The sequence below is a fragment of the Hemicordylus capensis genome, chromosome 6 (genome assembly GCF_027244095.1).
Source record: "Hemicordylus capensis ecotype Gifberg chromosome 6, rHemCap1.1.pri, whole genome shotgun sequence".
Lineage (NCBI taxonomy): Eukaryota > Metazoa > Chordata > Lepidosauria > Squamata > Cordylidae > Hemicordylus > Hemicordylus capensis.
Window position 1 is genome coordinate 150,763,195 of NC_069662.1, and position 72,089 is coordinate 150,835,283.

Genomic DNA, 72,089 nt, shown 5'->3' on the forward strand with positions numbered 1-72,089 from the left:
TTCAGCTGAGTTGCTCCTCTGAGTTTCTCCTTTATGTATATGGAAGGGGCCACCATACACTAGTCAGCTCCAGTCATGGGCCTCCTTGCAGCTGACTCGCTTCTTTATGCTTGGGGGTGGGGGCCCCTTCCCTGTGCATTATGGGGTGAATTTGCTCCAAATGCAGGGAGTTTAAACTCCTCACTTTTGCAGCTGACTCAGAGCGAGTCAGCCTGGCACACAGATCAGTGTCCTGAAGCACAGCACACTAGTTGGGAAATGCTGATCTATACCTTGCCAGCTGTTCAGATTTCTCAGCATTTACCAGTATTTTCTCAGGAGAATGAAGTCTCTGTTAATATAGCACCAATTTGACGTGCTCTTTGAGGGGTAGCTTGATCATTATGATGAAGGAACTCTAGAAGTAGGAAAGTTTTGTACCATCTAATGACACATAGTGGCTGCCTAGAATCTCTTTTCATGGTTTTTGCATCCATGCTCTTTTCCACCTGGAGGCTTTTCACACAGGGCTTTTATTGCGAATCCACTCCTGATTGGAGTGTGCCAGTCAGCATATTCGCTGGATTTACTCCGACCTATCTGTGGGCTATCAGGGACCAGAACAGACAGGACTTTGATTTTCCCCGAATGGAAGCTGCGAGTTCTGACTTAGTCCGAAGTATGTCTGTTTTTTTTAAAAATCCTCTTATTTCAGAGGCTTTTGAAAAATAACCCGGGGCTTGTGTTATGCCCGACAGTTTTCTTTGTTATGTTTGGGGTGATCATGCCAGTAAATCGGGGTTTTTACAAAACTCAATGAAGGGGAGTTTGACAGCTGTTTTGGATATGGTCTGCTCTTTGCAATTGCAAGCGCTCTGTGTGTGTGTGTGTTGTCATAGATTGGTGATACTTTGTTGAGGGAGGGGGCGGGGGAATTTCCTCAGTTAAACACAAGCACAGACTGCAAAATGTGTGTCTTGCCATGTTTTACATAGGCTTTAGATATGCAGAATGGATGTGACCTGAGCCTTTTGTTGTCTAGGCTGATTCCATTAAGTGTGTGTCGGGGTGTTATGTGTTAAACATTATGTGATGAAGGCAGTTACTCACAAAGGCAAGGGTTAAGCATCCTGCTGTTTGATCCAGCTGTTTGACAACTTGTTCTATTTAAAAAAGAAGCTCTCTCACCTCTTCCTCTGTGTTGGAGGGAACACCCAGACGAGGTAGATGCGAATGCACAGGGAAAAGATCTGCCAGGGAGTGCGTGGAGGGGCCGACAGCTATGTGAACTGTCAAACTCATCCCCTGAAGTAAACATCTTGTGTATCTGCTGCAAAGCAGATTCGTTCTTCAGATACCCCAAGGCATAAAGCCATGTATGAAAAGCCTCCAGTGACAATACCACACTCTAGGGCTGCTATTTCCACATTCTGTGGTGCAGGTCTAGAATAGATTGAAGCTATTCAAAGCTTTGGGGGAGAAGCCTTCAGATATGACTGTATTAGTCTAAATCCCTAGTTCAGGTCTACATCAGATGCACCTCTTTGTGCAACTGATACAGTTTCTTGTGTTGAAGGTCTGCATATCAGATTCTCAACATACCTTCGAATGTGTGGATGATTTGTACAGCCCATTGTGGTACTGCTGTGTCGGTGTCCTAGAACTGATACCATACCTTGCAATAAATGAATTAAGATTAAATATTGTGGTTCTGGAAATTCAGAACCCTGGTCCCAAAATTTCAGCAACTATATAAAATCCATATGCCCTTCCTATGACTAGAAAGCTTTCATTTATAGCCTACTTACCTTAAGGAAAGTACATAGGAACATAGAAACAAAGGAAGCTGCCATATACTGAGTCAGATCATTGGTCCATCTAGCTCAGTATTGTCTACACATACTGGCAGTGGCTTCTCGAAGGTTGCAGACCGGAATCTCTCACAGCCCTATCTTGGAGATGCAAGGGAGGGAACTTGGAGCCTCAGATGCTCTTCCCAGAGAGGCTCCATCCCTTGAGGGGAATATCTTACAGTGCTCACATGTGGTCTCCCATTCAAATGCAACCAGGGTGGACCCTGCTTAGCTAAGGGGACAGGTCATGCTTGCTACCACAAGACCAGCTCTCCTCCATTAAACCAGCTCTCCTCCATTGCTTATGAGATCACTCAGCTTTCTTTGTGTGTGTCCCTATCAACTTTGCAATGCTTGGACAGATTTGAACCAAATTTTGTACTGTTGTAGGGACACATAGGTACACCTCAATAATGTAATTTGTGATAATGTCATCCATCCCAATTCAAGATGGTGGACACGTGAATGTTTGAGGTGCAAATGGGAACTAATTTAGTACAGTTCTGGAGACACATATGGACACCTCAATGGCATAGTTTCTGATGATGTCATCCACACCAATTCACCAGTTCAAGATGGTGGACACGTGAACATTTGAGGTGCAACTTGGCTAACTTGTGAACCACCTAAATGATTTGAACCAAATTTGGAACCCTTGTAGTGACACACAGGGACACCTCAATGGTGTAGTCTCTGAATATGTCATCCATCCCAATTCAAGGTGGTGAATGTGTGAATGTTTGAGGCAGAAATTGGCTAACATTTGGAGACAGTAATTATCAATAAAGATTATAATGAAAGCAAAGTAAGCAGATTAGTTCTTACCAGAACTTCTTCTTGTTATGTTTACATTAACAAGCATTATATATTTCACATTATCTGTATTCTCCTGACATTGTAACTTTTGGGATAAGCCATTTCCTGAGACCTCCTCAAATTGTGTGATACAAGGGGCAGTACAAAGCAAAATAGGCATGCATGAGACAAGCAAGTTATTGTTGATGCAACTATAAGACTATAAAGCCCATGACTCAATACAACCACAAGCAAAAATGCTTAGGCAAGAATGCCTATATGTTAAGGCAGTACAAATTTCATGATGCATTGACATACAAAAGGAAGCATAAGAATGCAGAGCCTTAAATTAAAATGAACAATTCAATATTTGAGCAATGGATAAAATGCTGAAATGCAAATGGAACTTATTCAAATACTGGGTTAATTGACCATTTTCCCATGGAAATCTGCTGCAACTTTCTTCCAGACATACTTCACATATTCCTCTCCTCCTTTTTCATACTGTAGGTGGTAGAAGAAGTAAGTCATTCAGAAACAGGCCATGTTATCTGCTGATTAGAAATCACACATAAAGGCTGAAAGAAAAGGTGGAGCCTGATACTTTCAATCCATGTTGTATTCTTCCCATGCCTCCGTCTCTGAAGTCAGGCTTCACAACTGCAGCTAGATTGGGTGGGGGTGAGGTGGGGGCTTCTGCCACCACTGACACTGCTAGCCTTTGCCCACCTGCCTGCCTCCCCCCTTCCCTCCTTTGGCAGCTGCCCACCCCACTTCCTCCCCATTACCACCAGTGGCCTACATTTGGGGCACAGACTAATGACATCACCACTTGGCATGTGTTGCAGGACAGTGACATCATTTGCTGATGAGGGCAGAGGAAAGAAGGCAAATAGGCAGCTGCAGAGACAGGCGCCACATGACTCCCCTGGCCCTGGCCCCGGCCCCAGCCCCAGCCCCATTGGCCAGCCAGTGTTTGCTGCACATGGTCACCCAATGGTAAACCCACCCTTGCTTAAAACCTGAGAGTGTGGACACCTGCATTCGGGAAGTCCAAGACATTTTGCTGCCTGAAGTGAGGGACAATATGATATCACTCCCCCACTGGTGAGCAGGTGCTCAGTATTCTTGGGCCGTGTTACCAACAGAACATCAGTAAGCACTCTCAGATCATGCCACCAAGCCAGGCAGTGAAGGTAGAGGTATTCCTAGCTTGCATTAGAAGGGAAGAGGAGAATGAAGAGGCATGCCCCAGTGGGGAGAGGAAGGGTGGCAGCAGCACCCTTCCTGTGGGAGAGAATTTGAATCAACCCCTTATTTAGCAGAGAAACCCAGTTTGATGAGAACAGAGCTCACAGAGGAGATCTGGAGACAATTGCTTACAGTTTGAAATGATCGAAGTCTTATTTGAAGAAGTTACAAACTAGCACCCTGTACTAGCTACCTCATGGTACAAGGAAGAAGGAACAGAGAGAACAAGGGAGTGCCCTAAGAGTATCAGTCTACCAATCACACGAGACTTAGAAAAGAGCTACAAGACTCTTTTACAAGAAGAACTACAAGACTCTTCTACAAGAAGAGCTACAAGACTACAAGAGAACAAGGGGGCAGTCCTATACTCTCTACCTCCACTCCTAATGTCCCTAGTGGTCAGTAGGAGTTACTGCTGTTGAGAGTGGATGCTTATAGAGTCACATCTCCAACAAGGCCCGTGGGGTGGTGCCCGTGATGACAGGAGGTTATCACATACTGCCCCCCTGTGCTCCTGCTTGTACCTATGTCTGAAGCAACTGTCTCACCCTGCCTCATGGAAGGGCTGCCCCACCCCCTGGATATCAGAACATCAAAAAACAAACAAACAAACAAATAATCCAAATATTATATATGAATATTTTAATATAATAGTAATAAAATGGTATGGTTTGTAAAAACTGTGCAAGATATCATAAACCTGGACCAATAAAAATATCTCTATACATGTTAGGAAAACTAATACAAAGTTATCCTTAAGATAATATTGGTGTCCAACTGGAAAGTCCAATAGTCCATTTCAAAATTGTCAATGAAATGGGGAAAGTAGAGATGATTGTTCCCAACATCATGTCATAATTTTGTCAGCATATGATGAATCTTGTGTTGTCGTCAGACACGCTTCGACTGTACCAAGTCTCCTTCAATGGCAATTGTCTAGTATTCATCTCTATCCAACATAAGGACAGGACTACTGTTGGCTTCTCCCTACAGATATTATCTTCATTATCATTTTGTATTAGTTTTATTGAGACATCTATCTAGAGATATAAAAGGCTTAGGTGGTCTGTGGCAAATGGTGCGTGGCAAGCCCCACCCACACAGGGCTTTACCAATTGGAGGTAACAGAGCAGGAGCAACGTGGTGATTGGGCAGTGGGAATTCCATATGCAGATAGGGAAGAGGAGCCTGTGATGGTTACGGTCAGCTGGAATGCAGCTGTTACTGGTGGGAAGGTGGTAGAAGAGAGAAGAACCTACCTACCTACATATATAAAAGGATAGTGGGCAGGGGTCTGCGAAGAGAGGGGTTGTGAGGGAGGAAAGTGCCACTTCAGGAGAAGGAGGCTGCCACTGTGCGAATTAGATGAGGAAACAAGATGAACCAGATCTGTTAACTCAGGAAGGGGTGGGAGAGAGAGAGACAGAGAAAGAGAGAGAGAGGAGAAGAAAGACAGAGGGGGAGAGCAAGTGGAGGAAAGAAAAAGAAGGGAGGGGAAAAGATAAAGAAGAAAAAGTGAAGGATGGACCTGGGCCTGTCAGCGGCCTGAGGGGAATGAGTGGCCATGATGGCAGTGAGGAAGGGCCCGGTCAACCGTCACCACTGCTTGGAGCTACAGAGGCCATTGGCAGAGGGAGGCAGGCAGGCGAGGGATGGGCCCAAGCCTGTCAGCATCCTGAGGGGAATGAGCAGTCATAGCGGTGGTGGCATTGAGGAAGGGCCCGGTCAACTGCTGCTGCTACTCCTGTGGGGAGGAGCAGAAGTGGGACTCAGGTGAGGCTGGGGAGGTCTCTGGGGTTAGGGGACTGTGGCTTGGCCAATCGGTTCTGGCAACACTACAGCCATGACCAACAGGGATGAGGGGGGTGGAAGCAATGAGAAGGAGGAGGCGGAGCAGGAGCGCAGCTCAGGTAAGGGTGGATGGAGAGAACTGTGAGGTGAGGGGGGCTTTGGTGGGGGGCTGAGGGGAGCAATCAAATACTAGCGTGCAGATGCTCTGTGCGGGCTAAGCTAGTATAGATATATTTGTATTGATTCAGATTCATTATATCTTGCATAGCTGGGCCACTTCCCCAAACCATACAGTTTTATTACTATTATTTTAAAAGATTTGTTTATAATGCTTGGATTCTTTTGTTGTTGTTCTGATATATCATTGAATCCAAAGAGGGTTTTGTTTTCCTTTGCCAGCCCCTAGCCATGCCACTAGCATAGAGGCTCTGTTGATCAGACTATTCTCTACTTTTCCAACAGTGAGACCTATTCAGATGGCACACGTGACATTATCTCCCTGTGATTTCACTGGGGCATACATTGTCATCCCGTACAATATCTTTCACACCTTAATTTATATCTGTTTTGATTCTGGATTTATGTTCCTCAGTTTCCATTGTGTGGATGCCTGCTGATGCTGTTCAGATCAGCTTTATTGTATTATTGTCTGTGTTTATGGTGATTGATTGGATGATTCATAAAATTTCTGCGGGAGCGAAGCAAGTGTGGAAGGAAGTCTGTCATTACTCTTTCTCTGTGCTCGTCTCACCTGCATTGTTTACAGCTTGGGAGCCCAAATGTTTTTGGAAATGCTTTCTGACAAGACTGCAGATATACTATGTTCATCTGTCTCTCTCCTTGAAGATTTCTTAGCAGATCTTTGGCATGTTAGAAAATCCTGAGATTGCTTACTATTTTTTTTTTAAAGATAATATGAAGTCTAATATTATTTATAGCACTCAAAATAGGAGCTAACATCCTAACACAGTGTGTGTGCCGCGTAGGAAGCACGTGTGTGGCAGCGACATTCCAGACTAAACAGCACAGTTGCTTATGGAGAGGGATTTTCATTGAACTCCCCTTCCCTCTGAAGCACTCTTTCACCCAGAAATACATCCCTGAGGGTTGCACAGCCCTCGGACACACACAAGTTTGGATGGCACAGAGTGCATCAGAAATAAAGGGAGATTGAGAAAATGGCCCCTTCCTGAAAGTATCTGCACAGGTTTAGTCTGGAACGCAGTTGCCACAAACAGATTTCTTTGAGGCATGCATGCCAAATTTGTTAGGCTGTTGGCCAGTGTTTGCTGGAGGGGGGGGGGGGTGGAGCGGGGAGACACACAGTTTTAATTTCTCTTATTTACAAATATATCCGAACCTGTATCAAGAGATCCTGTTGCTCTTACCATCATCACCTTTATCAATTCCACCATGTATGTTCAGGGCATACACGATCTCCTTCCAGTATTATTATTAGAACTACGAAAACCACTCTATAGTCCCAAGGAAGGTCATATTTCTTCTTTTCCCTACTGCTCCTCCCCCCAAATGATTTGTGCACATCTCTAGTAAAGATTGTTGTGGTCTGCAGTCTCTAGAAGGGAATGGAGGCCCCCTCTGGAACTGCCATCCTTTGCTGCAAGGTGCATTGGCTGTGCTGTTCATTGCTGCTGCTTCCCCAGAAACGCTATGAGCAGCCTCATGTATAAAAGAGTGTGCCTGTAATTCTTCTGTCTGCTTGCATCTCTGCCCACTCCTGTGACATCTGCCTTCCTCACTGCTCTTGCCACATACTCTGGGCTTTTCTCTCCCCCCCCCCCCGCCCCTCTTCTTGCCTTTGCCATCATGCTAACTGAATCGGCTGCCCTTTGCCTGCCCCAGTGGCACTACTCAGAGCAGAAGGAAATGGAAATGCTACAGCTGTCAAAGCTGCCCTTGCTGCCGTGTCTCTGTGAAGAGCAAAACATATTAACCCATTGCTCTCCCAAGACCCGCCGTTTGACCTTCCAAATGCAATGTATGGCATCCGCCTTCTTTGTTATCCTACTGCCTATCCTATTTGACTCAGGCAGGATCCTTGAGCGGGGGGGGGGGGGCGGAATTGAGCCCTCAGTCATAAGAGGGAACTGGACCCATGACAATTACCACGGCATGTTTTTCAATGGTATATCTATTTTTCAAATACCTTCCTCTCTATAATGGCTCTGTATCAGATCAGAACACTCGTATCCAATTCAATACGACCCCCATTGGCAGCATGTTGTATCGTATGGCTTCCAGTGCAAAATTACCGCTGTTACCACTGCAGGCTTTTCAGTGCTACAGCTATGATTCAGATAGCTGTATGTGGCTTCACACGGTTGCCACCAAGTCAGCGATTCAGGAACCTCCGGTTCTTGGAGAACATTGTTCCCAATGGGCGTGTTGTGCGAGCCTACCAATGGCTGCTCCCCATGCCAAGTTACGGAGGTTCTGTCGAGATTCTCTGCCTAACTTCAAATCTCACTTACAGAAGTTGGGTGAAGGAGGTTACCCTAACCACCCACCCTACCTCAGGAGGACACCGAATGTATCAGAAGCAACTGCCTAACAGCATTTTGGTGAGGAGTGGGATCAGCCGCAGCATGGCCCTGATGAGGAGGGCCAGTTGTGGAAGACTGGGGAAGAACCTGGCTGTTGGATCAGCCCGGGAAGGAGGAAGAGGAAGGAGGTGGAGTTGGGATGGAGATGGTAGGCATTTCCAGGGATGTTGGCACAGAGCTTGTATCAGTAAGAATGGGTGTTTCCGCAGCAGCATGGGTTTTTTGTTTTTTTTAAGAAGATCTCTGCAACTGCACAGGCAGGTCTGTTACTATCTGCATTACCCTGTGAGGTTTATTTTGCTTCTATGTGTTTTGTGTTATGTTGAAAAATAGCAAATAAAAGGTTTAGATAGGAACATAGGAAGCTGCCATATACCGTGTTAGACCATTGGTCCATCTAGCTCAGTAATGCCTACCCAAACTGGCAGTGGCTTCTCCAAGTTTACAGGCTGGAGTTTCTCTCAGCCCTACCTCGGAGATGCTGACAGGGAAGGAACTTGCAACCTTCTGTATGCAAGCACGCAGGTGTCTTCCCAGAGCGGCCCCATCCCCTAAGGGGAATATCTTACAGTGCTCACATATATATTCTCCCATTCAAATGCAAACCAGGTAGACCCTGCTTAGCAAAGGGGACCATTCATGCTGGCTAACACAAGCTACCTAATGGTGCAGCGGGGAAATGACTTGATTAGCAAGCCAGAGGTTACCAGTTCGAATTCCTGCTGGTAATATATTGGGCAGCAGCAATATAGGAAGATGCTGAAAGGCATCATCTCATACTGCGTGGGAGGAGGCAATGGTTAACCCCTCCTGTATTCTACCAAAGACAACCACAGGGCTCTGTGGTTGCCAGGAGTCCACACCATCTTGGCGACACACTTTACCACAAGAGCAGAGCAACTCTCCTCCTTAGTCTAGCAGTGTCTAGCAGTGTCACAAAAGCAAACAGGAGAAGAAAAGTATATTAATAGGGACCTCAAAAGTTTAAATAAGTGCATTTATATTTCCATTCAGTCTGTGTGCACACTCGCAACTAATGCGATAATCTGGAATTTTAAATAGCAGCTGGAATATGTTGCAATATTATTAGCTGATGACCTGTCTTTTGCAATGGGAATGATGGAAGGCATGAGGAAAACTATTCTCTTTTGACTTCCCTAATAACGCACTGAATAGGATAAGGCAGTTTTATGGAAACAACGTTCCTAGCGATTCACATATCCGGAGTCAGACTCTGTACTTAATAAATCCTGGAATGGTTAAAGCTGCCAAATATTTTTCAACCTGCCCCTGTTGCTGCACCTTTAAGAACATTTTGATCTGCAGGAATTATCAGGTGAACCTTTGCATAGCATTGATATAAATGTGATGTCCAGAAATTCCTGTGGATGAAGCCACTGTTAAAGGAAGGACAGGAGATGGTTAAGTAGCAGCCCCTACTGATAGCAGCTGAAGGCTATATATGAATCACACATTTTCCGAAAATAGATTGAGAATGCAGAATTACACTGAATTACCTGCCTTGCATGGTTTTCACACTGACCCTTATCTTCATGATCATCACCTTGGCTTAGTTGTGTGAATATTTGTACAAGGAGGTGTTGAAATAGGGGCCTTTGATAAGTAAGTACATAGTGGCTAAAGTCTGTGAGCTGCCATTAACAGATTTGGGAGGAGTGGAATCTCTTTATTCAAGGCTAGCAAATACAGCTTGCATTCTGTAAGCATTGACAAGGTTCAGGGCTGCCCCTTCAAATTCCCTCACTCCCAGTTTGAGCGCTGATTCGCTGATTCGTACACATGCCTGTCCCATCACTTGTGGGCTGTAGCACCAAGTGATCTCATATGTGTGAATGAGCCATCGCCAATGGATGCTAAAAGACCGTGCTTTGAGTACTGTGAACAACTAAGACATTTTATAACTTTAAACAGATAGAGCTTTTATTTTTCCGGATGCAGCTTCAAATGCAATACGATGAATATTTATATACCGCTTTTCAACAAAAGCTCCCAAAGCGGACTACACAGATATAAATAAATAAGATGGCTCCCTGTCCCCAAAGGGCTCACAACCTAAAAAAAGAAAGAAAGAAACATAAGATAGACACCAGCAACAGCCACTGGACGGATGGTGTGCTGGGGACGGAGAGGGCCAGTTGCTCTCCCCCTGCTCAATAAAGAGAATCACCAATTTTAAAAGCTGCCTCTTTTACTCAGTTATTTATTTATTATTTATTTTTTATTTATTTGATTTCTATAGCGCCCTTCCAGAAATGGCTCAGGGTGGTTTATTTTTATTTGTTTGTTTGTTTGTTTAATACATTTCTATACCTCCCAAAACGCACGTTCTCTGGGCAGTTTACAAAACAATAAAAACAGCCAATAAAAGATTAAAACATTTCAACAATTAAAATTAAAAAGTTAAAACTATTAAAACGCAATTGAAACAACTAAAACAGTATCTAATTAACCTCAGTTTACACAGAGAAATAACAAATAAGATGGAACCCTGTCCCCAAAGGGCTCACAATCTGAAAAGAAATGTAAGATAGATACCAGCAACAGTCACTGGGGCCAGGTTGATGGTCCCCATCAACCTTGACTAATCATTTATGACTCCTTGACTAATCATTTATTGGGCTTGTGTGACGTTTCAGCCAAAGGTTTTCTGCCAAATACTATACACTCCCACTGGCACTATGCAGAGATGATCATTCTCACTGGGCAGTGCTGTTCTTTGCTCAGTGCCAGGCGGTGAAAATGGAGCCCTTTTGAGCCCCGACATCATCTTGGAATGCATGCAAAGAATGCTGGGAAATGTAGCCCTTCCCAGGACTTCCATCCTAGAGCTCTTAAGAGAGGGCTCCGTCTCCCTTAAAGGGCCCTCCCAGCTCTGAGAAAAGTGCAGTACTATGTGGAGTTCAGCACAGGGGGAAATGGCTCTCATGTTGAAGGTTTCTTTTGCCCAAGTGGCCTCTTCCTGAAAACAGTGAAGATCACCGGTGGTGGTGTACAGCGTACTCATGTAGAGAGCTCTATAGGCACATAGTCACATAGTCACTGCCATATACTGAGGTCCATTTCGCTCAGTATTGTCTACACAGACTGGCAGCAGCTTCTCCAAGGTTGCAAGCAGGAGTCTCTCTCAGCCCCATCTTGGAGATGCCAGGGAGGGAACTTGGAACCTTCTGCTCTTCCCAGAGCGGCTCCATCCCCTGAGGGGAAGATCTTACAGAGCTTACACTTCTAGTCTCCCTTTCATATGCAACCAGGGCAGACCCTGCTTAGCTAAGGAAGTCATGCTTGCTACCCCAAGACCAGCTCTCTATGCACATAGTTATTTACACATTATGTTCAATGGACAGTAGTGCACATCCTGTCTTTACCCTCTTTACCACTTCTGAGGGTGCCCGTACCCAGGTTCATTTTTAAAATGAACTTTCTATTCACACAAAAATACGTACATGTGTGCAGACAACTCTACCCACACATAATGGCCACATTTGCACGTAAATAAGAACCGCAGGACCAACGGACCCCATGGTTCTCCCCCCTACATGTGGTTACTTGTCCGCATTCGGATGTAACCAGCAGGACCCCTACTGCAGTCAGGAAGACTGCAGAGAGGAGGGAGAACTGGCAGCATGGGCTTCCTTCTGGAATGAGGGCCACCCCCGGCAGCAATCACAGCTGGAGTGAGGGAGAACCTTCCTCCCCCAACCCCGGATAGACCTCAGTGGGACTGCAGTTCAGTGTTCAGATGTCATGCTGGCACCATCTAACCTCAGGTAGGGGTGGTGAAATTCACTACAAACCGAAGGTTCAAATTGGAGTTTCAGGAGGGAAACTTCAAATCACTTTTGTGTCCGAACCACGATTGCACACGTCCAGCTGTACTAAAAATTCAGCCTCCAACCTCAGGCCCCGTCAACTCCAGCTTCCTCTTACGTGTGAATAGGGCCAGTGTCTGAACAGGGTGTGTGCACGTGCTTCATACGTATGTATGAAGGTGGGGCACTAATCAATATTCTGTGCCAATCTGTGCTATGGCTTGCTGTGGGCGGTGGTGCTGTTTCATATAAAACTAGGATCCCTCCATATGTGCAGGGCTGGCCCAAGGTCTAGGGCCCACAACCACCCCCCTGGGAACCCCCTACCACTCTCATTGCCCGCCTAGGTGTCCTTCTGATCACAGCAGGTGGGAGGTTGGGCAGGCAATGGAGAGTGTGCACCTGCCACCACCCAGTGGCAGCAAAGAGGGCAGAGAAGCAGGTGGGTGTTCCCCATCACTTGCCCACCCACTCTTCCTCCCTCCTTCCCCACTTGCCACTGCAAAGCAGTGGGTAGTGGCAGTGGCTGTGAGGAGGGCAGGCACACATTGCCTATCGCCCGCCCTTCCTCCCACCCTCTGTGGCCAGGAGGGTGCCCAGGCAGGCGACGGGGGTAGTGGGGGGTGCCAGTCTTTGCTCTTGCAGGCTTTGCATCCTAAGCGGGTGCCTAGCAAGCTGTGATGAGTGGGCCAGCCCTGCATATGGGTGGGCTGGTTTTGGGGAGTGCAATAGAATCACCAGCTTTCTGACCTTCCAGCTGACAGTCAAGAGAGCATATCCTGGTTTCCTGAGTTTTCACTAGGCCTGCACTCCTAAGCACCTTTACTTGGAAGTAAGCCCTGTTATAATCAATTAGTTCTGAATAGATATGGTTACAATTGGGCTGCGAAAGTATTAAGGAATCTGATCATTGCCTGCAGATCATTAGAGAGAAGTTGTCAAACCTATCGCAAGCTTGTTCTTTATGCAAAGGCAGTGTGCTGCCTCAACAGCATAACGGGTTTTGTATGCATGCAAAGTAGCAAGCCAGGTTAATATTGTTGGACTTCCTGTTGGTTATGTAACTCTAGAAGAGTTACTTAGTCTATATTGTAAAGGAACTAGAAGCCATATTGATCACATAAGCAGAGAACAGCTAGCACAGCCTATTTAGGATCAACATATAGGGGATAGCTTAGTAGGGCTGAGTCTGAAAACCAATGAAAATACAGGTTCCTCCTTGGTTTTTGCCTTCTCCCTGGTGAACCTGCTGGTAGTGGGGAAATACCCTCTCTAAGAAAGAGAGAAAAAGATCTTTAATCCTCACTTGAACCAAGCTGGAAACAATGGTCTTTTAACCTAATGGGTGTAATGTCCCAAGCATCATCGTTCTGAATGAACTCACCCATGAACCCAGAGAAAACAGCATTTATAATATACGAGTTACCATTTTTCATGTTAGACAATAAAAATCATTTAACCTTCTTGGATATTATCTCATTCGAGTAATACTGCATGAAATCATCTGATGTTCAGAATAGAGAGTATGATATGCCAGCATATTTGTCTTCAATTAATCTCTTTTAGAATGCAATACATTGCCTTAATATGCCCAATCACACCTCTCTCACTGGCAGCCTTCGGACATCATGCCAAACCAAAGGCAAACTCACCTCTAGTTTGTCCCCCATGATGTCCGAATTATCGGAACTGTGCTTCCTGGACCCAAATGTAGTTCTGATTTTGCACCCAAACCTGGGAATGAACTCTGGATTTGTAGTGAGTTCCACTCACCCAGCTGAGGGTCTGTCCCCTCCTCAGTTATGTCCAGATTGGGATTTCATCCCAAACTTGAGGTAAGGGAGGAAGCTCCTCCAATCAGCTGCTAGCCCATTGGCTGCCACAGGCTGTCCCTCCTGCCCCCTTTCCCAGCTCCCAGACTTCAGATTCTGATAGTCTGGCGGGGGGACAGAGACAAACCGTGGGTCCTTTGGACTAGCGGTTTGCCATTCTGTCCAAAGGCAGCCACTACCTTCTGAACTTAGCAATAGAAACCTCAGAAGGTCAGTTTGGCTACTTCTTTGTAGCAGAGCTTTGGCAAGGATTAATGTATTATGAAAGATCCTCTCCCTGCTCTTCCCTGCAATTCTTAAACGAGAGAGAGAGAGAGAGAGAGAGAGAGAGAGAGAGAGAGAGAGAATGAATATGAGGTATGATCTTAAGGTTAAGCTTCCACAGAAGATAAATGAGTTGTCTGGTCCTGCAAACAAATGTACAGCATTCCACTGTGTGGTATATCTGACCATACTAATGATGAATGGAAATTTGCTTTTACTTTTGGCATGATTAAAATATGTAGTGCATTAGAGTGTTGTTCCTGTAGCATTGCATGGCTTCATTTCAAACATCAAGCTAGCTACGCCGTGGCTATTTTTCTTTCTTCTCCACTGCACGAGATATATCTTCTGGAAAGCACTTAAAGAGAAATTTAATAGAGAAGTGGCATTTATTTTCAGATCATTGTGTATATATGTTTTTACCCTTTTGGACAGCTTTATCTTCCCCATGAAGATAAAGGAGAGTAAGGGGGACCAACCAGGAAAAGGGTGTTGGGGGGAGATTAAATTTCATAAAGATGTAAGACCAACTATATTTCCCCAAATGATACAGCTTTACTGAGATCAGTTGCAGCTGCAATGACACCAAAGGCCTTTGGATGTTGTGATCATACAAAACCTCCTTCAAAGATCTTGACAGTCAAGTGCACCTTGGAGGAAACCTAGCCAAATTATATAAAATGAACTTGTTACAAATGCATGCCTTGTTAATAAAGTCACACTATTTCATGTGTTTTGTAATGTTGACACTAGGGGTGTGGACAAAACCAGAAAACCTGGTTCGGTTTGAGTGGAAACGGACTCAAACTGAACTGGTTCTGTGCACATTAGAGCTGGGGCCGGGCCGGCTCTAGTCCAAATTGGTTCAGACCTGGCTCAGGGGTGGTGGTGGTGGCATTTTTTAATTGCGAGCTTTGGGGGGTGCTGCCACAGCCATGGGGACATCTCCTGATGTTTCCCCTCCCCCGCCAACCTCATTTTCAGCCCCTTTGGGGCTATTTCCGGCACATAATGGGCCTTTCTTTGCTGGTGGTGGCCATTTTGGAGGCTGCTGCACATGCACACTGGCCATCTGCATGGCCGGGTCATGGCCCTGGCCATGCAGATGGTCTGTGCACATGCACAGCAGCCTCCAAAACAGCTGCTGCAGAGAAGACCATAAATGATCTGGAAACAGCTTGAAATGGTCGAAAAACGGCCCGAAATGGACCAAAAACGACTAGGGGGAGGCTGGCAGGGGGATGGGAACATCAGGAGACCCTGCTGCTGCTGCTGCAGCAGCACCCCCCGAAAGCCCTACAATGGCAGTAAATCCACGTCCCACCCACCCCAAAACCCCAAACTGGACCCATCCCATCTCAGGAGATTTGGCTCAACCTCAAGCCAAACTGACATACCCTTGCCCGGAGCCTAGAATCAGGGCAGTGCTGCTTCCTGTTTCTCTTTGCTAACCCAGTGGGTCAAGGCCCTTTTTTTGGACTTCACCCCACAAGCCACACAGTTGGCAAAGAGAAGGTTGTGAAGTCCATGAAGCAGGTATGCGTGTAATCCGTAGCCCTTGAGCCGTGAAACCGCTAAGGCCAGATGAGGCACTCACCTGGTTTAAACTAGGCCAAGGATGTTCACCAGGGCAACCCACACTAATGCTGTATGCAACATGCACTGCCCCTGCTTGTTGTGGTGTGACCAAGCAAAGTAATAATGGACTACAGAACACCACCCAGAAACAAATCCCACTGAAAAGCCAATCAAGTGAGAAGCAAGACATTCCTACTTGACCCCCAAATGGATGACTAGCGAAGCCCATTCTGCACCCAGGATGGGAGGGAGGGAGAACCTGCCTGGTGACAACTGTGCCTGAGGAGAATGGGAACAGGCATCAGGTGCCACCCCTCCTAGGGCACATCCAGTGTTGGAGGCCCCATGCCTTTTGAAGATGGTTAAGGCAAAACGCCCCTTTCAGCATGAGGTTGGTGGGTGGCCCTTTCCTCTCTGTTTTACTCCATCCCTTTGTGATGTCTATCATAGTTACACAGGAAACTACCTTTATACCGAGTCAGACCCTTGGTCCATCTAGCTCAGTATTGTCTATACTGACTGGCAGCAGCTCTCCAAGGTTGCAGGAAGGACCCAGCCCTACCTGGAGATGCCAGAGAGGGGACATGGAACCTCAGATGCTCTTCTGAGATGTCTCCTACTGACATTCTGTCATGGAGAGGAGAACTGGTCTTGTGGTAGCAAGCATGACTTGTCCCCCTTCACTAAGCAGGGTCCACCCTCATTGCATATGAATGGGAGACTAAAAGTGTGAGCACTGTAAGATATTCCCCTCAGAGGATGGAGCCACTCTGGGAAGAACAGAAGGTTTCAAGTTCCCTCCCTGGCTTCTCCAAGATAGGGCTAAGAGAGATTCCTGCCTGCAGCCTTGGCGAAGCTGCTACCAGTCTGTGGAAACGATACTGAGCTAGATAGACCAATGGTCTGACTCAGTATATGGCAGCTTCCTATATTCCCAGAGCATCCCCATTCCTGAAGGGGAATATCTTACAGCTCTCACATGTAGTCTCCCTTTCACATCCAAACCAGGGTGGGCCCTGCTTAGCAAAGGGGCCAAGTCATGCTTGCTACCTCAAGACCAGCTCTCCCCGCCAATTACAGGGATTGAATCTGTGACCTTGTGCATGCAAAGTATGCAAATGCTGTCCCACTGAGATATGGCCCCATCCCTTATGGGTCTCCCTGGTCCTAGTCTAACACTCTACGGACTATGAGTATTGAACATAACATGTGGATAGGGCTAATATATTCTCATTATACCTTTATGGTGCAGCACAATGGAGATTTATTAGGAAACAGCGATGTTTCGTATTGCTTATCGTCCAAGTTAGATCGTGAGGCAGTCCAAGGGGGCCGGTTGTGGCTCATCTTTGCACTTTCTGGGTTGGGTTGTTTCGTATCCAGCTGTAATTGGGAGTTAACATTTAGCTTTCAAAAGCCAGCTAAAGGAAATGGCCTTCCTAATCATGTTTGCTAGCTCTGCTTCTGCAGCCATCATGTTGTTATTGCAAAATGTTTTTCTATTGACATTACAATCAGTAAAGTGGCATACAAAAGGAGAAATTGTTCCGGGATATTGGAATTGTCATATCACATCACCATGAAGGGCTCTACTGAGGCTGCAGCTGCAGCCCCAGACAAAAGCAAACCCAACGTTTGGGATGCAGAGAAAGAATGAGATGGAAAATAATATGGGAACGATTGTAAGGCCCTTTATGTACACCCGTGGTTTGTCCACATCTGGAATGCTCTCTGATGATGCAGTCAGCCCCATCTCAAAAAGACTTTTTTTTTGTGGGGGGAGGGGAGGCACACAAGGGCATCCCATAATGATTAAGGACAGAAAGAGACTGGCGGGAAAAGACTCTGGAAAGGCTGGAATTGATTTCCTTAGGAAAGAGGCAGACCAGAAAGGGCATGATTGCAGTACATTTCACCATGCCTGTGCACAGAAGACATACTGAAATCTACCACTTCCCCCCCATTTTAATATGCATAAGAATAAGGAGGCAGTCACACAGCACTGAAAAGGTTGTATGCTTAATGTTGTTGGAAAGTGGTGTGTGTGTTTTTAAGATGAGCAGAGATTTGGGGTATTGAAAATGGGCAGTGCTTAAGTCCAGAGATCCATGGGCACTCAGATCTTCTGATCATGTCCCCATTCACTTATACTACCTGGCACATTTTTAATGTTGGGGAGGAGAGCATGAATTGTCCCCTTTGTTAAGCATGGGATGCTTTGGTTTGCATTTGGATGGGTGACTACATGTGAGGGCTGTAAGTTATTCCCCTTACAGAATGGGGTCATAGCTCAGTGGTAGTATAATCCCTGGTAACTGAGCAAAGAGATACCTTTTAAAGTCGTGATTCTTTTATATTTAGCAGGAGGAGAGCAACTGGCCCTATCCAACCCCAGCACAGCATCCCTCCAGTGGCTGTTGCTGGTATCTGCCTTATGTTCCTTTTTAGATTGTGAGCCATTTGGGGACAGGGGACCATCTTATATATGTATTATTTGTTTTTCTATGCAAACCACTTTGGGAACTTTGGTTGAAGAGCGATATATAAATATTCCTAGTAGTAGTAGAAGGTCCACGATTCACTCCCTGGCATCTCCAGGTCGGGCTGAGGGAGACTCCTGCCTGAAATTCTGGCAAGACGCTGCCAGTCAGAGTAGACGATACTGAGCTAGATGGACCAATGGTCTGACTTGGTATAAGGCAATTTCCTATGCTCTTATGTTCCTATGTTCTCAGGAAGCTAATTTACATGCCTAAAACAATGCATATGCAGACTATCTTCCTCCACTGAAATGAATACAGGAGTTTCATGCTCCAGGTTGGGTGCTCCATGATCATGTGGTTGACCACACTTGGGACGGATGACTGAATCTGGATTGGTTATGTTGAATACAGGTTGCACAGGAGAATGTCCCAGTTAGTTGTACCCCTGGTGTTTAGATAGAGCCCTCTTTCCTCTGAACAACTGATCTTTGAGTTTCTGTGCACTCTCCTTACTTTGTAGGATTAGACATGAATCCCCATTGACCTCTAGCATGGAACTTGGTGGCCAAAATACGATTTGTTTGTTATTTGCTCGCTTAGGTTTGTTGAGATTTGATTGTTGTTTGCTTGCTTAGATCTCAAGGCAGTGAACAATAGATTAAAAAATCAGATAAAACAATCATTAAGATTTCATTACAAATGCAAAATACATACATACATACATACATACATACATAAAAGGCAGTGACAACCATCAAGGAGACAGAAGGGAGCTACTCATTAACCAAAGGCCAAAGTAAAATGAGCATTCTTCAGTCTCTGTTCTTCAGACTGGGAGTGAGGGAGCCATATGGTGAGTTCCGCAGCCTGGGGGCAACCACTGAGAAGGCCCTGTCCTGCATGCATGACAAACAGGCTTCAGCAGGTGCTGGCACATGCAATAGGGCCTTCCTGGCCAAGCTAGTCAGGTGGGTATCTTCAGCTGGGAGCAGGAAGTCCTTAAGATACCTGGGGCCCAAGTCATTTAGGGCTTCAAAGATAATAGCCAGTACCTTGAATTGTTCATGGAAATGGATTGGCAGCCAATGCAGTGTCTTAAAATTAGGTGCAATATGAGCACCTATTTTGAAGTCACTGCATGGGAGAAGAGCTGGTCTTGTGTTAGCAAGCATGACTTGTCCTCTTTGCTAAGCAGGGTCCACCCTGGTTTGCATTTGAATGGGAGACTACATGTGTGAGCACTGTAAGATATTCCCCTTGGGGGATGGAGCCGCTCTGGGAAAAGAACCTGCATGCTTGCATGCAGAAGGTTCCAAGTTCCCTCCCTGGAATCTCCAGATGGGGCAGAGACTCCTGCTTGTAACCTTGGAGAAGCTGCTGCCAGTCAGTGTAGACAATACTGAGCTAGATGAACCAATGGTCTGACTCAGTACATGATAGCTTCCTCTGTTCCTATGTATTGGCTGCCGCGCCACGTAGCCTCCAAGCATCATTCTGATCCTCCTCAATTTCTCCATATCCTTCCATGTGCTCATTTTGATACACTTCAGCCATTTACTGTGGCTTGAGCTTTTCTCTTTGGCTCTGCAGTTTGCTACGAATCCATTCAACTTCCGTTTACAAAATAAATACCTTGAAACATGCTTCTCTTGATTGTACTAGGAACAGAGCTTGAAGAAACCACAATCGATTGTTGAGCCCCACTTGTCTTATCTGTTTATTTCCTATTTTACGTATTTCTGTTCTCATTTATTTGTATCATCTGGGGTGGATATTCCAGGGAGGTGTGGTTGTCAGCGCTGGCGACCCAAATTGCACAATGTGGTTTTTGCTGCTGCATTTGGTGGGCTTCTCCTTTTGACCTTAGAAGTCCATGCATCTGCAAATTATTCTTGGAGTGGAGTGGCTCTATTCTGTTCACTCGGCGTAGCTGTGCCAATTAACCGGCTCCCAGTCTTCATGGCGTAGCAATCTCCTCCCCTCCACATTTAACATGCTGCTTCTTTCACTGCGTTTCCATTGTGATTGACTGATGGATGTTCCGAATGCGCTGTTAAAAAAAACCCTGCCACACGTAGCTAGAGTTCATTAATGGTACTCTCAAGAAAGATACATCAGAATGGTGTCTCCCCTATTGCTACATTTATTTAGAGGAACCAGGACTGATCAACACACTTAGCATGTGGCTTACTTGTTAGAGAGATTTGGAGGGGAGATCATTTATCTACCCCCAGCTGCAGCGGAAGTGCACAAGTTAATTAGCACTGCTAATTAATACAGTCTGGAGACACGGTGTTAAAGTTCTGAGTAGGTTATTTAGGAAATATATCAGAGCGGTAGGAAAGGCCGACATGCCTAGCTGCTTGCTACATCACGAAGGGGAAGGAGGGAGAGGAAGTCTGTCTCTCAGGTGAGAGAATGAAACCTGAGATTAAAGGGTAGGCAAAGAGGAGATTCACTTGCTCACTCTTTTTACCCCTAGTGACCCTAGTGGGCAACAGGGTTGCTGGTGCTAGGAGTCGATGCCATCAGGAGCTGCATCTCCAATAATGCTACCATACTACAGGTAGGGGATTGCATGATAGAATACTTCCCTATATAAAATACATTTTAAAAAACCAAACACCTGGCATATCATGGGAAAAGGTCCTCACCCTTATGTTCTAGATTTATGTGTGCAAGGGTTTTATTTTTACCTGGGAAGCATTCAATCATCCCATCTTCCACCAGTATTCTGAATTTACAGAGCCCAAGAGGAATGCCCCATGTGTTTTTCACTGGGCATGTTTATTGGCACATAGATGTGGAGTCATATAAACAGTTGTGGCTAGGGGAAACCTGGGTTCACATTCTGACTTAGCCAAGAAGCCCACTATGTGTGCCTTCAGGACAGTCGCTATCTTGCAGCCTAACCTACTTTTATGGAGTTGTTTGTGGGAAATTCACATGTATGCCACTCTGAGAACCTTGGAAGAAGGGTAGGAGAGAAGTAATGGCTGACATACCACACAAAGTACATCAGCCGAGCAACCGGGCATGTACACAAGTTGTGCAAGATGTGCAAAATGCGCAAATGTGAAAACTGTGCAAATGATGTCGCACAGGAGTAAACCCTCTGGAATTAACGTGTTCATTCTTGGGTAACATCATCTGCACAATTTTTGTGTTTATGTGACTTGTGTGACTTGGATGCACACAATGTTATTGGGCTGATGTACCCTTCCGAGGTACATCAGCCAACAAAAAAGAATACAGCAGACTGGTTTTGAAACATATTTACTTAGCACATTCTAAGAACACAGGAATATAGAACTATAAGATTCACACAGGAACACAGGAAGCTGCCTTACATTGAGTTAGACCTTTGGTTCATCTATCTCAGTATTGACTACTAGCAATGTGCAGAACGTTCCACATTTGGAACGTTCTGCCCTGAAATGGGTTGTTTCAAATGTTCTGAGTTTGAAACAGAACCCTCTTTAAAAAGGGGACCTGTTTCAAGCTTAGAACAAAATGACCAATTCTGAGGTGGAACATTCCAACCCATTCTGAGCACCATTATGGAATCCAAAATGGTGCTTAGAACAGGCCAGAACATTCTGAAGCTACAGGGTCGTTCTGTCAGAACAACCAGCTCTACCGGTTGTTCCAACAGAAATTTCTGCGCATTTTGTGTTCCAAGCTCGGAATGGAATGCAAAATGGGTTTTGTGCACACCCCTATTATCTATACAAGGGGTTCCCAACCGGTGGCACTCCAGATGTTGATGAACTATAACTCCCATCACCCCCAACTTTATCATGACTGGCAATGATGGGAGTTGTAGTCCAGCAACATCTGGAGTAAGACAGGTTGGGAACCCCTGGTCTACATTGACTGGCAATGGCTCTATAAGGTTTCAGGAAGGAATATTTCCCAGTCCTACCTGGAGATACCAGGAAGTGAACCTGGGCCCTTCTGCATGCAAGCAGATGCTTTACCATTGAGCTATGTGACACCACCCCCTAAGAGGAATATCTTACAGCAGGCAGCACTCTCATGTAGTCACATCCATCCAAACACAAACCAGGGCAGACTGTACTTAGCAAAGGGGATACTTCATATAGTTATAGTTTGAGTGAATGAGCCATCACTGATCAAACTCCACAGAGAGCACTTTTAGATCACCTGCCAGACATCAAACACTATATGATCAGGTGATAAGACATCAAGGGAAAGAATGTGTGTGTGTGAACTAGCCCTCTAGCTATGATGACTGTGAGTATTCAAAAAGCAACAGAAATGAGTTAAAGGGCAACTGATCCATACACACACTCCCCGACTTCTCCAGGAAAAAGAGAGGTCATGAGGTCACCTCTTGCCCTTAGGCTCCATTCATAGATTGCACCCGCACAAATGAAAGGAGAACCAGATCTTCCCCTTTCAGCCACAGCATGGTCCGCAGGGAGCAGCAATTGAGAAGACAATACTCCAAATTCCCAGCTAAGTTTGACAGCAATCAACTGTGTGAGGCAAATATTGATCCTCCATCAAGCCAGCCCAATAAAGTGAGAAGAAAATCAAAGATTATTGCCACCCAATGATGCTTTAGTGTCATCCATCTATCAGAAGGTCAGAGGAAGGAGATTTCTTCTGGGATTGTTCTGATGAGTTTCCTTCCTTTGCCCCTCCTCCGCAATTCCTCGGTACTTTTGGAATCTTTAACATGCAGTCCTGTGCATGTTTACTCAGAAGTAAATCCCCGGGGCTGATGTTCTGCTGTGTAACACAGGCGATTTATTTATTTATTTATTTACATCCTGCTCTTCCTCCGAGGAGCCCAGAGCGATGTGCTACATACTTAGGTTTCACTTTCACAACAACCCTGTGAAGTAGGTTAGGCTGAGAGAGAAGTGACTGGCCCAGAGTCACCCAGCTAGTTTCATGGCTGAATGAGGATTTGAACTCGGGTCTCCCTGGTCCTAGTCCAGCACTCTAGCCACTACACCACGCTGGCGATGCCGATGCACCTGTGCCACTATAGGGCTCTGACACAGCTGCACAAGAGGACTATTCCGCTACAGCTCACCCATGCACTTCTGCAGGTCAAGCAGTACTAGCGTTGGGGCTCATGCTGTGATTCTGCATAGACACGTGCGTTCTTGCGCAGCAGTGGCACCTTATGTGTTAAGAGTACTGCAGTGGCATGGGCAGCTCAGCACCACCCAGGATTCTCTGCAGAACATGTCAGCCAGGAGGTTAAGTGCTCACCACAATACTTCTAACAGCACACACTTCTAACAAGTCCTCCATGTGTCTAACAGCAGCAGCACACACACACAGCTGTAGCCCCTGCACTAGTCTCTGTACTACTGAAGCATGGGCACTCTTGCGCAAGAGTGCACTATTTGGGGCCGTCTCCCCATGCTCCACAAGCTCTCTGTTAGAGCAGATTCCCATCCCTGAGGATCAAACAATGTTGCACTCTTGTGCAAGGGTGCCTGAGCTTTGAAAGCATGGGGAGTAGCATGGTGGCTATTTAGAAGCATGCACACAGTAAGGTCTTTCGCACGATCATCTGGGGGTGGTTTGTGGGGGTAAAAGGTTCCTACTCTTATCCTCGCTGATGAGTAGAGCCTCCGTTTGGCTCTGCAAACCCAGCACGCACACAAGTAACACCGCTGGGGTCTCTGTTTTAGAATCCCGGAGCCAGGTCCTCCAAGGTTCAAAGGTAGTATCCCAGAATGCATTGTGCTCCCAGTAGAGAGGCAGCACTCATTGCAGCATCAGCTCTCCTCTTCTTGGCACCTCTAGCCTCAGCACTCTCTGACAAACATGGCCACCAGCTGCCGGGGACTGTTTAAAATGGCCATTTCACCACACCATTAAAGATCGAAGTAGGCAGGGGTGTAGCTATAATTGAGCATATGGGTTCAAAGAACCTGGACCCCCAAGCTCCTGAGGGCCCTTCAGCTCTGCCCCTCCATATTTTCTTCATTATCTCCCTCACTCCAAGGAGCCGCTGGGGAGAGGGACAAACACGGACCCCTCTCCCCTAGATACACCCCTGGAGGTAGGACAGCTGCTATTTTCATCCTACCACAATAAAAAGCAGATAAAAATGTCAGGTTTGAATGGGCTGCGTAGGCAGGAGTCCCATGAGTTCTCACAATCAGTAACAGCTGGCTTTCTCCTACTCTCTAATTGTTTTAATGTTTTAACTTTGTTTATAATCTGTGTTGTTTTATTGTAAACCGCCCAGAAACTTGAGTTTGGGGTGGTATACAAGTATGCTACATACATACATACATACATACATACATACATACATACATACATACATACATACATCATGGCCATGAGAACAGGCTTAGTGTTAGTCAGATTGTCAGGCAGTGCAATTTATTCCACATCAAGTATCATTTAGAATCGGCACGACAGAGACTGTGTCAAAAATAAAGAAGAAAAATAACACAATCACCAAACAGGAAAGCTGCCCTGTTTGAAACTTAGCAAGGGTTTTCCCACCTCTTTGAGGTCACTTGGTTTTCTCCCTGACTGCTTGAACCACTTCAGTGGGGTTACATAGAGTGTCGGGAGGAGAATGGGGTTTATAAGCAGCCTTGGAACTGTGTGCACTGCACACAAGCCTACAAAAACCTCAATGTCACTCAGAGAGTTTCACGGCTGAGCAGGGATGAGCAGAATTCTTGTCTCTCTGGGATAAGTCTAGTCCTCAGATCATGCCACAATCCTGCTGATCGACAATACTCATCAAGGTTTTGCACCACAGGCATGGAATGCTGCACTTTCTGCATGAAGTGCCAAGATCTCAAACTGGGGATGATGGCAACCAGAGAGAGAGGCTATTCTCACGATGGGGGAAAACTGGGCTAAAGAAGCCCAGCCTGGTTTTTCCCCATCGTGAGAACCAGCGGGCGGGCCCGTTGGTTCTCTGGTGGCTAGCCCGCCAAAGTAGCCCTCCCCTTAGCCCAGGTTAGCGGAGCGAGTGCTCTGCTAACCCAGGTTTTCTGATCGTGTGCCAACACAGCGTGGCTCCATGCCATGGTGACACATGAGTAGACCCCTGCCAGGAGGCTGCACACAGTCTCCCAGGTTCAGAGTTCTCTCCAGGATGCTCAGCGCGCTTGCGCGGGGCATCCTGGAACTTCCAGGGGCCACACGACCCCCGATCCCTGATGCCCCTGTCAGCTCCGTGATGGGGTGGGCAGTCGTGTGGGCGGCTGATCCGGCCACCCAGTTATGAGTGACTGCTTGTCTGCGAAGAGAGCAGGCTAAGCCCGCTCTCCCCGTGGAACCCCCTCCAGCACTTCGCACCGATCGTGTGGAGCGCCTCAGAGACACTTAACCCATTGCCCCACAATCACACCTTGTCCCGAGTGCACAGTATAAATGCAGTGGGTCATGGAAGAGTGTATAATGTGGTGTGAAATTTGAGGCCTACATGCATGGGGATGGAACTGTAGCTCAGTGGTAGAGCATCTACTTTGTAGGCATAAGGTCACAGGGTAAATCCCTGGCATCTCCAGACTGAGAGAGACTCCTCCTTGAACCACTGTCAGTCAGTGTAGCGAATCCTAAGCTAGATGGGCCAATGATCTGACTCAGTGCAAGGCAGTGTCCTATGTTCCTATGCATACGGGTAGGCCTTGCCCTTTCTTTCCCCCTGTGAAAAAAAGAATGGGTAGATCATGGTGACGGGGTATATTCAAGCATAGATATGCATTGTGTAGACCAGGGTTGGTCAACCTGAGGTCCTCCTGTTGTTTTTGGACTTCAGCTCCCATAATGAGCCTGTTCTCATGATCACAGATTCCTGAGTAGAATGAGGTCGGGAACTGAGAGGCCTCCCTATCCAGCAGCTCTGAACCTGGGTAGCCCAGGTCCACTACCCAGGTTAAAAGTGAGGTAGGACAAAAATGGAGTCTGTCTTACCATCTCCTCCTCCTCCTCCTTTTCCACACTGTCATTTTAAACTGTTCCCATGCCGCTGGCAGCCATGTCTATCATAGAGGCATGTGGCTTGTGGGTCCAGGGAGAAGAGAGCTGCTGCATTACTGAGGGCTGCCTCTCTGCTGCTTGTGTGATGTATTGTGGTATACTGGAGGACCCAGCTCAGGCTTTTCATCCCATCTGGAATGCATGGCAGCCTGATTATGTTGGGGTTGGGTAAGTAAATCCAACTGGGGGCTTGGGTCATCTGGGAAGCATAGGGTATGAGCATGCCTTTCTGCCAGCCTACCCCCATATGGTAGTGAGCCACCATCTGGCTATTGACCATTGTGCCTGGGAATGGAATTGTATTCCAACAACAGATATAGAGCCTTGGCTGGCCATGCCCCATATAGACCTTGGATCACACAAGACATTTTGCACATTCCTGTGCCCCACTGAGTATACAGTAAATGTCCAGGGAGTATAGTATTGCCACAACAACAGATCTTAGGTGGAGTGTAGCTCTTCATGTTTGGAAGCAATTACATATATCATTTGCTTAGTTTACGTATCTCCCTGTAGAATTTGAAACAAGACTACAGGAGTTTAAATAAAGGAGGAGGCTTAAAAATGAATCAAAGGAGAGCTCTGGTCAGATCAAATGCAAGTGACTGCATCAAGTATGTAAACTATAGATGATTTCAGAGGCTTTCTAGAACCATAATTCCAGCATCTAATTACGCAATTGCAAATACCAGGAAAAGATGCCGAAAACACAAAATGCTCATTTAGGACAAGATCTTACGTAAACTTTCTTTCAATTAGTAGTATAAATTGTATTTTTATCATAAATATACACTGTAATTATGTAAGGGGGGATGTGCAAAATCTAGACATAAAGGCTGCACAGATGTGCAACATCTGTAAAAGCAGCTATGGATGGGCCCCAGATTTGCTGATTTGGAAAGTATGAAAAAAACATCTAAATTACAACAATCCATTGTTTTTTTGATATAGAGGACATTTCAGTGATGAAATGCCCTGCTCTCCTATGCTGGATGTCTGTGTTTTCATGCTGACTTTAAGAAAGAAAATATAACAAGACTTGGAAGTAGCCTTTGATACTTGAATTTACTCTAGAGAAAGAAGTTGTAGCCTGTTGTGACAGACAAGTGGAAAATTATAGAATGATTGATAAGCAGAAATAAATGCAGTAGGAATGTTATTTGTAGAGCATCTGGGAAGTTGAACCCTAATTTAGGAAGGATGAAATGTCTTCCTTTTCTTCAGGCCAATTACTCCCAGATCTCTCATTCTTGGATGATGGACTTTGATCCACAATCTGACCAGAAGAGATGAGCACCTCCTTGTCAACATTATACCAGGTAAGAGAGAGACAGATTTTTAAAATGTACAAAAGAATATACACATGTGTAAAGGCTGGAATGTTGCGTATAGAAGATGTGAGAGCCACTTTTAGAATCTTGCTCCACCTTGAAGCTTATGAGATAGTCTTCAACCAGTCACTGTGAGCTAGTCTACACTTTATGGCAAGGGGGAGCTGACCAGTCTTGCATGAGACTAGAATCCCTGTAGTCCATGATGTATTTTAACTTTTCAAAGCTAAAACAACACATCCTCAAGAATTCATAGCAAGACATGATTTAGTTGTGTTGAGTAACCTTGAATATGCACTCTTGCTTAAGAACGCAAGTGATTTGTGGATTACACCAAGACCAGCATTCTTTGTAGGAATCCCAGCAACCAACAGCTGCTAGGTGGTCCACTAGAAACTGCCCAGTGGCCCACTGATGGAGTACCCTCTGTTTCTCTAGAAAGGGCTACTCCACAGAGCATAAGTAATTTACTCCTGATACAGGGGCCATTTGTGGACTTTTTGATCTGGTGGATAGAATGAAATTATTACCAACACCGTTTCATAGAATGAAGTTATTACCAACACTTTGGAGTAAGAAGGCTTTATTTAGGCCACTGGCCTTATTTAGGCCAAAACACATCTGGCAGTTATTTTGGCATTCTGACTTCTTCAGTTCCTGAACTTACAGTGGGAATGCACCATTGGATTTTCTCTGGAATTGATTGATGCCAGGATATCTAAATCGGTCCTAAGCATGGGAGAGTTATTGGTGGAACTGTGGAGTATATATAGTCCTACTTTTTACTTTGCGGTGATGCTGGTTTTATTCTCGAATGAATACCGTGTTTTTCGGACCATAAGACGCACCTGACCATAAGACGCACCCAGTTTTTAAGAACATTTTTAAGAACAGCCAACACAAGGCCCAATTTTGGGCGAAGAAAGCCACCCCCCAGACGCCGATGACGGGCTGAATCAGCCGAAACTACAGCCGCCCCCCCCGTGACCGGATTAGGGGCCAAATAGGCTGAAACTACAGCCGCCGCCCCGCCCGCCCGCCCGCCCTCCTTCCCTCCCAGCCACCCACCCTCCCTCCCAGCTGCCCGCCCGAGTCCTCACCATAACGATCAGGGTTATACAAATAAGAGAGGAGCTCGCAAACAGAGCTCCTCTCTCTGCAAAGTCTCGGCCCCAACTGGGGCTCTGGGCGCAAAGGACGCCTGGGAACGTCAGAACTCCCAGGCGTCCTTTGCACCCAAAGCCCCAGTTGCGGCCGAGTCTTTGCAGAGAGAGGAGCTCTGTTTGCGAGCTCCTCTCTTATTTGTATAACCCTGATTGTTATGGTGAGGACTTGGGCGGGCAGCTGGGAGGGAAGGCGGGTGGGTGGTCGGTGGTGGCGGCGGCGGCGGCTGTAGTTTCAGCCGATTCGGCCCCTAATCCGGTCGCGGGGGGGCGGGGGCGGCTGGTGCATTCGGACCATAAGACGCACCTTCATTTCCCCCCCACTTTTTGGGGGGGGAAGTGCGTCTTATGGTCCGAAAAATACGGTAATTCCTTATCCCCTGCTAACAGGGCAAAGATGCACCTTTTACCGTGGTGATTCTCTTTATTTAGCAGGGGGAGAGTAACTGGCCCTATCCATCCCCAGCACAGTACCTCCAGTGACTGTTGCTGGTGCCTATCTTGTGTTTCTTTTTAGAATGTGAGCCCTTTGGGGACAGGGGTCCATCTTATTTATTTATTATTTCTCTGTGTAAACCGCCCTGAGCCATTTTTGGAAGGGCGGTATAGAAATCAAATTAATCATCATCATCATCATCATCATCATCATCATCATCATCAATTCCTCTATATTAAGAGCATATTATAGTATTGTGTTTTTTAATAATATATTTCTGTACATTAGGAATATACACTTGGGTTCTTTTGTGTCTTGGGCTTGGCATAATTGAACCCAGCCACAGGAGTTTTTCTGGCTTTTTTACAGCAAGGTAATACATGTGAATTGTTTTGCACACATGAAAGCACTCTACAAATGTGAAGCATTGTTACTATACATCAGGCCATCCAGAGACTGACAGAAGGGAGGGAGTATTCCACATCGCCATTACCATGACAAAACTCAGAAGTGCCTCTCCAGTGCCATTCCCTAATGATTTAGTCCGCAGTTCTGGAAAGTAGCCACACATCTATGCCTGACACTCATGAGACGTTAGCAGAGCAAAATGTGCTATGAGCGATAGAACTGTGCCAATGTCTTTAGAGCGACTCACGAAAAAAAGAAACTCTTCCGATTAGGAAGGAAGTCCTAGGGAAAGTTGGACAATTATAGAACTGAGCCATTCAGGGTGGATGAAAAGGTCTTCTTAGGTCATTCAGCCCAATGCAGATTTTCTTCCTTTGATTTGTCCTTAATTGGTCACGTTTGAAACATTCCATGTAATAGGACTCATTACCTTCTCATAGAATGTTATTGCCTAAGCAGTGAAGGAATGAGCAACTACACTGCATGATCGTCTGTTTCCATTGGTTCCTGGCCTTCTGTATTTGGCTTTGGCCCACGACCCACTCCAGGAACCTCCGGTGTGTATTGAATTTGGGCTGTGTTTTGTGGGGGTGGGTGGGGGGATGCATCAGTGCTTCTAGCAATTCTGAGAGAGAGAGAGAGAGAGAGAGATTTCACCATTTGCTGGTTCGCAACATATTGTAGCATCTATTTACTGAAATAGTTAATGTGTTGATTTTCTTGTTTCTCAAAGACAGAACAAATTTTCCTGCTTTAATGCTACAGCTGATTGCTTCAATGGTTTGCCAGCAAACATATCCCAGCGTGCTGTCATATATGATCATTCCATTGTATTTTCAGATGTAGCTGAAGACCAAGTTCAAGGTAGAGGAATACATTTTGTTTGCCAAGAGGAATGAGGGATGGCTGGGCAATGAAACCATATAAAAATTTTTCATCCTGTGATGGGACGCCACCATGTTAGAATGAAGCCCCCCCCCTTTTACTTTTTTGTTTTGTTTTTTTGTTCCCAGGGGTTATTTATAATTGGATTGTAGGCTATTCTGTGATTTCTCCAATTGGCACTGGGCAAAACTGAACTGAGCATCTCTGTTGCTACCATCAACATGAAGGAAAACACTCTATAATTCACTTATAAGTACTACTGAGAAATCATATGATTATGCACTGAAGCAATTTTCCCAATTTAAGAAATGCACTTGTGAAGAAATTATACCTTGGTTTTTAATTTGTGTCTTTCTTTTTTCCTCACATTCCCCTCCTGCTCCACTGTCTGTCTCACAAACACATGTTGAGAGGCAATGCGTCTCCCCAGTCTGGCCACAACAGATGAAGGAATGTAAGAGTGTGCCTGTTCTTTCTTCCCACCTGGTATGCCCAATCAACCCCAGTCCTGTACATCCGCAGAGGGCCATAACATTCAAATATGGCATAAGCATATAAAACCTAACATACAAAGACCCATTTCCCATGGTGGGTTTCCCAGGCAACCTGGGAAAAATTGGTATAATAGTCGTCATCGTCGTCGAAGTAGTAATAAACTTTGTGATCTGGGACTTGGGGTGATCTGGCACAGATTATTCATATGTAGGCTATAGCATATTTTTGTTTGTAGGCTGTAACGTATATTGTAGGCTATATATGTATTTAGGCGATACACATGTAGGCTGTACCATAAAAAGTCTCTAAAGACGCATTTCTTCACCCAGACTTTTAACTGATATTGTTTTGATTGTTTTAATGTTGTTTTTAGAATATTGTTTTAAAATTTTAAATTGTGTTTTAAATTTCTTGCTTTTAAATTATTTTGTTTTTGTTTTTAATTAATGTTTTACTTTTAATTAAACTGCCCAGAGACGTAAGTTTTGGGCGGTGTAAAAATATGATAAATTAATAAAATATGATAAATATGATAATAAATATGTAGGGTATACCATTCATATGTATACCTACATATGTAGGCTATACTGTATTTTCTATAGTCGGTCCTGGGCTGTGGAATGCACTCCCTATAGACATTTGTGGCTTAACATCTTTACCAGCCTTTAAAAGAGCCCTTAAGACACACTTTTTTAGCCAGGCTTTTAATAATCTCTGGATGTTCTATATTTTTAATTGCTGTTTACTTTTTTTTTAAAAAAAATGTGGTACTCTTTGAATGTTTTAAATTTTAATTGTTTAATAGCTGGTTTTATTCTGTTTTTATTGTGTTTATTTTTGTAAGCTGCCTAGAGCCTTTGGAGTCAGGTGGTATATAAATTAAATAAACAACAACAACATGATTTACTTGAACAGAAGACGACTCTGAATTTATGACAACCCCCTTAAAAAGTACAGGTTAAATACAGATTATACCTGCATTTACTTGAATTTAAGATGACCTCCTGATTTCAAATATCAAAAAACCTGGGCGCGGGGATAAGTCTTGGATTCAGGTAAATACAGTACTTGATTGTCAAAACCCGATGTAGACATCCAGGGGATGCTTTGGGGAGAAGCATTGTATGATCTAGTCTGAGGAGACAAAGGGCAGGATTCAGGCTCAATTAGTCATGACTAAGCACTACTGAAATAAATGAGACAAGTTAGTCATGATTAATCTGATTTCAATGGCCACCATGATTGGCAGCCCTCCAGTGATGGAAGGAGGGCCGTGGGGAGCTGTGGGCCCACAAAAATCCTTAGGCACCCCTCATGAACACATTTATACAAATGGAAAGGGCTTTTGGAGGACGGGGAGGGACACAAACATTGCTCCCGCTCCAAACCCAGTTCGCTGTGCAAAGGAGTCTTCAGCACTGGGACAATGATGGCTTCTTGAGGACCTGCAGCCCTCCTTCCATTGCTAAAGGGCTACGGATCATGTCAGCCAGTGGGATTTAAACATGACAAACTTAATCTGTATTCTGCTCACTATATTTAGAAATTGTAAACAGATCCAGATGGGCATAATATCAGCACCTCTATTCTAATAATGACCTCCCAAAATTTCTTTCTGTCTGTCTGCCTTTCTTTAAACTCTGTATCAGTATTGGTCTCAGTATGCTTTATTACGGTCATTGACTCAATGACACAAAAAAGGACGGAACACAGTAAAGATAATCCAAGTAATGCAAAGCATAATGTCAGGGTCTTCGTAATATCGATAACTCAAACAAGCTCAGACCTGATCCTACATGCAGCCACACAAAATTTGGCCACACACAGTATTGGAGGTGTACAGCAGTGATCAGCTGGTAAAAAAGATATATATCCATCATCGGTTCTAACAGGGATGTTTGATAAGGGGGTGTGTGAGAATAAGAGAAGTACGAATATCTCTATAAAATGAAGAGCACAGAAGAATGTGAGTCACAGTCTCAACACCCTGCCCGCAGGGACAGATCTGGCTGATAATAGGGATTTTATGATACCTGCCCTCCAGTATAGCAGATGGAAGTGTATTAAATTGTGCAAGGGAGAAGGCCGTTCTCTGGGACAGAGTAGTTAAACTCATTAAATAGTGAGCTGGTTTAGGGTAATTTGTAAAACTACCAAGATAGTTTCTTTCAGAGATTTGTGCCAGGAGACTCTGCTTTTCAATGTCTGCTATATGTTGTTTTATAAGCCTACTTTAGCAGCATTAAGACGCAGAGGCATTAGAAATTGAGGGGAGAATCTGTGCTTGCCCAACATATCAGTCGTTTAAGGCAGCTAGATTGAAAGCTGTCTTCCAAAACGGGAGCGGGGGGTGGGGGTGTTCTTTAAACTCATGATAACCTTCTGGTAATACATCCAGTCCAGAATTTGAAAGTGAAAAGTGATTGGAACTTGAAAATGAAATGTGAAATGTGATTTGAGACTTCACTCTCATTGGATCAGAATCGGATCGGATCTGATAATTAATCTAATATGATAATAACTATTAGACCCATCGTGCATTTTTAAAAAAAAAATACGGGGGCAATGCAGGTTTCTCTCCACTCAATGGTTAGTAGCAGCTGTGGGGGTGATTTAGATCAGGAAAATGGCATGGGTGGAAAGGGTTAAACACTCCCTTCCCCGGCCCCACCACCCCAGTCAAAAACTAAGCCCCTCACACAACTGCAATACAGTTTTTAAAGGACAGTTGAAATGATGTGGGTCTTCCACATCATGACTGTTTCAGCCCTTAGCTTTGTCTGCTCTCCTCTCAGCATTTGGAAACTCCACCTTGAGGGATCTGGCTGGCTGGTGTTGTAAACAGAAGGTTGACTGAATGGACCTTGCTTTGATCCAGCGAGAACATACTTGCATCCTGATGGAAAACAACAGCAAAGGAACGGTAGGAAACAGAACACTGCAGAATCAGCCAGCAGCATTCGCTCTTAATTACAGTTCAAGCTTTTAAGGGACAAAAGCCTAATTCAGGGAAAGAACAAATAAGTCTGACATTTTAATGCTGACAGGATGGGGGGGCAGGGAGAGAGACTGTGCTCCCTCCTAATTGTGTCTTACCCTTCTCCACTGCAGTTTTTAGCCGATTTTCCAGAAACAGAGTCTTTGGCAATGCTGCAAAGGTCTGAAATGCTGAATATATGTATTTAATGACTTGGGTCCTGCTCATATGTTGTGTCTGGGGACTGTAGTATATCATCTGGTAAGGACATGTTGTACAGCCACGACTGGAACTGGTTGCAGAGAAACGTGGCCATGGATTGTGTCTGAAAAGCAAATTTTCCAATCCGTAGGAAGACAACCCACTGAAGTGCCTGTTTTAGGGACACGCTGTGCTGGCCCTTGAGAATGTGCAATGCATGATGGTATGCAGATGCTACTCCAGCAACGACTAGGGTTGCCAACTCTGTAACTGACTTCTGTAGCTGTGCCTTTAACGGCAGCTTGATCTGTAGCAATTTGCAGGCTGTGACATCCCTCCACATCAGGGGTAGGCAACCTAGGCTCTCCAGCTGCTGTTTAATTGTGGCTAGGGATGATGGGAGTTGTAGTTCAACAACAGCTGGAGAGCCAAGGCTGCATATTGCTGCTTTACATACTGTGGAAAGCCACAGCTAAACACAGCTGTTTTGTGAACTGCCAGACCAGATGATCCTGTGCATGGTTACAATGCCTTCCATGTGTATAGCTCTTTTGATTATTGCTTTAGCCCTGTTCATGCATTGACAAACTGTGCAGAGGGTGGAACTGAACTCATATCTGTTGCCACAACAGCATCCAATTTCAAAGGCACAGCCATACGTTTTGTTCAAAATACAAAGTGCTGGTTATTACCTTTAAAGCCCTGAATCGCTTGGGTCCGAGCTACCTTAGAGAGCGCCTTCTTCTATATAATCTCCAACACACGTTGAGGTCATCTGGAGAGGTCCATTTCCAGTTACCACCAGTATGTCTAGTGGCGACTCGGAACCGGGCCTTTTCTGTAGCTGCTCCTGGCCTATGGAAAAAACTCCCGGCAGATATCCACAGTTTAGGCTTGCTGATGGCCTTTAAGAGAGCCCTAACTTGTTTGGCCTGGCCTTCCAAGGTTTTAAAATTGTTTTAAAGTATTTTAATTGGTTTAAAAATGGGTTAAAATTGTTTTTATATTGTTTTAAGTAGAGTGCTTTAAATGATGTTTGTTTTTATTTTTTGAACTAGTTGTACACCGCCCAGAGCCTCTGGATGGGGCGGGTTATAAACGTGATAGATAGATAGATAGATCTCGTATAGTGAGGTATAGTCATTCACACAAACATGTGTATGAGTGTACAGATGTCTGTACCCTTGTACAACATAATGTCTGAATTGGGCTCAGGTGTTTGTATGCATAGCACAGAGGCTCTGCTCACATTCTCCTAGGAATGTGCAGAGAGATCAGACATGGGGACAAAAGACACAATCCCAAATCCACCCTTGCTGCCCTGTGTTTACTGAGTTCGTGAAGAGGGCTATTTTGGGTGGCTGACATACTGGGCAATGGCCCATCTGCTGTATAATGGCTCCTATGCACAATTGTGCAAGATTGATCTTGAACAAAATGCAGTTGTGCAAGACACAGTCACACACTTGCACAAGCCCAGTTGTGTGATTGTGATGGGTTTTAAAAGAAAAGTGTGACTGATTTTCAAAGAACCAAAGGAACCATATGACTTTGATATAACTGATTTTGAAAGAATTGCACAGGCTGTTGATATGTTTCTGAGCAAAATACAACATGCCGCTTATTACTGCCCTTAATGGCTAGGGTCCAGGGTACTTTTGAACCCTGTCACCTATTCAGATCATCTGGAGAGCTCCAGTTATGGTTGCCACCAGCTTGTTTGGGGTTGATTCAGGACTGGGTCTTCTCTGTGGCAGCCACAAGGCTTTGGAATGCACTCCCTGTCAAAAGAAGAGCATCTCCATCTCTGTTTCCTTTTAGGAGGACCCTCAAGTCACATCTGTTTTCTCAGGCTTTTAAGCGAAATTAATTTCAGACTGTCTAATTAATTAATTAATTAATTAATTAATTAATTAATTAAATCATGGATTAATTATTTAATTAAACTGTTTTTATCCCATGGAATTGTTTTAACTTTTTATTTTGTGAAATTGTTTCCACTGTTTTTACTCTCTTTTATATTTGCTGTGTTTTAGATTATGTACACCACCTAGAGAAACACATATAAGGCAGTATATAAATATGATAAATAAGGTAATAACCATTGGAAAGAATGGCCATCCATCATGCAACTGCAAGTGTGCCATAGAGGTGTGCACAAATGACTCGACAGCAAACCAGTCTGCCATGAACCAGGCTGGTTCGCTGGTTTGATCATGGACTGTACCGGCCTCCAGGAGAGGTGGGCCTGTCCATGATCGAACCAAACCAAGCCTGGTCCATGGTGGACCGGATCGCTGTGGTTCGACAGTTCTAGGGGCAATGCATGTAAAGGGGAATCTGGTGAGAATTCATCTTTAAACATAAAGGGCACCTTTAAAAGTAGATGCAAGGTGGTTACTGGTCTGGCCACCGCTACTCTTCGAAACCTCCACACTCCCCCCAGCAACCCGCCTACATGGCGGCAGCACAGTTCCAGAACAGAACTGAACTCCGCATGCGGGAGGCCAGGTCAGTTTCTGCCATCCTCATGTGGGCAGACTGCTGAGTTCAATGAGTCTTACTCCCCAGTTAAATTAGTGAGATGCTTCTCACAAGAAGTGTCAAAGTAAGAACAAGACAAAGCCCCCTTTTTGCTTCAAAACAAAGCAAAATACTATTTCTGGATATTCTACTTGTCAACGCAAAATAATTGTTTGTGGATCAATGATCTTATGACTTAATCAGCTCGGCACAAAACGGAAAGCTGCATGTTCATCAGTTCATTTGTTTTAGAGTCAACAGGGATACCCATATGAATAATTCCTCTCCGGCAGCAGAAATTTCTGCCATTTCCCTTGTGGATTAACCTCAATCTCATTGCTGAGGCACTGATAGTCTTTCTGTCTCCAATCCCCACTTCACTGCACCAATTCCCCTCAAGTTCCTATAAATAATGACCCCAAAAAGTGTGTGTGTGTGGCAGGGGGGATTTCAAGGATTGCTTGGTATTTAAGACTCGGGAGGAATAAATCCATCAACCAACATGGAACCAGATCATAATGACATCCAGTACATGTGCTTAAGAGCATATTAATTTACTGGAAATAGGAGTGCAGCATTAAACATTGACAGAAGCACATGGAAATAATGAATCAATCTGTTGCATTTCTCTGTTTCCAATTAAGAGCAATTAAAATAGAATCCAGTGTTTGTCTCCGGTGGGATGAGAGGCTGCTCATCAGGAAGAAAACTAATAACGTGCTTGAAATCTCAGGACCAGGTTCATCTTTATTTTGAATTGCTTGATTTCATAAGTGATCTAAAACCAACCTATCATTTCTGCGCTGTGGGAAAATCAGGCAGTCCCAAGGCTCTTCACACTGGCTCCCCTCTGCCCTCCTTCTGTGCAAAAAGGCATTCTGTTCTACTTGGAAACTTCCTATGTTACCAAGTCAACACCCTTGGGCTAATGATGACGTCTTCCAAAAGGAAAAGTCTTAAGGGAGTGTAAGAAGTACACTATTGTAGTGAGAACACCCTGCATGGTGTGGAGAGAGTAGACAAGAGAGAGATTTCTCTCCCTTCCTCACAATACTAGAACCCAGGGCCATCCCATGAAACTGATTGGAAGGAAATTTAGAACAGACAAAAGTACTAGTCTATGGAATTTTCTGCCACATGATGTGGCGATGATCACCAGCTTAGATGTTTTTAAAAGAGGCATAGGCAAATTCTTGGAGGGCAGGTCTATTGGTGGCTACTAGTCTTCGTGGCTATAGGCTACCTCCAGGTTCAGAGGCAGGGTGCCTCTGAATACCAGTTGCAGGAGAACAATGGTAGGAGAGAGGGCATGTCTTCATCTTCTGTTTGTGGATTTCCCAGAGGCATCCTATGGGCCACAGAGGGAAACAGGATGCTGGACAAGATAAGTCTCAGTCCTGATCCAGTAAGGCTCTTTTTATGGAACATAGGAAGCTGCCATATATTGAGTCAGACCATTGGTCCATCTAGCTCAGTATTGTCTAACCAGACTGGCAGCGGCTTCTCCATGGTTGCAGGCAGGAGTCTCTCTCAGCCCTATCTTGGAGATTCCAGGAAGGGAACTTGGAACTTTCTGTATGCATGCATGTAGGTGCTCTGCCCAGAGCAGACCCATCCCCCAAGGGGAATATCTTACAGTGCTCAAGTGTAGTTTCCCATTCAAAAGCAAACCAGTACAAACCCTGCTTAGCAAAGAGGACAATTCAGTCTTTCTACCACAAGACCAGCTCTCCTGTCCTTATGCACTAACTGTGCCTTGGACCTGCCTCCAGACCTATCTCCTCAGCTGTTTTCCATTAGGTATTAATTAGAAAGCTTTGGTGTTAATTTTTATTTATTCACTTAGTGATTGTATAAACTACCCTTCGCCATCAACATCAAAAAGAAAAACAATTGCAATAAAAACTGAGCCATTTTTGGAAGGGCGTATATAAAATAAATAAATAAATAAAAGAGAAATCACATCAATAAGATGTCATAACATCACTGAAATTGCAACCATCACCAATCAGCAAAATTCAGCAGAATCTTATATAGATGTGTATTACATCTGTTTCTTCCAAGTTCCAAACAGAAGCAAGTATAGTTGGGGCCTTTGTGACTATTAGGTCATTTATATGAACAGAGGTAAGTCACCATTTCAGAAGAAGCTTATGTAAAAGGCTTGGAAGATGAAATGATGGAGTGCAAAGTTATTGTGCTGGTTCACACATACATGTTCTCCATGGACTGTAACATCAAGTGATGCATTGTACATATGAATGAACCATCATGAATGAATCATCACAGGTTGAGCTTCCATTGACACTACCCCAAGTCACCACAAGAACCATGTTTTTCAGTGAAGGCCTATCACAATTCAGCTCAGGGGTATCAAATGCTGCATGACAAAAAGTGAAGAAATATCTCCATTTCAGAAATCCCGAAGAGGGGCAAAATCAATGCATGGAGGTCAGATAAGGATTTCACCCGCCAGCCCCAACCTGCAAAGGCACAATTTGTGCCTTGTGTTCAGGAGGTTGTGCATTTTGCAAGGCTCTCGTCTGCATGAAGAGAGTCTGCTAAGATCCAATCATACTATGGAAGTGTACCTCTTGCAGAAAAGCAGGATACAAATTAAAGAACTAAACAAAGTTTGAGCTGGGTCCAGTCAACGTGATAAGGATCCCCTACCATTTCTTGATTCTACCAATTTTCAGAACATCTGTATAGGGCTAGAATGATCAGAGGATCTGTATGCATATGTCAAAAACAGATCAATTGTGCATAGCACAGAAATTCCTAGCCAAAGTTCAGCATGTCCCAAAATCTCAAATGACAAATGAGTTGACATTAAGAGAAGCGTGTCTGGAATGCATTAAATTTTGTGGGTTCTCCCCACATGGGATGCTTTTGCCCCATCCCACAGTACAATGAGAAACATGAACCCCCCAGCCTAATTACTACAGTAGTTTAAGACAATCAAATCCCTTTTCCAGAATCCCTCATAGACACAGAAGGCGGGGGAGTGGGGTGTGTGAAGAGAAATGCTTTTATCTATTTGGTAAATAATTTATTAAATGCACTGATGTATTCTCCTTGACAGCAACAGAGGCAGATAAGTGATAGTTCAGAATCAATTTGTCATGGTCCAGCGTGTGTTCAGTGACCTACTTGGTCACTGCTATATAGGCCAAACGTCCATCAGTTGCTTAGAAAACAAGTCAGTTATTTTGAAACACACAATAGTGTTTGTTTCAGTCTTCTTCATGAAACACTGGTATTGGAGACTCCAGTTCTGAGCAGGGCAAGTGATGGCAGAAGAGGGAGACCATCACTTGTGTTGCTCAATGAACTCCCTACAGGACCAAATTGCTCAGGAACACTTTTGTCTGGAAAGATGATGCCACCGTTTTGTGCGATGGCCTACTTAGATGACCTTGTTATGATGGCATTGCCATCCACGTGCTCTGCCAGTCACAGTTCCTATCTCTGCTGTTTAGACAAACATCTCAGTGTTCTCCTAGCGAGACATAGACCATGTTTGTTTGTTACTAAATAAAAATTTACAGCCATCAGCTTGGGCGGGCGCGGAGGAAGAACCCACAGAGAAGTGTGAAATGTCATTGCATTTTGCAGTCTTTTAAAATCAACACTAATTTCTACCAACCAAAAATATTAAAACTAAGAATTCTGAAATATGAATCTTGCCATCTGTCACTTCCTTACGTGGACTGAAAGCGGGAATAGGAAGATTACTTTTTTAAAAAAAAACCATGAAAATTTCAGTCAATGAAACATTGAGGCTGTTCTACACGCAGCCTAACCCAGGTTAGGGAAGCTCAGCCTGTGTTAGGCTGCAAGTGAGAAGCCAGCCTGGGTGGCTGCCTGGCAGGGCAGCACCGCCTAGCCTGGCTTTTAGCCAAGGTTAAGGGAGCATGAGCTCCCGTAACCCAGGCTTCCTGCTCATGTGTGAGCTCATGCTGCTTCCAGCCTGGCCGCACACAAAGTCAGGCACCTAGAGTGCCCATCTCTTGGGGAAATCCCCCAATGCATCGTGCATGTTGTGCAGTGCATTGTGGGATATCTGGAGGCCAGGGTGTGTCATCCTGGCCTTCGGAGCTCCGCAATGCACCATGCAGCGCAGATCTTCTGTTGCCGGGGAGTGTTGCTACACTCCCAGCAACAGACAAACAGTCATCTGGGGGGAAGGTGAGTTCAACCAGCCTCCCCAAACACCTTGCCGCCTCACCCGATCAGTCGTGTGAATGACCTCATTCTATTTCATGACAAGAGGAGGTGAGTTTTCACATGTCTCTTTGGTAGAGGTTACAGATGGCTTTCAACAGGTTTGAAACGTATATTTCTATTTACATCAGAAATGGCCAGGTGCCAGACCCTGCAGTAGAAATACTTGCCTATTTCGTCCCTATTTTGCCTTTTGAAGAGATGCTGGAGATGCTTTTTAAAATGTTGTGGATGGTACTAAATCACACTAGGGCAGCTCACATAACAGCTCACACAATCATAATTAAGGTAGGAGAAGCATCTTGTTTGCCAATCGTTTGTGAATTAAAACCAAGGTTGGTGGTGTGTGCTAAGCAGCAGCTGGGTCAGAAGCATACCCAGCAGATGTATCCATCTGTTGAATGAAGTAGGAGGGAAAGTCTGATCCAGATGCTGCTTAGCACATGATCATGGATGGTGCCTCCAGCCTTGGTTTTAACTGACAGATGGGCAAGAAATGGGAAAATGCACAGCTTCCAAATTAGGGGAGGAGGTTTCTCTTAGCCTAATAATGATCCCATGTACTGCCCTATTTAATGTGAGCAAGAATCAATACCAAACAAGTTGTTCCAGTAAGAACTAATCTGCCTACCTTCCTTTCACGACCCCTACAATTTGGTCTGAATCAGTTAGGCAGTTCACAAGTTAAGCCCACTTGCTTCTCAAACATTCATGCATCCACCATCTTGAATTGGGGTGGATGACATCATCACAAACTGTGCATTTGAGGTGTCCCTGTGTGTCACTCACTATGACTGTACAAATTTGGTTCAAATTGGTTAAGCAGTCCATACTGTAGCACTCTTGTGCCTCAAACATTCACACATCCACCATCTTGGATTTGGGGTGGATGATATCATTACATATCAATAAGAAGAACAGTCTTGATAAATTTAATTGGTGAACTATTTATTTAAAGTATAGTGCAGAGTCTTATCATGGGTAATAATGCTAAGAGTTATCTATAAGGATACAAATCTTTTTCTCAGCTTCAGTCATTTTGTATTAGTATTTTATTTGATGGAGTATTGATTAGTGTTGGTATTTATTCACAAGATGTTTTGTTAATATCATTTTGTAGATATGGGAATCATATTAGCCATACAGCAACATCCAATATTGTTTGAGGAACATTATTATAAGTATTACTGAATAAAGGGGTATGAGGAAATTTATCTGTTATAAAATGAGTAGTTGATGATAGTATGATGATAGAACTAATCCAATATGTTGGTGAATGTATCTATATTTTATAGAATTATCACATCATGGGAGAAGACCTTCAGACACTCAGGAAAAATATTTACTCCATATTTTTGGAAGAATATATGAACTTTTATGAATACTTGAAAAAAATATTTGAAACAGCGTTATTACCGGTGTGCTGTTGTTTTGCACATTTAGTTCTTTCATTTGATGGACTAGACAGTTCTCTTAGCCACCTAATGGCACAGCAGGGAAATGACCTGACTAGCAAGCCAGAGGTTGCTGGTTTGAATCCCCACTGTTATGTTTCCCAGACTATGGGAACCTCTTATTTTGGACTGAAAGGCATCATCTCATACTGTGCAGGAGATGGCAATGGTAAACCCCTCCTGTATTCTACCAAAGACAACCACAGGGCTCTGTGGTCGCCAGGAGTCGACATCAGCTCAACAGCACACTTTCCTTTCCTTTACAGTTCTCTTGTTCAGTTCTTTGTTGTTGGACATACAACAACATTTATGTTTTACCAGCAAATTTGCCTTACATGGTTTATTTATATCACCATGTTTAGATGATTACTCAATATAGTTTATATTTATATATTCATTTGTTGTTTTTCTTTCTGTTATATTATTGAATCTGTCAGCTTGCTTTTTGGATTCATCATTACAAACTAGACCATTGGGGTGTCCCTATGTGTCCCTACAAATATACCCAATTTGGTTCATATTGGTCCAGGCACTGCAAAGTTGATGGAGCGGGGGGCGAACACAGACACACAGACACATAGATGGTCACACAGACGGAATGCCAGGTGATCTCTTAAGCCTACTAGAAAGTAAGCTAAAATTGAGCATCACAGTCTTATGAATGTTTACTCAGCAGTAAGTCTCACTGTGTTCAGTGAGGATAACTTCTAAATAAATGTGCATATGATCTCACCCTTCATTTCCCGACAATCAAAACTGTTGCGTTTTCAGAGGAAGCTTGCCAACAGAAAACCCAAGTTTCGCCCCAACCTTAGTCAGCATTTTCAGGGGATGTGAGAACAGCAGGAGGCACACCACTGATTGATTATGCAGATGAGAGGGGGAAGGAAATGTCCCCAGCAGTATCTGGGACTTCTCCTGGGGGCGGAAAAACAATCAAATGCCAAATAAAAATAAATTGACCTGGATTTCCCTTTTTAAACATTTTAAATAAAAATTTAAAATCCTTGGCTCACGTTGCTCATATGGAAATCCTACCTGACTCTACGCCAAAGTGGTTATGCCTCTCTTTTGTAAAGAGGACCTGCAGCTGAGCCCACTGAATGGAAATCCATACAGCAAACAGCAAATCTAATTTGCACAGCTCCGCCACCCAAGCCAAAATGATTTGTCTGTTTGCGCTCACAAATCCCCAATGGCGCACAAAGCAGGGTTCAGTTCCTTCAGTTCATGTGTGTCTTCTCCAACCCCTTTGATGGCACCAGTGCCCAATGATAAAAACATCTATATATTTAATTTTATTAGCCGCTGCCAATGCGTGGGGATGCGTGCAGATTTTTGGCTGCGACCAATGAAAAAGTGGGGGTGGAGCTGCTGCTCAGCAACAGACAAAGAAGAAAATGGAGGAGGAAGGGAGAAGCCAGTGCGGACAGAGGAGACTGGCCTGAGTGTGGTAATGGAGGTGCCGGCTGCAGCAGACGGACGGACGGATGAGTAGGAGGAAGGGAGAAGCCAGCGGGGACAGAGGAGACTGGCCCGGGCACAGTAATGGCGCCACCGCCGGCAGCCTGGCCCAACCACAGTAAGGGAAGGGAAAGGTGAGAGGAGCCCGGCCAGGGCAGATGGTGTGCGTTGGATCTGTGGACAGAAGGTGAGACTGGGTTGAGGTGGGATGAGGGCAGGAGAGACTGGGTCAGTAGGTGGGGGCAGGGCAGGGAAGACTGGGGCAGAAGTATCATAAACCTGTCAGGCGAATCAAGAGCTATATATCAGCAGACGGAGTGTGCAGCGGGCAAAGGGTCAAAAGGAGAACGTCAGAGCCAAACAGTAAGCAATGTCCAAACCACAGCCAGTCTGAGTCGTTACAATATCTAGTCAGTCAAACCAAGTCCAAGTCCAGATAGGAAATAGGTTTGTGGAATTCCACAAACAGAGTCCAAACGGTCCGGAGTCAAAGCACAGTCAAACAAGCAGGCATACAGCTGGGTTGCTCACCAAAGCACGGCGTTGCTACCAGCAATGTGGTTGCAACGAAGCCGTCTTAAATAGGCTGAAGCCATGTGCTCTCAATCATGGGTCCCTGACTCAGCAGCTCTCCTTGTTGGTGGAGCCGTTCAGAGCATGTGTCTCCTTATCTCCTCCTGCTTCTTTGACTGACGCCTCTCTGCAGCTGAGATCCGCTACGCCTCCTCCACAGGATCTGTTGTACTAGGATCTGTTTCTTTTTCAATGTCCCTTGAGTCGTTCCCGCTTGCCTCTGCAACTTCTTGCCTTTGAGGTAGGTGCACTCCCTCCTCTGCTGTCACACTGCCTGCCTCCTCCTCCTCCTCAGAGTCAACAGCAAGTCCATGACAAGAAGGTGGGGGGAAGGCAGGAGAGACTGGGGCAGAAGATCTGGGGAGGGCAGGGGAGACTGTGGCAGAAGGGGGGGAGGGCAGGGGAGACTGGGGCAGTAGGTGGGAGGAGGGGGGAACCACTGCCCCCAATGAGCGCATAGATGCTCTGTGTGGGTTCAGCTAGTTACAAAATATTAGCCTTGCTCTGACCTTACACATGATTGCACTATTCGTTTTGTGAGATATTTGACCAATGTGGATGTGCACTTGTATGCATTCATAGGAACACGGGGAGCTGCCTTATACCAAGTCAAGCTATTGGTCCAACCAGCTCAGTATGGTCTACTCTGACTAGCAGCAGCTCTCTAAGGTTTCAAGCAGAAGTCCTACCTGGAGCTGGGAAGAGAGCTGGTCTTGTGGTAGCAAACATGACTTGTCCCCTTAGCTAAGCAGGGTCTGCCCTAGTTGCTTATGAAAGGGAGACTAGAAGTGTGAGCAGTGTAAGATATTCCCTTTAGGGGATGGAACTGTTTTGGGAAGAGCAGAAGGTTCCAGGTTCCTTCCCTGGCATCTCTATGGGGCTGAGAGAGCCTCCTGCCTGCAACCTTGGAGAAGCTGCTATCAGTCTGTTTAGACAATACTGAGCGAGATGGACCTCAGTATATGGTAGCTTCCTATGTGCCTATGTGCCTACAGAGCTCTCTACATGAGTACACTGTACACCACCACCAGTGATCTTCACTGTTTTCAGGAAGAGGCCACTGGGCAGTATACAATGCAGGCAAGACGGAACCAGTGAAACAACAGAGGAATGGAAGAGAGGAAAATCCTCTCACCCGTAGCTTCATTTTTGGCATGCAGCTAGACAGCAAACAAACATAAACTGTTGATCTTCAGATAGGAAAGAGGTTCTCAGTATAATTGCTTTTAGAATTTGCTCTCCGCCACAAGGGCCTAATCCTGACCTCAGCCATCCCAGTGAATAGCTCTGAGAGTAAAAGGGGAAGGGGGGAAATCTGCCTGCTGTTGTGAATTATTGTCCCTGACTCACCTCTTGCCAAAAGTGGAGCAGACAGTAGTATATGCAGGAGGTTTTTGAAGCATGGACTTTTTTCCAAGTTTCCCAGGAGGTGTCAGCAGTTCTTTAAGCCAAGACACTAGCAGCAAGAGAATAGATGGCTTGTTATTTGTGTTGTGTTTTGGTTTTTTGCAAATACAAAAGATTCAAAGGATTTTTCACCCTTTAAAGCCTGTGGGCCTTCACCGTGTCTCAATAGAACAAGTGTTTTCAAGGTGTATTTTATGTGCTGCCCTTCTATCATTCCAAAGGATTCCTGCCAGCACATCCCATTACAAAGATGAATGCTTTCCCTAAATGCAAATGAAGGAGGCTTAAGACCTGGCTTAATTAAATCTCTCTCATTTTAATTAGTTACATGGGGAGAGGATCCGAACCTTACCAATTTTGCCTTCAGCCCTTTAGGATATTATCATGTTTATCTTGGCCTACAGGGCCAAAAGCTGAGGTGTTATCAAGCGCCACGCAAATGAAACAATATGGGATGTCTCATTAGGTACACATTGTAGCTCCTGCAAGCTGCATTTCAAAGAGGAAAAGCGCTTCATTTGCTGCAGGGATGTGCCAGCAGGCATTGCCTCCGACAGCACAGACCTTGAGCAGAGAGGAACCCTATCAGGTGAGGTGTTATTTCCCCCATTGTTATTAATCTCCTGCTGTGGCTGGCACTTCTCCATGTGGAACTCAATTTGGGGGAGATTTATTTGTGCAGCCAAAGACACTGGGTGGACTCAGACAACTGGGAGCCAGGCAGTGGCTGCTGAAGAGCCAGCAAGACTGTTTCAAAAGCTGGACGGGAGAAAGAAAGCATCTCTCCCGGCGGCAGTATTTAGGATCCCTTCTAGGCCTGCCAACTTTTAAAATGGGCACTGCAGTTGTGTTTTGAAGACCAGCTTGATATATATTAGCACAGTGGTGGCTCAGGACCTCTGTGTGTCCCAAATGCTGCTCCCCACTCCTACCTCTCTTTTTTGGTGCCTGATTTCATGTGCACACACACATACTCATCTCTTCCCCCTTTGCTGCTGCTGCTGCTGACACACAAAGTGCATGCACCCCTCTTCTTCCTTCCTCATGCATCACTGGGCTGATGATGAAAAGGGCGAAATGGAACAGGAAATGAAGACAGGGCAGTAAGGAACATAGGCGGCTGCCATTTACTGAGTCAGACCATAGGTCCATCTAGCTCTGTATTGTCTACTACACAGACTGACAGAGGCTTCTCCAAGATTGCAGCAGGCAGGAATCTCTCTCAGCACTATCTTGGAGAAGCCAGGGAGGGAACTTGGAACCTTCTGCTCTTACCAGAGTGGCTCCATCCCCTGAGGGGAATATCTTCCAGTGCTCACACTTCTAGTCTCCCTTTCATATGCAACCAGGGTGGACCCTGCTTAGCTAAGGGGACAAGTCATGCTTGCTACCACAAGAACAAACACCTCCAATATTCTGCTGCCCTTTCTTCATTTCCTGTTCCACTTCCTCCCTCTTTTCATAACCAGCTCAACAGCACACAAGTGATGAAGTGGAGTAGGGGGAGGAGAGTGCACATGCACCCCATACCAAGCCAAGCAGGGAGGAGCGAGGAGGAGGAGGAATGGTTCCTTGCTGCTTTGATGGTGGGGGTGGCAGAGGGAGGCAGGTGAGGCAGTGGGAAGCATCTTGCTGCCCTAATAGTACCCCAGTGAGTTGCCTGAGACAACCACCTCCCCTCTTTTAATAGAAAGGCCACCTCTGCACTAGCAAGTGATGTGTGCTCCAACTGTCCCTATTTACTAGGGCCCTTTCCAGTTGATCTTACTTGTGACAATAATCCCTGCTAACTAGGTTAAGAGGCACTTTTAAAATGTGATCCTCTTTATTTAGCAGGGGGAGAGCAACTGGCCCTATCCATCCCCAGCACAGTTTCCCTCCAGTGACTGTTGCTGGTGCCTATCTTATGTTTCTTTTTCTTTTTTAGGTTGTGAGCCCTTTGGGGACAGGGAGTCATCTTACTTATTTATTTATTATTTCTCCTTGTCAACCGCTTTGGAAACTTTTGTTGAAAAGCGGTATATAAGTTGTTGTTGTTGTTGTTCCCAGTAAAACACAGTCCCCAGGGGCACAGCTATAATTGAGCAAGTGGGTTCAAAGAACCCGCCTCCCCAGCTCCTGAGGGCCCTTCAGCTCCACCCCTCCCTGTTTTCTTCATTATCTCCTTCAAGGAGCTGTTGGGGAGAAAGGTAAACATGGGCCCCCTCTCCCCTAGCTATGCCCCTGACAGTCGCTACTAATTCCTTGTTGTGTGCACGCACACATACTTGTATGTGCACTTGAGTTGCTAGAGTTGTCATTCTCCAGGACTGAGCTCTCTCAGAGGGAAACTACTAGGTGGGGGAAGAACAGCCTTCAGGCCTAGATTCAGTACTGCTGCCCAGAGCCTGGTCTGAACCTTCTGCCTTTGGGACTGAAGTCCCAGTTTCTACCCCAATAAGGCCTTGCCCCAGAAAGCAGGAATGCCTTTCATCCTCAGCTGTTCAGTACCATGCGGAATGTTTTATGGTGGATGAGCAGCAGGCAATGCAACAGGTGCAGAGCCCAGTGGGAAGGACACCTGTTGCATCTGCCTATTGTTTCAGTTGCTGAGGTAGCAGGCGCGTTCTGGCTCACTGCTGCTCTGTCAAGACAACAAGGGGGGGGGGAGAAGAATCCTTTCCCCACTTTAAGCCTGTGATAAGGCGCTTTTGCAGAACTTTCTAGCTTTAATCCTCAGTTCTTAGAGAACCTTTGCAAAAATCTATCTGAACTCGGCAGGAGTCACCGCCACCTCCCAATGCCAAAGAACTGGAAGACCGAAAGGGATGTCTGAGGTCAATGAGTCCAGAGCTCGGCACCGTGACCAGAATTCATTAAGAGAAACCACTAGACAAAAAAGAAAGCCTGTCTTGAATAGAGGAGAAAAGAAAGCGATGAAGAAACATGATACTGTTGAATAATATTTAAGCAGGCCACTGTCAGCAGGGTGGCATCTCCCTGCAATCCATCATCCCTGAACAGAGCAGGGCCAGTGGGCCTAAAAGAAGAGAAGGTTTTAGGACAAATGTCAGGAAGGCATTGCAAAGAGCAGCAACTGTTGAAGAAGTGAATGAGGTCATTCTCATGACCAGCCCTACCTGGGTTGGGTAGGATAGGGCAAGTCAAGGTTGGGCTGCTCATCTGCAGTCCTGGGATTGTTCCCTTTCCCACCACTCCTCCCCAGGATAGCCCTGATCAGCTACCCAGGTTTAAAGTGGGTAGGACTCCTATCAAGGATTCCTGCCTGAAACCTCAGAGGACTGCTAGTAATACTGAGCTAGATGGACCACAGTCTGATTTGGTAAGTGGCAACTTCCTACCTCCCTAATGATGTCTCTTTATGAAGGCATAATCTCTCTTGAACACTGTGGGACTTACTTCAGAGTAAACTTGCTTAGAATCAAGCTACATGTAGCAGAAACAAGGCATTTTAAAATGTATTTCATGTCAGCCACCTTCAGACATAATTTATAACTGTGGACCTGCAGTTCCATGCACACACCCCTCCTCTTTCCCATCCAAATTCAGATGAAATGGAGAGCTCCTTCTCTGCAATCTTGCTGTCTATGGAGAGGAAGGGGAACTTGCTGTGTGGGCTTCCTTCTTTCATGAAGGGCAGCCCACACAGCCAATAGCAGCCGGAGCGAGGGAAGAGCTTCCTCCCTCAACTCTAGTTGGGGAATAAGAAAAATACAATGCCAGCGTTCGGACATAATGCTGGCACTACAGAACTGGAGGTCCAGGCGGTAGACCTCACTACAGACTGAAGATACAATTCTCATTTCGGGAAGGAAAACCATGGGTCCATTTTTTGCTGAAACTGCGGTTGCCCACGTTTGGACAGGCAGTTTCAGAAACCGGAGGTGAAGGGACCTCTGATTCTGTGTTACATGCAAAAGCGGCCAATGAATGTCTTCAACAGGGATGGACAGCTGGTGGCCTATGGGCTGGATATGAGCCTGAAAGTGATTTTTCTGAGTCTGTCGATCTTAACACATTTTGATCAAATTTTATTCTAATCAAGAGGGGGACAAGTGTGTGTTTGTGTGTGGTTCTTTGTGTGGGTAGAAACAGTTGTTTTGCCATTTGCCACAACAACATTGGCTCTGCTCTGCGTACTCTATGGTCGGCTGGAAGTCCGCTGGTCGGTCTCCTCAGAAGGCAAGTCTGGGCGCCACTGGTCAGTCTCCTTGGACTTCGGAAGGAGAACTTCTGCACCACGGATGCTGAGTGAGTGTGTTGTGTCTCCACCAGGGGGATGGCCAGTTCCTTCTCGCAAAGCCTGTCCCCATGCATTCCTGGTCATTTGGCTGCTTGCGCTACGTGAAACGGGCGTGCAGACCTCGACTTCTTGCTCTTACCTGGACCTTGGAGGTTCTCGGAAAAACCTCACCCATTGAGATGAACACCTGTGCTCTTTGCTTGTTGCATTTTTCCTTTCTGTGTTGGATTTTGAGGACTCTTAATGTCACGAAAGGAGTTCCGATTCTGCACTACAGAATGCTGGATGTTTGCTGATTGATTTATTTCTTCCTGTTTACATGTGAGATTGTTTGTTTGAGTTTTAACGAGTGAGTATCTTTTCCATAAGTTAGATCTGCAGTGTACCACAAGGTGAATTAGGTTCCTCTTTGTTGCAAATGGTCTGGGAAGCAAATGCATTAAGGCGATGCCACGTAACCTTTGCAGAGTGGGGAAGAAGATGAGCTGAGATCTGGAAGGTTCAGATCTCGTCTTGGCCATGAACTCACTGAGAGGCCTTAAATAAGCCTCTCAGATATGGAAACCATATTGCTGGCCTCCCCTACAGGGCTGCCAGGAGGATTGCTAAGATAGTCTATGTGAAGCAATTGGAAAGTGCAGAATGCTATATTTTATTTATTTATTTAGCAAATTTATTGACCGCCTGACTTCCTTTGACTTGAGGCAGTTTACATAAATTAAAATGATGACAGAGAGGAGAGCTAGTCTTATGGTAGCAAGCATGACTTGTCCACTTAGCTAAGCAGGGTCTGCCCTGGTTGCATATGAAAGGGAGACTAGAAGTGTAAGCACTGTAAGATATTCCCCTCGGGATGGAGGTGCTCTGGGAAGAGCAGAAGGTTCCAGTTTCCCTCCCTGGCAGCATCTCCAAGAGAGGGCTGAGAGAGACTCCTGCCTGCAAGCTTGGAGAAGCCGCTGCCAGTCTGTGAAGACAATACTGAGCTAGATAGACCAATGGTCTGACTCAGTATATGGCAGCATTCTATGTTCCTATGTTCCTATCATCCTCAACAACAAACTTTGTTAGCTGCCCCATAACAAATTGTTCTCTGGGCGCTCACAAAACAATGTTTAAAACATAAAAAAACATTAAAAAAATAAACCACAACACACACACAAATAAGGTCATTCACACAATCGAAAAACTGTGTGTGCTCCCTATTTTTGGAGGTCTGGAAGCAAGGCAGGAGGAAAACCCGGCTAGCTTTTCCTCCTACCTTGCTTCCACACAATCACTTCTACCCAGGTTTTCCTCTTACCTTGCTTCCGCACCTCCGAAAACTGGGAGCACACACCGCTCCCAAACGCAAGTAGAACACAGTTTTTGATTGTGTGAATGACCTCACTGAATATAATACAAAACATTTTAAAAATTAAAATGTAAAAAGCCTGAGTGGACAGAAAGGTCTTCACCTGGCGATAGAAAGAGATGGAGGCAGGAGGTGGGTGGGTTAGTGAAAGAGCTGTGAGTTCGCTAAAGGCACCTTGAGGATACAAAACCTTCCTCTGGGGAATCTTATAGGGTTGTAGATCTGCTGCCTTGTAAGTGTGCTTGCTGCTTGCCTCCACTTAATTTCCACTTGTATATTGGTAATTTAAAGCAAATATTTAAAAGATGTCAAGGTCGTTCACACAACCACAAGGGAGTGGGCTAGGGAGAAGGCAGGAATCTACCTGCCTTCCCCCAGATGATCAGAGCCTGATCAGGGCTCTGCTGTCCATGCACCTGCATGAGTGACATGGTGGCAAGCCCAGAGGTGAATGGGAGGTGGGGAAGGAAGCTGGGGTGGCCAGATATCCCACAGTGGGGGAGCTCTATGATGCCTGGCTGCTCCTTCCTCCTGGCTCTATTGTCAAGATGGTTAGAGCATTAAAAAAAGAATCCAAATATAATATATGAAAATTTTAATACAATAATAATAAAACTGTATGGTTTAAAAACAGTGTCCAACTATATAAAGGATTATAGAACTGGATCAATAAAAATATAAGTATAAATCTCAATAAAACCAATACAAAATGGCCATCAAGGTACTCTCCATATTAAATCCAATAGTTCATATTCAAAATTGCCAATTGAATGGGAGAAGTGTGCATAAATGTTCTCATTATTGTGTATTATTATTATTATTATTATTATTATTATTATTATTATTATTTCTATACCGCCCTTCCAAAAATGGCTCAGAGTAGTTAACACAGAGAAATAATAAATAAATAAGATGGATGGATCACTGTCCCCAAAGGGCTCACAATCTAAAAGAAACATAAGACAGACACCAGACAGTACACTCCAGTCACTGGAGGCCCTGTGCTGGGGGTGGATAGGGCCAGTTACTCTCCCCCTGCTAAATAAAGAGAATCACCACATTAAAAGGTGCCTCTTTGCCCAGTTAGCAAAGAGTCAGCATCTTTAGCTGGAAGATGAAGCATCCTGTCGTGATCTTTCTAGCATCTGATCTCTCCTGTATTCTTGCCAGACACGTTTCGACTGCATCAAGACTTCTTCAGTGGCAATTGTATACCACTGTTAGTCTCTGCCCAACCTAAGTTTTGGACTTCTGTTAGCTTCTCCCTTCAGCTCCCTTCAAGATGGCTGCCAGCAGCTCAGGAGCAGCTGCTGGTAGCATGGTGACCCACACGAGCAGAGAGACATAGGAGGTGCATACTTGTCGTCCTACCTCACTTTCAGCCTGGGTTGTGGATCAGGGCTACTCAGGGGAGGAGTAGCACCCGAGTAGCACTATTCCTGGAATGTCTTACTACTCAGAGAAGTGTGAAGCATGCAACCATATTGACCTGTCTGACCATTTAGAAGTAAGGATCATTTAGATGTACTATGTGAAAGCCTCGGAACACTTGAAATGCAGTATATAAATTGAATTTTAACTCAGTGGTAACTTTTCAGTGCTTAACCTTTTATATTGGTCACCATAGTCCATTGAATCTCCTTTTCTCCTTCAAATCTGGTGGCTGCAACCTGCAGAGACTAATCCAGAAGCTATGGGAGACTGTCTCCACGGGATCTGTTTGTCTTTCTTAATCGCCTTTTTAAAGATGTGACCCAAATCCTTAGCTTAGATAACATGGCTTCAGCAAACATTGATATGCCTGTGAAAGAATCAGGAAGTTTTTTTCTTCAGCCATCCTCATGAAATTCATTGCTTGGCTAGGCTCAGCCACCCCACCGCCAAAGGCTCTTACAGTTCAAAGAAGCTGATCTCTTGAAATTAAGAACATACCTGTGGTGTTGTCCTGCTCCAGACAGACTCAACAACTCCCTAGAAAAATGTGTGCAACTAACCTGGGAAACCACATACTCGGATTATTCACACTGAACTCACAAAATGAGAGATGCACTGCAATTCTGAGAGACGTATGTCCAACTTTCTTCATTTATTATTATTTAAGCCACATTCAAATGATGGGGTGACTCTTGGGGTGCTTTGGGATCTGGGTGGATTTTTGTGATGACTTTGAAGAATGGGTGGCGACTAATCTCATCCACAGGTGATGGGTGATTTTATGGGATGTGTATAGAAGTCTGCAAAAAGGGAGGGTTTGGGGTGAATAATTTTGTCCATCTAATAACAGTAAATGTGCCCACATTAGCCCTATTCAGATGTTTGAAGAAAAGAGCTATACACAGTTAGAGGCACTGAAATACATTGGAAGTCCCAGTAAATATTTCTGAGGGGCAGGGACATGACAGGATGCAACCTTGGAGAAGCTGCTGCCAGTCTGTGTAGACAATACTGAGCTAGATGGACCCATGGTCTGACTCAGTATATGGCAGCTTCCTTTGCTCCTATGTTCCTATGTACTTTCCTTAAGGTAGCAAGCATGAATTGTCCCCTTTGCTGAGCAGGGTCTATCCTGGTTTACATTTGAATGGGAGACTACATGTGTGAGCACTGTAAGATATTCCCCTTGGGGGATGGGGCTGGTCTGGGAAGTGTGCCTCCATGCTTGCATGCCTAAGTTTCCAAGTTCCCTCCCTGGCATCTCCAGGTAGGGCTGGGAGAGACTCCTGCCTGTAACCTTGGAGAAGCCACTGCCAGTCTGTGTAGACAATCCTGAGCTAAATGAACCAATGGTCTGACTCCTATGCAGCTTGCTATGTTCCTATGAGAGAGAAGTTAATCTTTTGCCCTATGCCGATTCCCCTGCTTAAACCTGCCCCTCCCAAAAGCTGTTATGACCATGTGCCACAGACATGTGGAAAGCAGAAGAAAAAGTGGACGTGAATGTGCAGGATTTACCCAGGAAATATAATCTTTAGAGGCACACACATCATCCTGCACTGTGTTGGAGTCCACCTCTTCTTTTTCTTCTGCCATCATTTGTGTCTTCACAAGCAGAAAACACACTCTGGGTAAGCTAGTCAGGCTGAGCTGTAGCTTATGTTTTAAAGGGGATATACAGCCACATATTATTTCTTTCATCCTAGGTCTGTCTCTTCTGTAAGGATGCCAACCTGATCGGATATCACATCACTAGATTGCTTTGCCACCAGGATAATTTTGTTTCATTCACTTTCTCACAAGCAATTGGAGATTGTCATTGTGCATCTTTCTGGACCATACCTCTCGATCTCCTCTCAGAATTTAAAGAGGGAGATAGAATACAGGATGTCTAGCTTTGGTCATGGTATTTATCTTTGCAAGTGCTTATGATGATAATTCACAGGGTGGTTCAGCCAAGAATGAATGGTTTGGTCCCTCCTTCTGCTGATAACTTTTTCAAGGATCATATAATAACCCAGTTTATCTGGGTTATTTAACACCAAGCCATAGAAAATGAATAATTCAAGTGGCAAAACAAATGTGAATTTCACAACTCCATAAGAAGGGAAGGGGCGGGGGATGGTGGAGGAAGGGAAACCTGAGTATAGAAAAGCTAAGGGAAGAAGAACAGAGGAAGCCACCTAATGGCACAGCGAAGAAGTATCTTGTCTAGGGAGCAAGAGGTTGCCGGTTCGAATCCCCACTGGTATGTTTCCCAGAGTATGGGAAACACCTCTATTGGGCAGCAGCAATATAGGAAGATGCTGAAAGGCATCAGCTCATACTGCACGGGAGATGGCAATGGTAAACTCCTCTTGTATTCCACCAAAGAAAACCACATGGCTCTGTGGTTGCCAGGAGTCGACACCGACTCGACAGCACAACTTTACCTTTAGAAGAAGAGGGAAAGAAAGAATTGGCAAGAGAAAACCATGTCCAGTTCATGGGGTTAGTATCACACACACACACACACACACACAAAGTCCCTATCCATTTGTATGAAAGTTAACAGTAACTGTGTTATCTTTACAAATTTGCCACCATTAACAGTGAAGGCTCAAGATTTAGGGAATGATGACACCCCTGTTAAAACAGTGAACATTAACAATTGTAAGAAGGTAAATGTCAGCACTTACTACCGTATCTGTGACATTCACAAAATGTTCCTTGGATTATAAGCATGTATGTGTGGAACACAGGAGCACAGGAAGCTGCCTTCTATTGAGTCAGACCACTGACCTACCTAGCTCAGTTTGTCTACATAGACTGGCCGCGGCTTCTCTAAGGTTGCAGGCAGGAGTCTCTCTCAGCACTATCTGAAGATGCCAGGGAGGGAACTTGAAACCTTCTGCATGCTCTTCCCAGAGCGGCCCCATTTCCCTAAGGAGAATATTTTACAGTGCGCAGACATAGAGTGTCCCATTCAAATGCAAACTGGGGCAAACCCTGATTAGCAAAGGGGACAATTCATACATTGTCTTGTGCTAGAAAACATGAACTGTCCCCTTTGCTAAGCAGGGTCTGCCCTGGTTTGCATTTGAATGGGAGACTCTATGTTTGAGCACTGTAAGATAGTCTTCTCAGGGGATGGGACCATTCTGGGAAGAGCACCTGCATGCTTGCATGCAGAAGGTTCCAGGTTCCCTCACTGGCATCTCCAAGTTAAGGCTGAGAGAGACTCTTGCCTGCAACCTTGGAGAAGCCACTGCCAGTCTGTGTAGGCAATACTGAGCTAGATGGTCTGACTCAGAGCAAAAAAGCCAAAAAGATCATAAAAATAACCAGTAGATAGAGAAAGACCACAATAAGATGGAAATTACTGTGAAATATATACAATATGAATCAATCAAATATACATAATACAATGATATATACGAACAATAGATGTCATAATAAATATAATCAGATAAGTGATAAAGTCCATGGGCTGTATATCATGAACAGAGCACATGAAGTCTGTAATCAAGTTGACAGTAAAGTCGTCCACATACACTATGGTGAACTGGTGAACCTCCATTTAGAAAAGACTCTTTGTCAAGTGATGACAGACGTAAGTCTTGTGTGTTGTCATAAATCAATGTATTCACATTTCTTGATATTAATAGACAGGTTGTTTTGTCAGTTTTGGTGGAACCATTACTGTTTCAGTAAAATTGGAGCTGTAGAAATGATCAATAGTATGTTACCTCTTCTGATTATTTCTCAAGAATGCCCTTGTATGGATAGGTGCAAAGTTTGGAAATACGAATATGACAAATATTTATATGTCGCTCTTCAACAAAAGTTCCCCAAGTGGTTTACATAGATATAAATAAATAAATAAAATGGCGTCCTCTCTCCAAAGGGCTCACCATCCAAAAAAGAAACTTAAAATAGACACCAGCAACAGTCACTGGAGGAATGCTGTGCTGGGGATGGATAGGGCCAGTTGCTCTCCCCCTGCCATATAAAGAGAACCAACACTTTAAAAAAGGTGTCTCTTTGCTCAGTTTGCTCAGTTAGCTTTGTGCTTTAAAGTTGACATAAGCTAAACAAGCTCAGAAGAGAGCCCAGAAGAAAAGAAAGAACTTCTGAGTTGCCTCTTGCCAAAGCCATTCATTCTTATTACATCCATTTCACACCTTCTGGGAAATACTGAGTGTGGAACAACCTTTACCTTCAGGCTGTCCATATGGATCCAAACGTTCTTTGCCACAATATTTTCTAAAGGGGTAGAGAAAAGGGGCAGGGCTGGTATGAAATGCTCATGCAGAGAGAGAGAACTCCCATCTGCCACCTTATCTGTACCTTTTGCGTGTTTGCTCAACTCTGTATATTGCTCCTGCATCTCATTTAGAGTTCCCCCCTTTCTTGTCTCTGCCCTCACTCCTACCTCTTGGTCATTGCTTCCATGGCACAGTGGCCAATTAAGCTGATTATTCATTTATTATAACTACAACCAAATATTGACTATGGCTACAATGGTATCCGGGTTTATTGACTAAGGAGGAAAATATTGACTATCGCAAAGCTGACCGCAGTGTTTGCTCTGGGCGGACCATCAATTTTATTAGTCACCAAGTCAGGAGAAAGGTCAGTAAATGTGCAGACTCTAGGTGCAGTCTGTCAGCTTTGGTCAGCAGATGTCTTGTCCCACCACTGACTGACCTCTAAGGTCACCTTGACTTCAAGTTCTTCCCTCTCTCTAAGAAAGTATGGTGCTTGATTTTTCAAGATGGGAGCTTGGGATCTTACCTTTACCAGTGCTAAGAAAAGTAGCCGTAGAAGAAGAAGATTATACAGGTGGCCCTTGGTATCCACAGTTTCAACAACCGTCGTTTCAATCACCTGAGAATGGGTCTTAGAGACCCAATTGCTTTATCCACGGTATTAAAAATAGGCAAAATTCACCTATTCAATTTTGAGTGGCCAGAAATGACTTGGAAATGACTTCCAATGTCATTTCCAGCTGCCATTTTACAGTGCAGCGCCATTTTGTGGCTCTTTTAAAAAAGTATATTTCTCCACAATTTTTTGCAAAGAAAATCAGCGGAAGTGAGGCTTGTGAGGGGCATTGCTGGAGACCTAGAGAGCAAGGTACAGTACTTTATTAGCCTACTTTCCAGTAGGCTTATGAGATCACCCGGCATTCTGTGTGTGTGTGTCCGTGTGCCCCCACCATCAACTTAGCAACACCTGGACCAATATGAACCAAATTGGGTACAGTTGTAGGGACACATACGGACACCTCAACAGTGTAGTTTGTGATGATCTCAAATGGTCTGGTGTGTGATGATGTCATCCACTCCAATTCAAGATGGCACCCACATGAATGTCTGAGGCGCAAGCTGGCTAATTTGTGGATAGTCTAACCCAATTGGGTACAGTTGCAGTGAGTGACACACCAGGGCACCTCAATGGCATAGTTTGTGATGATGTCATCCACAACAGTTCAAGATTGGCAGATGCATAAACTATGGAGGTGCTAGTAAGCTAACTTGTGAACCACTTAACCGATTTGAACCAAACTTGCTACAACTGTAGAGATACATAGGGACACCTCAATGGCATAGATTGTGACAATGTCATCCAAACAAAATCAAGATGGTGGATGTGTGAAATTTTGAGGCGCATGGGCACTACCTTGACGACTGTCTAACCAATTTGAACCAAATTTGGTACAGTTGTAGTGAGTGACTCACAGGGACACCTCGATGGTGTAGTTTGTAATGATGTCATCCACCCCGATCCAAGATGGCGGACACATGAATATTTGAGGTGCAAGAGATCTAACTTTTGGACCTTAATTTGTACCAAATTTAGTCCAGTTATAGAGACAGTGAAAGGAAAATAGGTTGATTAGTTCTTACTAGAACGACTTGTTTTTCTTATCTCTCCCCTGCCCTGCTCATTTAGCCCTTTTTGTATGAGCAGGAACCCAACCCCTGGATTGCCATAAGGGTAGGGTTTCATTATTCGCTGTTTCCGTATTCGTGCCTAATACAAGCTAGAACAGAACGCCCATGAATAATATTGAGGACCAACTGTATTGACATTTATCTAGAAACAGGGCCCTTACACCTTAGGATAGCGACTCTCTTATCTTTGCCAAGGTTAGAGTGAGCCCTGGGACAAAACATGAAAATGGGCTCCTGCCCCCCTCTTCTTCAGAGAGCTGTGAGGGGGAGAGAAAAGAGCAAGCTTTCACCCAGTCGATGGGGCCCTCCCCTCCCTCAGGGGCCAGGGACATCCCCCCCATTCAACTCTAGCTATGCCCTTGTTTTGCAGAGGGAGGGTGGCTGTCCCTACTTAGCCCAGCACAGCATCTTCCCATGGGGTCTTGCTGATGTGTCTCCCTTGTGTTTCTTTTTAGATAGTGAGCCCTTTGTGGACAGGGAACCACCTTCTATTCCCTTTTGCTGATTTGAGAACCTTTCTGTTGCATAAACTGCTTTCAGAAATTTGAAAAGGTGCATCACTACCACCACCACAGCATCATCATCATCATCATCATCATCGTCGTCGTCGTCGTCGTCACCATCACCATCTCAATCTACCAGGAAGCTTTCCAGATGCTACTTCACCCTGCCACTGCTCCTATCTACTGAGATCTGTCGTCACACAAAATATTAGTCATATTATATGTGCGGTGATAACCCTAATCTCACGATCCTCTCCATTCTGTGAAGTGGAACATGATCTTGCCCGCGGGCCCTGTCTCCCCCAACCAAAATGAGGCCTCTACCGTGATTTGTACAGATTGGGCACAATATAAGAATGTGCCCTTCAGGTATATAACTGTATGACCATAGGGCCTCTACTCAGCATCAGAATCCTGCCACAGTGGTTTCCAATCACCAGCAAGTGGCCAGAGTCATGTCACTGGTTTAATTCCTCTCTGCCAGCAGTATCCAGCAGCTGAATGTGTTTTACTCTGTTCGGTTGCAGGCCCCAAGGGCCAATGAAAAATTGCAGTGATGTCCCTTCTGCCCTGCCCCCACCCAGCTTCTAAGCAAGTGATATCTAAAGATGAGCACGAATAGCAATTCGAAGTGTGATTCATAACACATCCCCTGTCCCTTTGAAGTGGAGGAGAGCAAGGTGCATACCTGCTCCTCTTCTGCTCGATGCCACTTCCTGAATCAGTGGCACTCCTCCCAGCACCATTGCCCTGTTGCGCAATGCTGGAATGTGCCTGGGGATCATCATTGTTGACCACGCACATGGCTGCTGTTCATGCACCAAAGCCATGTGCATGCTGGTGTTGCATGGGGGCAGCTGGGAGAGAGTGCTGCTAGCACACTAAGATAGCTGGGAGGAGCACCGCCAATTCAGGAAATGGCGGCCAGCCGCGGAGGAGCAGGTATGCACTTTGCTCTCCTCCATTTTAAAGGGGCAGTGGATGTGTTACGAATCACACTTCAAATCGTGATTCGTGCACATACCTGGTAATATCTAGCCAGTGTGGTGCAGTGGTTAGAATGTCAAACTAGGACCCAAGTTCAAATCCCCGTTTAGTCATGAAACTCACTGAGGCGAGTCTCATGATCGGTGAGACTCGCCTTCAGAGGGTATGCGGGCTTAGCCCGCTCTCCCTGCAGACGATCCCCAGACAGACCAGGAAGGCTGGATCGGCCACCCACACCGGCTCCGTCATGGAGCTAGTGGGGGCTGTGGGGATCGGGGGCTGTGCAGCCCCCAGAAGTTCCAGGATGCCCTGCACGAGTGTGTGGGGCATCCTGGAGAGACCTCCAGGGTTGGCAGGCTTGTTTCAGCCTCCTGCCGGGGGTCTACTCATGTGTTGCCATGGTGCAGAGCCCCACCACAGCAATATACGAGCAAAAATATGGGGTTAGCAGAGCGCTCACTCCGCTAACCTCGTCTAAGGGGAGGGGGGAATTAGGAGGGTTTGCTGCTGGGAGCCGTGTGGCTCCTGTGGCAGCAGACGATTGTCCAAAAGTGGGCTAGGCTCCCTTAGACTGCTTTTTGCTGATTGTGAGAATCTCCTCACTGGGTGACTCTGGGCCAGTCACTTCGCTCTCAGCTTAACCTAACTCACAGAGTAGTTGTGAGGATAAGCATTACCATATATACCGTTCTGGGCTACTTGGAAGAATGGGATATAAATGTAATTAATAAATAATAATAATAATAAATTAATTAATTATATCCCCTGCTAACTGAGCAAAGAGGCACCTTTTACCGTGGTGATTCTCTTTATTTAACCGGGGGAGAGTAACTGGCCCTCTCCACCCCCAGCACAGTACCTCCAGTGACTGTTGCTGGTGTCTATCTTGTGTTTCTTTTTAGAATGTGAGCCCTTTGGGGACAGGGAGCCATCTTATTTATTTATTATTTCTCTGTGTAAACCGCCCTGAGCCATTTTTGGAAGGGCGGTATAGAAATCGAATTAATAATAATAATCTCTATATATATTTCTCCTAGGTGTGCCTGGGGAAAATGCGTCCCGGCAACCCAGCTGATTGGCTGGGCTGTGGAGGCGCCTGATTGGCTGGCACACCCAGGAGGAGGAGAATTGGCCGGCCCACACTGGCGGGCCTGGCCTGGCGACCGGTGGTGGCTGCAGACTCTAGCGAGCGAGAGAGGCAGTGGGGGGGGGGGAGACAGAGCAAGAGAGAGAGACGCAGGGGGAGACACAGCGTGAGCGAGAGAGGCATGGGGGAGAGACAGCACGAGTGTGAGAGGCACGGGGGAGAGACAGTGCGAGCGTGAGAGGTGTGGGGGAGAGACAGAGCGAGCAAGAGAGGCGCGGGGGGAGAGACAGCATGAGCGAGAGAGGCGCGGGGGAGAGACAGCGCGAGCGAGAGAGGCGTGGGGGAGAGAGAGCGAGAGAGGTGCGGGGGGGAGAGCGCAAGCGAGAGAGGCGCAGGGGGAGAGAGAGCGCGAGCGAGAGAGGCGCGGGAGAGAGAGAGCGTGAGCGAGAGAGGTGCGGGGGGAGAGACCACGAGCGAGAGAGGCGCGGGGGAGAGAGAGCGAAAGCCAAAGAGGCGCGGGGTAGAGACAGAACAAGCGAGAGAGGCGCAGGGGGAGAGACAACGTGAGCGAGAGAGGCGCCGGGGGAGAGACAGTGTGAGCGAGAGAGGCGCAGGGGTTAGAGAGCGTGAGTGAGAGAGGCGCCGGGGGAGAGACAGTGCATGCGAGAGAGGTGCACGGGGGAGAGACGCGCTAACGAGAGAGGCGCGGGGGGAGGGACAGAGTGAGAGAGGGGTTGGGGGAGACAGAGTGAGCGAGAGAGGCACGCGGGGGAGAGACAGAGTGAGAGAGGCGGGGGGAGAGACAGAGCGAGAGGGAGAGACAGAGCGAGCGAGAGAGGCGGTGTGGGGGGGCAGAGCGAGCAAGAGAGCTGTTGTTGGGGGGACAGAGCGAGTGAGAGAGCTGTGGGAGGACCAGCCAAACAAATTCTCCCAACTAACCCCAAAAAGGAAGTGAACTACCGCACAGATGCTCTGTGCGGGTTCACCTAGTAACAACAACAACACCAAACAACAACAACAACAACAACGTTTTCATAGATCACTTGAAAGCATGTCTAATTATTTTAAATGGAAAAGAAAGCATAATAATTCACCATTATTTTAAAAACTGTCAGTGTGTGATATGACCTTGGATGCCCACTGCTTATGGCCAGGGTAAGTGTCCCATTGCCGAACTAGCAATACTACTGCCTAAATGCCTAGATAAAATGCATGTACAATACATTTTCAAGGGCCTATATTCAATAATACAGGGCATGGCACTTTCCTTGTCACACACTTAAATGACATCATCATACCAGTGGTGAAGACTGTAGGAATTTTGCAGACTAATGGAATGTATTTTATCTCTGGTTCAGTGGACAACCAACTAGGGCAAGATCCATCTCAACATCTAAGCCCTGGCCAGGCAATGCTGAGGGGGAAAATTAACTAACATAAATAAAAGAATTAAAACAAAATTCCTACAAGATGGAGGAGAAACTTGAGGCACTTAATTTTTTTTGGAGGGAGGGGAAAGACACTTTTAGCAGGGAGAAATTTTTGGGGGGAATTAAGGTGATGGATAATTAGATTTGGAGGGGGAATTCAGTAAAATGAGGGAGGGGACTCATCGGGTGGTTAAGAGCGGATCTCAACCCTTGGATCGTGCCAATCCACTAGTTCAGAATTCACCAACATCATCTTAAGGTTAAGGGGGTAACACCTGTGAACAACACAACCTAGTACGTTACAGATTTATTTTGCCTGGCAAGTAAACAAGCTAATTTCAAGGGTGTGCTCTTTTTGGCATATTCCTAAGAATGTGAGATAAGAATCTTACCTTTGATTACAGCATTTCCCCCTGCTTGCCTTCCTTACCCACTTAAACCTCCTCTTCAGAATTATGAGTGCAATTATCCTGTTAGGAAGGCCTTTTACATCCTGATTGTGCAGCCCAAGCTGTTTAGCATAGGCCAAGCCTGTACAAACGGTGAGCCATTAAGAACATAAGAACAGCCCTGCTGGATCAGGCCCAAGGCCCATCTAGTCCAGCATTCTGTTTCGCAAAGTGGCCCACCAGATGCTGCTGGAAACCTACAGGCAGGAGTTGAGGGCATGCCCTCTCTCCTGCTGTTACTCCCCTGCAACTGGTATTCAGAGGCTTCCTGCCTTTGAGGCTGGAGGTGGCCTATAGCCCTCCGACTAGTAGCCGTTGATAGACCTCTCCTCCATGAAGTGATCCAAACCCCTCTTAAAGCCATCTAGGTTGTTGGCTGTCACCACATCTTGTGGCAGAGAATTCCACAAGTGGATTATGCATTGTGTGAAAAAGTACACAACACATTAGGAGGACTGCTGGACACCAACCATTCCTTGTGTCCAGCCCAGGTGATTAACAGCCCTGGGGCAGTCCAAAACCTGATACCAAAGACAATATGACACACACACACACACACACACACACACACTCAATCTGCACAGTGCAAGATGTCATATCCATTCCAACTCAACACAACAGAGAAATTGTTGACATTGATTCCCCAAAACTGTCGGAGTCACATCAGAATGGATCTGACATTTTACTGACATGGTATTTGACCCTTTCCATCTTTTCACTGCTCTTTCTCTCTGTCATTTCCTGCCTCCCCGCTCCCTTTCCTTGCCTTCCCCTTGCATGTTCCCCATTCTCTTCCCTTACCTGGTCCTGCAGAGAACAGCACAATGTCCTCTTCTCTTCTTCTGGAGCTGCCTGGCCCCTTGCCGCCACTTCTACTTTAAACAGGCCCATTTATTTTCCCTTTAAGGACTCCAGCTAGTATAGTGGATTTTGGGAACCATTGTTCTTTAATGGATGCTGGCTGCAGGTCGTGCCTGTGTGTCGAGGGGCCCCTGCATGTCTCCTTCACCTCTCCACATGTCTGTGCCTGAGGCAACAGCCTCACCCTGCCTCATGGAAGAGCTGCCCCCTCCCCATTCAGATGTGAAATCCCTGGAGAGGCAAGTCAGAGATCTGGTGTGTTGTGTTCAACTTTGTGCTTCATGGGTTTTTCACATCAAGCACAACTTCATCTCTCATACCTAAAGTAAAGTGTGCCATTGTGTCGGTGTCAACTCCTGGCCCTGTGACAAACGGCCCCACAGAACCCTGTGGTTGTCTTTGGTAGAGTACAGGAGAGGTTTGCTATTGTCATCTCCCGCGCAGTACGAGATGATGCCTTTCAACATCTCCCTGTATCGCTGCTGGGGGATTCCCATAATCTGGGAAACATACCAGCGGGGATTCGAACCAGCAACTTCTGGCTTGGTAGTCAAGCCATTTCCCCACTGCACCATTAGGTGACTGGCAGTCACAACCCTACTCACTGCACATTAAGAGGAGCTTCTGTAGCTCAGTGGTAGAGCATCTGTTTTGTATGCTGAAGGTGCTGGGTTCAGTCTCTGCCACCTCCAGGTAAGCATATTATAAATGGTCACCTTTATATGCCCCCTCCCCTGCTCTCCCATCCAAATTCAGACGTCATGGAGACCGATCTAACTGCAGTCCTGCTGACTGAGGAGAGGAGGGGGAACTGGTTGCCTAGACTTCCTTCTTTATTGAAGGACAGCCCTGGCAACCAACAGCAGCTGGAGTGAGGAAGGAGCTTCCTTCCTCAACTCTGGTTGCCACGCAACCAGATTGTGGTGCCAGCATTTGGACATAACGCTGGCACTGCAGAACCGGGGATCCAGGCAGTGGACCTCACTACAAATTTCTGTCAGGGGAGAGAAACTGTGGGTTCATTTTTGTACAAAACAGCAGTTGCCTGCATTCTAACATGCAGTTTTTGAAACCGGAGGTCCCTTCACTTCCGATTTTGTGTTACGTGTGAATGCAGCCTACGTGGAAGGTGCCAGGTTCAATCCCTGGTATCTCCAGGTGAGCAGGGCCTATCTGAAACCCTTCTGACTTGAAGCCAATGTAGAGAGCCAGCATAGTGCAGTGGTTAGAGTGTTGGACTAGGACCGGGAAGACCTGAGTTCAGATCTCCATTCAATCATGAAACTCGCTGGGTGACTCCGGGCCAGTCATGTAGATAGATACTTTATTTACGGCCAATGGCCAAAACACTCTCAGCCTAATCTACCTCACAGGCTTGTTATGAAGATAAAAATAACCATGTGGCCTCTAAGCCCCTTGGAGGAAAAGCAGGATATAAGTGTAAAAATAAAAATAAATTAAATAAATTTAGATGACCCTGAGCTAGATGGATCAATGGTCTGACTCAGGATAAAGCAGTTTTGTGTGCATATCAGGCTCCCAACAAATCTTTCAACATACATTTGCAACATTTTCTTTTGCAGCAGTATTTCATTGTTAAATCTGTAGCGTTGTTTTAAAAGCATTTCATAGGCAATTAAAAACTGTACTTCAACAGGCACTTAAAACTGAACATTAGGAGACAGCCTGAAAATTGACGAGATCAAATAGACAAGCTGAAGTGTGCACTATAGTAGCTAATTAAAATCAATACAGAAATATTTAAGATCTGTATTTGAAGGGTTTTTACCTTGCAGTGAGGACATAATTCTTCTTCTTTCTAGGAAAAGATGCTTTAAAAGTGGGTAATTATTTCCTCATTTCTATAGTGCTTTTTCAGTGTACTAGATTCTTTACAATTTCCACATTCATCTTCAAAACAGCCCTGACGCAATGATTGACCCAAGGCCACATACTGCACTTTAGGGCTAATCAATGATGGAGAATTGGGTCTTCCAGTCCCAAAACAACATTTTTTGCATTGTTCCAAACCTGCCCCCTAAGAAGAGAAATGAATTAGGGATCAGCCCTGGAGCATCTGAAAAGCTTGGGAATGCTCCTGACCCCCAACTCTCTCTGGTTTCTCAGGCTGAGGTAGTGGCTAGAAGTGCTTTTTATCGGCTTCAGCTGATATATCAGCCATGCCCATTTCTGGAGGTAAAGTAAAGGTAAAGTGTGCCATCGAGCTGGTGCCAACTCCTGGCGACCACAGAGCCCTGTAGTTGTCTTTGGTAGAATACAGGAGGGGTTTACCATTGCCTCCTCCCATGCAGTATGAGATGATGCCTTTCAGCATCTTCCTATATCACAAACAGTAGTACATATGCTGGTGACCTTCGGGCTTGAGTACTGTAATGCACTCTATGTGGGGCTGCCTTTGTATGTAGTTTGGAAACTACAACTGGACAGGGGCGTAACTATAATAGGGCAAGGGGAGACAGTTGTCTGGGGGCCACTGCCTTGCCCCCCCCCGGCAAGTCACATGACTGACTCCCCCAGCCACGCACCCACGCGGGCTTCCTTCAGTTGTATCCATCCTCCAAAACTGATGTGAGTGTTCAGACCTGGAGCTACCAGAACAGCATGTCTTTCTCTAGTACCATTAATAGACTTGCATCATCCACAATTTACAAGACCTTTAAAAAATTAATTTAGGATGATGGTATATTGTGGAGGCGGGGGCCCATTTTAAAATCTTGTCTCTGTGCCCACTCCAACCTTGCTACACCCCTGCAACTGGAACAGAATACGGCAAGCAGGCTGGTCTCTGGGACAACCCAAAGGGAACATATAACACCAATTCTGAAAAAATTGCACTGGCTGCCAATATGTTCTGAGAGAAATACAAAGTGCTGGTCATTCCCTATAAAGCCTTGAACAGCTTAGGTCCAGGGTACTTAAGAAACTGCCTTCTTTGTCATGAACCCTGCTACCTAATAAGATCATCTAAGGTCCGGTTACAGTTGCTGCCAGTTTGTCCGGGGGCCAAGGCCTTCTCTGTCGCTGCCCCAGGGCTTTGGAAAGCCCAGTGCATTAAAAACCTAGAACTGGTAAAGTCTAAATTTAGATTTGTAAAATTTAGATTAGTTTAGTTTAAATTGGTAAAACTCCTGCTAACTCCATAAAGAGGCACCATGGCACTTCTCTTATATTTAGTTGGGGGGAGAACAACTGTTTCTATTTATTCCAAAAGAGCATCTATTCCAGTGATGGTTGATGGTATCTCCCTTGTGTCTTTCCTTTCCTTTCCTTTCCTTTCCTTTCCTTTCCTTTCCTTTCCTTTCCTTTTCTTTTCAAGATTGTGAGTCGCTTTGGGACAAACATCCTCCCCCCACCCCCACTTCAGTGATATGTAACATAGGAACATAGGAAGCTGCCATACACTGAGTCAGACCATAGGTCCATTTAGCTCAGTATAGATTACACAGACTGGCAGCGGCTTCTCCAAGGTTGCAGGCAGGAATCTCTCTCAGCCCTCTCTTGGAGAAGCCAGGGAGGGAACTTGAAACCTTCTGCTCTTCCCAGAGCGGCTCCATCCCCTGAGGGGAAGATCTTGCAGTGCTCACACTTCTAGTCTCCCTTTCATACGCAACCAGGGTGGACTCTGCTTAGCGAAGGGGACAAGTCATGCTTGCTACCACAAGACCAGCTCTCCTCCGGCAACTCCTCGGGCAACTTACCCAAGCAGAGGCACTGCTGTCCCAACTATTGCCTGCACAAGCTGTGTCACCCCAGTTTCTCCCATTGACCCATTTGCCACAATGGGAGAAACTGCAGGGATGCAGCTCCTGCAGCCATAGGTTGGCACAGTGGCACTGCTGCTTCCATGTACACAGTGGTGCGGCCCATCCTGTGTCCTCTAGCCTCATGCCTTTCGGCCCCTGTTTCAAAACCATCTGGACTTAGGACGAGTCAAGTTCCCGAGGCGATCCTACAGGGCCAAGGGTAGTTAGCAAATGGTTGTCTTTTGGAGCCAAATTAAAGTAGAACCAATATTGTTAAGTATCCTCCTTCAGAGGTCATACTAATGATTCTTGGTGCCGAGCAAAAACTTATTTATGGGAATGGTATATTTATAAACACAAAGGGGAACATAGCCCATGGTGGCCATTCTTATCCCCCCCCCCCACCCTTGTTTTTATTGCACCATGTAATAAATCATTTAGCTCCAATCTTACTAATAGGCTCCAGTCATCCTGCTGGGTCTTTTTTTTCTGGGAAGAGAAATGGCAAAGTGTATTTTCTTAGGACAATGCAGCGTTTTTTATGAGTCCAGAAGGGAGCCGGAGAGAGTGCCAGCCTGTTATGTTAATGGAATTGTTACATTAAGCAAAGAGGTCTGAAATGTGCCCTGTGCCTCTTGTGCATCCTGACATGGACCTCACAAAACAGGGAAACATTTTCTTCCTCTCAAAATGACAGGGTTCTGAAGCACTAATTCCTAGCCAGGAAGAAAGAGATTGGCTTACTATAGGGGTTGAGTATAGGTGGCTGAATCTATGGCCACCTTCAGATGTCACACGGAAACTGAGGTACAACTGCCTCAGGTTGGCCCCGCGTGATGTCTGAATTATCGGAACTCAATTACCAGTCACCCCTGCTAACTGGGCAAAGAGGCACCTTTTACCGTGGTGATTCTCTTTATTTAGCAGGGGGAGAGTAACTGGTCCTCTCCACCCCCAGCACAGCATCCCTCCAGTGGCTGTTGCTGGTTTCTGTCTTAGGTTTCTTTTTAGATTGTGAGACCTTTGGGGACAGGGGACCATCTTATTTATTTATTATTTCTCTGTAAACTGCCCTGAGCCGTTTTTGGAAGGGCGGTATAGAAATTGAAATAACAACAACAACAACAACAACAGCAACAGCAACGTTGACAATAAAATTCAGCCTTTCCAGGTCCCTGGGAAGGACTCGATGTCTGGATAAAACAAACCAGTCAATAACACCTGTCTGACTGTGTAAATAAATAAATAAATAAATAAATAATAACTGTGGTTGCAGGACCCAACCATGGTTATGGTTCCTGCCCCCAACCTCTGGATGAACCCTCAATTTGAAGTAGGTACACTTACTGAACTGGAGGCTGGATTGTGTCATCTTGTTCGGGCAATTCGCCCAAACCAGAGTTAAGGAAGAAAGCTCCTCCTGCTGCTTTAACTTCGTTGTAGGGATGTGCATACACTGGCAGATGGACGGTTCAGCAGTGGTAGGGGAGGGTGCTCTTCCCCCCGCCCCAACACTGCATTTCCCCAGCTGGCACTGTGCTGAAAATTACTGGCATGGGGTGGCAGACTAACCTCTTGCTGCCCCAGTCAGAGTCAGACCAGAAGTGGCTGGTGCGTGTGCGCACATTGCGCATGTGCACGTTGCGCATGCGCACTGGCCACTTCCAGTCTGATGCTGACCAGGGCAGCAAGAGGGTACACCGCCACCCTACACCAGTGATTTTTGGCATAGCGCCAGCGGGGGAAACACGGCATGGGGGGGTTAGGAGCACCCTCCTTGCTCCTTAAAGGTAACCCCACCACCACTGAACCAGCCGAATCCCCGGATTGCCTGATCAGCCCAGAGGTACGGAAAAGGACCTCCGAACCGGTTCATGCACATCCCTACTTCATTGGCTGGTGCAGCTTTCCTTCCTGGGTCTCAGAAAGCCTGTGCAGCCAATTTCCGCCCCCTTCCAGACTCCAAGACTGTAGCTCCGGCTCATCTGGGAGGGGGTTGGGAGACAGGCAAGAGAGCCGTGGGTTCACTGAACCTGTGGTTCTTAACAACATCTGAATGGTCCCTATATGTTGGGGGCAAAACTATAATTGAACGGGGGGCACAAATATCCCTGGGTTCTTGAGGGAGGGGCAACACTACTTGAGTGACAGCTTGTATGAGTGACAGCTTGGTGTTGGGTAGACACCATCTCCTCAACAAGTTGAATCGCTGCTAGCAATTCATCTTGGATTCAAGGGAGATGAGTCTTCTCCACGATAGAGGGAGGAGGAGTATCAAGCAGCATTCCTCCCTCCGCCACTCCTCCTGATTGGTTGGTTATTGCTCTGGTTCAGTCCAGCCCTCCCTCAGGCTGACTGACAGGAAGGAGAAGAAGTGGGGCAGGGGATCATTTTCACTTTTTGTCCCAGGGCCCTCTCCAACCTTGATAGACCCCTGCAATACATGCAACAAAACAAGATGGCAGAAACTCTCTCTCTCTCTCTCTCTCTCTCTCTCTCTCTCTCTCTCTCTCTCTCTCTCTATATATATATATATATATATATATATATAAAACCTCCCAGCAAGTAACTTAGTGGTTGTTGTAAGGCAGTTAATTAGGCTAGGAATTCCCAACCATGGGAAGCAGATTAGGCTGAGAGTTAAGTGACTGGCTCAGAGTCACTCAGTGAGTTTCATGGCTCAATGGGGATTTGAACTCAGATCTCCCCAGTCCTAGTCCTACCCTCAAGCCAGTACACCCCCAAAATGTGGGTGAATAACCTACTGCTGAGGAGGCCTTAATGTTGATTTCCCCTCCTCCTGAAGAGACCCATCCATTGAAAGGCAAGCAGCCAATAATGTGCTTTTTCTCAGCCAGAACTCAGAATAAGCATGACAGTGACTCCTCCCCTGGGGCTTAAGGATGAGGCGGGTGGTTCCAGGTTGAGGGGCACCTAAACTGGCATGTCCTCTGAATCCTCTGTGGGAACAGCAGCCTCTGATGGTGGTAAGGCTTCTGTGGCTTAGGCTTAGATCTCTGGGGCTGGTGGTCCTAGGAATTTAGTATCCAAAGTCATCCCTTCTGATACCAGAAGTCATCCCTTCTTCTAGGTTATGGGTGGAAAGCTGGTCTTGTGGTAGCAAGCATGACATGTCCCCTTAGCTAAGCAGGGTCTGCCCTGGTTACAAATGAATGGGAGACTAGAAGTGTGAGCACTCTAAGATATTCCCCTTAGGGGATAGAGCCGCTCTGGGAAGAGCATCAGAAGGTTCCAAGTTCCCACCCTAGCAGCATCTCCAAGATAGGGCTGAGAGAGACTCCTGCCTGCAACCTTAGAGGAACCGCTGTCAGTCTGTGAAGACAACACTGAGCTAGATGGACCAATGGTCTGACTTAGTATATGGCTGCTTCCTATGTTCCTATGTTCCTATGTTGATGTCTGGGCCAATCCTGACACCATTCAGCTTCGGGATTGGCTGTGGAGCATTCTTCTTCCTACTGATTCCAAGACAGGGTTTCTACAGGCCACATCTTGGCCCATAAACTTGTTACAGAAGGACAACAATGTGTTGGGTTATGATTTGTTAAGAAATTATTTATGGATGCTCCCCATCACTGCAGAAACAAACATAGGAGGTGGGGAACATCTCCTTTTTCGTCCTTTGAACAGAAAGGCTGAGTAGACAGGAATGCTAAGCATGCCAGCATAGTTATACTGCATACGGTGCAGAGGCCTGGAGGCATGACCTTGTGTTTAATGTGTATGTTGATCTCCTCTGCATAAATTTCCTTCTAAAAAGCATTTTAAAATGCAGCCTGCATTCTCTGGAGAGTCTTTATGACCTCATGGACATGTTAAACCCTGCAGTGTCTAAATTAGGAGACTTGTTCAGCGGGAGGGGGGAAGTGGGGAGATGACGGATGACAGACAGAAGTGAGAACCAGGAAGAGCTCCTGCTTGGGTGTGTATGTGCATATAGCAAGGATGGAGACGTTTGCAAATAATGGACTTGTGATGCGAATTTTCGCGGGTCACAATACTCAGTTTTATTACTAGCCAGGCTCTTTAGCCAGGAACTATTACTCCGTTTGGAATTAATGAGGAGGCATAGTTCACACTGAGGTCCTGCATGTGTGACGTTCATGAGACAAGGCCAGTAGCTGCTGCTGGCCCACATTCAGAACTTGATTACTTTAACCCCTTACTTGGTTTTGATGAAAAATGGCTGTTCCTCCCTGACAGTTGCATCCCATTGCTGGGAAGCTGGGTGGTTTCCTGCCCCCAGTCCTTAAGA